At 35.8% G+C, this 72,089-nt stretch overlaps 2 protein-coding genes across 3 annotated transcripts; both read right to left on the bottom strand.

Annotated features, from left to right (window-relative positions):
* Window positions 1-23,997: 23,997 nt before the first annotated feature.
* LOC140151382 (uncharacterized) lies at window positions 23,998-26,251 on the bottom strand. Its single transcript, XM_072173700.1, has one exon. It carries the CDS (start codon window positions 26,196-26,198, stop codon window positions 25,413-25,415), a length of 786 nt encoding a protein of 261 aa, XP_072029801.1. The 5' UTR covers window positions 26,199-26,251; the 3' UTR covers window positions 23,998-25,412.
* A 39-nt stretch (window positions 26,252-26,290) lies between these two features.
* On the bottom strand, window positions 26,291-65,282 carry LOC140151381 (doublecortin domain-containing protein 2-like). 2 transcript variants are annotated; one of them, XM_072173699.1, is made up of 10 exons: window positions 64,766-65,277; window positions 59,149-59,203; window positions 45,117-45,199; window positions 43,382-43,516; window positions 41,501-41,641; window positions 37,914-37,983; window positions 36,862-37,099; window positions 34,107-34,321; window positions 29,887-30,043; window positions 26,291-26,444 (listed from the first exon to the last, which is right to left on the bottom strand). In XM_072173699.1, exons 1-10 carry the CDS (start codon window positions 65,050-65,052, stop codon window positions 26,353-26,355), a joined length of 1,473 nt encoding a protein of 490 aa, XP_072029800.1. In that variant the 5' UTR covers window positions 65,053-65,277; the 3' UTR covers window positions 26,291-26,352. The 2 variants fall into 2 exon arrangements, 1 of the variants encoding a protein (XP_072029800.1); XR_011858934.1 differs by lacking the exon at window positions 29,887-30,043 and having other exon boundaries at window positions 26,360-26,444; window positions 34,036-34,321; window positions 64,766-65,282.
* Between the last annotated feature and the right edge of the window lie 6,807 nt (window positions 65,283-72,089).

Here is a 72,089-nt window from a genome sequence, read left to right as displayed (position 1 = left end):
TGGTAATATTTACTCCAAGCTGACATTATCAAAGAGTAAAATAATATCATTCTATTTCTAGGCTAGACGAAAATCTCAGATATGAGTTTTTATAAAGAAGTTGAGGCATTTGGTGCAAGGTTGGTAACCACCCTAGTTTGGCTTGCCCAATTTATGTGGTTTTAAATTAGACGGTTCCAAGCTGATTGTGATCTTCCATGATATGACCCGTAAAAGCTAGTAAACAACCCTATTGGGCATTACATCATTTTTTAATATATTTTAAATCAATATTCAAGTGGTCCTGGTGATCATAAAAATTTAACTTGGAACTCCTTTATGTACAATAGAGTAAAGGCGGTCCAGCTAGGAAGCGTCACATCGGGAGTACCCCGAGGATCAGTTCTTGGACCAGCCTTTACATAAATGATATCCAAGAGAAGATCCTTAGATCCAGTCCAATAAGTCCAACAGTATTATCTATCATCAGGAGATAAAGAGCGATGAAGCCCATCGTATCCTACAGAGAGATTTAAAACAAATTAATTTGACACTTTCCTTTCCTAGAAATCAATACTTCTGCTCATAACATTTTATTAATTTGTACTTTAGTAAAGGGTACCCACTCTTTCTAATTATGCAAGAAACAAATCTTTTGATAATATTAGACCCTAGTCTTTTAATGAAAGTATAACGCTATGTTGGTATGTCTCATTTACACAATATAAAAATGGTTTTCGCTTTGAGATAATGCCAAAAATATCACAATTAATTATCATTAAGTCAATAAAAAACTTTCATTGGCAAGTAATTCCTTTCTTTTTCAGGATGTTGTCCTAAATCACCCATGACCAATTACCATACCTTGAAAAAAAATTAATGTCGGATATATATAAATATATACTTAAAAGTACTCTTAAAGTGCTGGAAATACGCTCCGTTGACCATGTTGACAACTTTTTATTCTAATTAATGTACATTTTAACGAGCCATACAACAACACTTATCCTCAAATATTCATTACTTTTAATGCTCACATAAAAAAAAGGCTCAATACATTAAACAGAAGATATAATTTCGGACTTATAAAAGGTTGCAGAGTGGTTTTGCAGAGTGGTTTTCTTTTGACACCCTATAAACATGAAGTACGATAACGTTTGAATAATGCGTGTGTACCGCTACTAATGCCGACTTCCCGTCTTCCGGGCCGGCTTTGAAATGCAGACTTACAATTACTTAACTTGCCACTTCGTCTATTCTAGGTTCTTGCATGAATTGTATTTGAGAAAACTTAGCAAGTTCCGGGGAAATGAAACTAGGTACGGGGCGCGATTACTGTACTTACATGTAATATGTTACTCTGATTCTAGTCACCTCCCGGGCAATCTCTCCCGGATTTAAATTCATTTAAAGTGCATTTCATTAAAACGTGTTTTTGTAAACATCAAATTGCCATTGATCACTTTTCATATAAATTTATATAGAAGGAAAAGAGAAAAATGTGACACAACATTCAAAGAGGTATAGGAAAAAACAACAAACAAGACCTTTCTTTTTCAAGAGATAAAAAATAGAGACTAGCTCTCAGTACACAACTTGTAGAGACCAGCGTTATCTTATTTTAATGATAATTAGAGCTGGTCTCTATACAAACTGTATACTGAGGGCTTACCTGAGAGCTGGTCTAGCGAATCAATTGAGCCCAAGGTCATGCAAGCAACAGAATTGGCACATACTTTCCTTGTGGGTCACTTACACAGTGGGTCAAGTATGAGAAAAGTACGTTTCCAACGTTAGCCATTTGTGCAATCCCATGATTCCAAGGTCAAAGTTTATACAGGGGTCATAAATATTCCTGTAGTCATAAGGATTAAGAAAATATATAAATTTTAGTTTGACCTATGGGAGCACGGTGGCCTAGCGGAACGGGCACTGACTCATAATCGGAAGGTTGCGGGTTCGAGTCCCGGCGAAGCCATCGTGTTGTGCCCTTGAGTAAGGCACTTTATCTCGATTATACCTCTCCACCAAGGTGTTTAAATGGGTACCGGCATTCTTAAATGCTGGGAAGGTAACAGACTCGCTGTAGAGGAGGTGTAGCGATCCCCCTATAGCAACATTACATGGAGGAGTCTGGCCCAATCGCCAATGAAAGAGAGATGGGCACTCCGATCACTGTTTATATAGGATCGTCTCCTTTACCTTTTACCTTTACCTTTACCTTTACCTTGACCTATCTACGACTTATCGTTCCGTATAAATTGGCCAAACTAAAGTTCTCTGAACATTTTTTTTTTCTTTGGCCCTCGACAGTCCAGGCACACCACAGGACGGGCCGTCGGTACCGGGAGGTCTCAGACTCCCCCCTTTGGATACGCTACTGCTGTTACGAGAGAGATTGCAACATGCACATAGCAAAATTCACCTTCTGGTCTGGTAAAGGTTAATACACTCTCAATTAATATTTGCCTTATAAATGATTTATTATTGACTAATATTGACAGCGTCTTGTTTTGTTAGGCATTTGCGGTCATTTGTTTAAGTACCGGAAGTTCCGGGCGGTAATTACACTCTAAGCAATATTTAAATTACACTCTAAGCAAAATTTAAAGTCTAGACTCTTTAGATTAAAACTATTTTTCATTCAGTAAAGTTTAAATACTTTAATGATTTTCCAATTGCCTTTACTCATAATAGTTCGGAGATTGAATACGGCTGAGTTTCCAGAAACCCCGACAAAAATCTCTACTCTTGATGAATTTTGACAATGTTTTTAGGTGTGATGAGCACCTCATATATAAACCCTGTCCTTCAGTTCGTAATGTTCGCTGTTTCATACTTTCATGCGACGTGTCGCTGAGCGACGTGATACTTGCACATTGAATACAAACAGATAAGCAATACAATCAATTTGATAATAACAAAACAATGTTGCATAAATTCCGAAATTGTGTTCCTACACAAAGCTCCTTAAATCCGCCAATTTACGCAAATTCACTACATTATAAACACCATAATGTAAACTCTTTGAAAGCACATTTTCTATCAAACAATTATTTTGCACCATTTCCCGACACACCCCAATTAATAAACACCTCAAATAAAGAAAGTCCGCGGTTATGTAACCCATACTACACCAAAACCTGAAAAATTGCAACTTTTGAAAATGCACCAACTTCATATACCATGGTATACTGGTATCAATCTTTGTCAATTTAGAGCTTTTGGTAGCAAATTTGGTATCAAATTAGAGCTAACAAGATTCTGCACATGACCTTGTCAATCAAAATGTCATAACAAGATCAGGTTTTGGTGTAGGATGGGTTACATAACTACGGACTTTCCTTATTTGAGGTGTTTATTATACTTCCCTGTGTTGAGTTACAGCCATATTAACTAACTTGAATACAAAATAGGGCCCTCAACATGTTCAACCCGCAACTTCCGAGATTCTGTCGAGCTTGGTTTTTTGGGTTTTTTAAGCAGGCACATTGAAATTCATTTTCCCCAGATAAACAGCGGGCTCACTTTCCCCAAGGCCACCCATATGCCATGCACTAGTTAGACTACAACAGATATATATACTGGTCAGTTTAATACGAGCTCATTTCTACATCTGTTTTTTCAAAGTGTGGCTTTAATCTATGGTGTTCGTGTTCAGTCCTAGGGTTTGCCAAGGTGGCAGCCCGTGACGGATGTGAAAATCAGAACTCAGATTCGATCTTGGGTAAGTTTCTGGAGGTCAGTGTTCCCACTCCTTCATGATCAATCAGCTTGCCATGAGGCAGTCGCACCAACGCTTCAATGGTCTTCCTATACATTATCCTACGGTGTGACGATTAATGAAATGTTTTGGGAATCTGGTGTCCCTGGTGTGGATTTTGTCAAGAATTGATCTATTAAAGTCATGTGTTAATGGATGTAGTAGTTTTTTTCTCCTGCCTCTACGGCAAACTCCAGTATTCTGCTCAAACATAAAACATTTTAAATGTGTTGATACGGCTTTTGTCTTTAGACACGGTTGTTTGATGTGATCTTATTTTTTCTAACAAAACATTATAATGTCCATTCTAGACCTTAATAATACCAACAGCTATCACACTAAAAAACTGTATATACAAATATATTTTGTAGCCAATTTTAACACAGATTTTCGTTTCTATGTCAGATTATTTATCTTTTTCTACTTTTTTGTGTCAATATTCAATAAATTGTACATTTGTGTGCAAATTGAGGGCGCTATTTACATACTAATATGAATTATACCTTACATTTCATGATCAAAAGTTTTTGAAAATTCCCTTGTCATTCGTTATTCTTTTCATGATGTTCTAATACCATTATACAAGTGACTAACTCTTGTGACTACATGCTATCACACAAGCGTGTAGAGAGGACTACAACTTGGTATAGGTAAAGTTTAGCTTTCCAGATGGGTGGAGTATAAAGTAATCACGCATCTGATAGCACCAACTCCTCCTTTTGGCATTGCTTTCACAGGTTCCTTCGTCAGTAATGATACTGCCCAGAAAGGTGTAGGAGATGACTTGTCCGAGAACTTGCAAATTTGATGTTGATGTGTCGTGGGTTTCGTTCAACCACCTGGACCTGAGTGTTTGCTATGCTAGGCTTTTGTCTTTAGAGAGGAGGACTAAAGCTTGGTACATGTCAAGTTTGGCTTTGCTGTTTGATGATAGTGTTGCTCTCCTGATGGGGGTAAAGCATCTGCATACTGCCATTGTGTTAACCACATCTTCCTTCTGACATCACTATCACTGGTTCCTACGTCAGTAATAACACTGCCCAGAGAGATGAAGCAGATGACTTGTCCAAGATCTTGGTCTGCCAATTTGATGCTGATGTTTCCTGGGTTTTGTTCAACCACCTGGACTTGAGTCTTTGTTAGGCACTTGTCTTTAGAGAGGAGGACTAAAACTTGGTGCGTGTCAAGTTTGGCTTTGATGCTGATATTGCTGGCTCTCCAGATGGGGTAAAGCATCTGCATACCACCATTGTGTTAACCACATCTTCCTTCTGATATCACTATCACTAAAGGTTCCTACGTCAGTAATGACACTGCCTAGATATATCTGCATACTGCCATTGTGTTAACCACATCTTCCTTCTGACATCACTCTCACTGGTTCATTCGTCAGTAATGACACTGCCCAGAGAGATGAAGGAGGTGACTTGTCTGAGGACTTGGTCTCCTAATTTGATGCTGATATTTCATGAGTTTCGCCCAACCACCTGGACTTGAGTCTTTGATATGCTAGGCATTTGTCTTTAGAGAAGAGGACTTAAGCTTGGTACATGCCAAGTTTGGCTTTGTTGGTGATGATATTGTTGGCTCTCAAGATGGGGGTAGCATAGCACCATAATTTATGTTAACCACATCTTCCTTCTGACATCACTCGCAATGGTTCCTACGTCAGTATGACACTGCCCAGATAGGTGAAGGGGTTGACTTGTTCGAGGACTTGGTCTGCAAATTTGATGTCGAGTGATGTTCCATGGGTTTGAGTCCACCTGTACTTGAGTCTTTGATATGCTAGTCTTTAATCCAATCTGCGAACTTATCTGAGAGACTCAACAGACTACGGGCATCTTCTGATTATGCAATCGGTGCAATGTCATAAGCGAATCTGGGTTTTTTATTACTGATCCATTTATATGCGTATCTGTGTCAGTGTCATGGAGAGAGTAAAGGCAATGTGCTCTAGTGCAATGTTCAAGAGTTGGGCCGATATTATGTATGCATGTCTTACTCTGACTTTGAGCCAGTATGTTAGGGAGCCATTATTTTACTCTTTAATACTGCGTTCCTAGATTCTCAATAAAGAGTTTTCAAAGGTCTGATGTACTTGTCATGATATTCAAAGAATTCCATGCAGTGCCATAAGCCAGTTTGTCAACTATGTCAAAGGCGTTCTCAAAGTATATTATACAGACTAAAAAGATATTCCCCCTTTTCAAGGTATTTTCAATCACTTTACAAAGGGTGAATTGGGACAAAGAGGGTGAATTGGGACAAAGTGTCAGTTGTTCCTCGTCTAAGGCTAAACCCTGCTTGTTCTTCTTCAAGAACCGATTAACTGCAGTCTTTGCTCGTTGTTGAATAATTGATATGAGAATTCCCCCAGCATGTGAAAGCAAGTGTTGCAGTCGAGTCTGCCGTGTTTCTTGTATTGGTGTTATCACTCTCTTGTCCCAGGGCATTGCCTCAGTCTCCAAATTCTCACACAAAGGTAATCAATCTCTGCTTCACCAACTGCATTCAACTCTTCTGCACTAATAAAATCATACTCAGGGTTTTCCTATCATTGGATTGATTGATGACATGGGGTAAGTTATTTCCTCTCTTATCGCTGGGTTTTTAATGTGAATTAGCTGATGTATGCGTGTAGGAGGGTATTGATCGGAGCATCCATTGGGTATCGATCCCGTATACGTGTTGTGCAGTTCAATGCCATCTACAATCCATTTCTTATTTGGTCCTCTTCTGTTAGAACCTCATCTTTTTGGCTTTGATAGTGCAGTCTGCATTATGATACATGATTTCTTGTTTAGTTTCTTTATAGCTTGGGCGAAAAAACGTTAATGTATGGCAGACTTAAAATACTACATTTTTAGCAGTCAAGTTAGCTTATTCGATAAGGCGTTTGACTATGGTGCGAGAAGTTGCGGGTTCGAACCCTGGCGGTGGTTTAGTACGCTCTCGTGGAACTTACTACTAATTGTCTCGTTTTAACCCGTACGAAACTCGGGGTTGCAAAGGTCAATTGTGGAATGTAGGGTGTGCGCTCTTGAAGCTGCAAAGTCCCTAAGTTGTTGTTAAATTGTTTATGAAATTATTTGGGGCCGTAGTGGGGAAATTGTTTTAAAAAAACCTTTCTTTTCAAAATAAAAAAAAAGTTCTACTGTCGGGACTGCCAAGACGGTCGCTCGGACGAGGACAAGCAAACGAATTTTTTTGGCCTTAGGCAAAAAGTAATAGCATGTCTCAAAGCTGCTTATGCGTTCGTTTTGCGATGCGTATTTGGCACGGAGAAATTGACAATTTGTTTATAGGAAGACCCAAAGATATCGGTACAATATGACTATATGACCTAATTGTGTGATTAACACTTTAAATTATTGAATTTTTTTTTCATTTTATACATAAAGTTGTTACAAGTATCTGAAGCTTATTTTGACTACATGAGTTTGAGTGGCGGTAGAGGAAAACCCCATTCCGCATTTTAATCTTCTTAAGGGGGTACTACACCCCTGCCCAATTTTGTGCCTATTTTTGCATTTTTCTCAAAAATTATAGAGCATTGGTGACAAGTAAGATATGTATATTATAGGGCAAGGACTACAACTGCTACATTGGACATTTTATTTCAGCACAGACAACAGTTGTGGAGTTACAGTCAAAAATGAGGGAAAACCAATATTTGATCAATAAATCAATAACTACTTGCCTTGAGTTGCTGAATTTTCAATGCAGTAGTTGTAGTCCTTGCACCTATAATATACATATCTTACTTGTCACCAATGCGCTATAATTTTTGACAAAAACGCAAAAATAGGCAAAACATTATTTGGGGCCGTAGTGGGGAAATTGTTTTTAAAAAACCTTTCTTTTCAAAATAAAAAAAAAGTTCTACTGTCGGGACTGCCAAGACGGTCGCTCGGACGAGGACAAGCAAACGAATTTTTTTGGCCTTAGGCAAAAAGTAATAGCATGTCTCAAAGCTGCTTATGCGTTCGTTTTGCGATGCGTATTTGGCACGGAGAAATTGACAATTTGTTTATAGGAAGACCCAAAGATATCGGTACAATATGACTTATAACCTAATTGTGTGATTAACACTTTAAATTATTGAATTTTTTTCATTTTATACATAAAAATGTTACAAGTATCTGAAGCTTATTTTGACTACATGAGTTTGAGTGGCGGTAGAGGAAAACCCCATTCCGCATTTTAATCTTCTTAAGGGGGTACTACACCCCTGCCCAATTTTGTGCCTATTTTTGCATTTTTCTCAAAAATTATAGAGCATTGGTGACAAGTAAGATATGTATATTATAGGGCAAGGACTACAACTGCTACATTGGACATTTTATTTCAGCACAGACAACAGTTGTGGAGTTACAGTCAAAAATGAGGGAAAACCAATATTTGATCAATAAATCAATAACTACTTGCCTTGAGTTGCTGAATTTTCAATGCAGTAGTTGTAGTCCTTGCACCTATAATATACATATCTTACTTGTCACCAATGCGCTATAATTTTTGAGAAAAACGCAAAAATAGGCAAAACATTGGCTAGGGGTGTAGTACCCCCTTATGCTTTGAAGTCTGCTCCATTAATCAATACGTTCAATTACATTTAATTTTGATTTAGCTTGTCATGTCTGTAAGGTCCAGCAGTCATCCATGGGGCTTGTGGTTGACATATCAATTTCTTCGGAGGTACTATGTAATTTTTATGTCAACCCAGGTATTATTAACATTCGGTGGTTACAGGCATGGAGCTTGATAGAAAGGAGAAGCAACAGATTACGTAACGCATTGTTCCTTTGATGCCGATTTCATTTGCCGACAAGCTATTCACAAAAATTGATTCATGGCTTATTACTAATCGAAAAACACATATGGGTGAGTGCATTTTAAAATCCCCACCAAGTAAACATTTACTCTAATGTGTAATTAATTCATGATCATTCAGCCATACAAATCCCCTTCTTGGTTCAGAGCTCAGCACAGTGAGTTTTAAGGTGGCCAGTCCCATTCCTTGCCCCAATAAACCAACAAGCATATACATATAGGCCAAGTTTGTGACTTGTGGAAAGGGTAGTTTATGTTTTCAATTTGGGCTCATTCAGCCATTAAGTCATGGACATCTTTCATTTTCATACAATACTTAGTAAACAGTTATTCCTAAGTTACTTTTATGGGTTCATATTTTGCCTTACGATGTTATGACGTAATGTTGAAAGGGCGACTTATTTCTTGTAGTGTGTTTAGCTACCGAACGAGTATAATCTTGGACATGGTAATAAACAACACATACAAGCTCTGAAAATTGACAACAATATCTGGTTTTCTCAAGTAAACAATGAATAAAAATATTTTCCACTTGAATTTTAATTTTCAGGGAATTCAGCACTTATCACGATACCTGTTAAGTAAGTTAGTCTTAAGTTTATTTACTTTGACCATCTTTAAATGTCTAGATGTTGAATGAACATCAGGTAATTAATATAATTATATTTGTATTGTATGCTTATTTCCGTATAAATAGAGTTTCTGGTTTTTGGACTGCTGGGCTGGGTACTGCAGGGCGATACTCTTGTTCCATATTTATTTATATTTGTACTGGACTATGCCCCGAGAACAGCAATAGAGGGTAAGGAAGAGGAGCTTGGATTCCAACTGGAAAGAAGACAAAGTAGGCGCATTGGTCCAGAGGTTGTCACTTACTTTGATTTCGCCGATGATATAGCATAGTCAGAGGAAATAGATCAAGCTAACAAGCTATTTAGCCAGTTGGAAACATCAGTAGGAAAAGTCGGACTGAGAATGAATGCTTGCATAACCAAGTTTATGACATTTAACCATAACAAAGGTATCACAATTAAGGGAAACAGTGGAACATAGATTGAGGAGGTCACAGATTTCAAGTACCTAGGGGCATGGATGCAGAGCTCAGAAAAGGATGTCAAAATATGAAAAGCAGCAGCCTGGAGAGCTTGTAATGGGATGACTAAGATCTGGAAGTCATCGCTCTCAACAAGATTCAAGGAACGCTTATTTACAGCAACAGTGGAATCAGTACTGCTCTATGGGTGTGCGGCATGGACAGTCACTACCAAACTGACAAAAGAACTGGATGACTGCTATACCAGACTGTTGTCAATGCGCAACGTCCACTGGAAACAATATAGAGCTGTATGGTGACCTCCCAAATTTATTAGACAAGATCAGAGAAAGAAGGACTCGGTTTGCTGTCCACTGCTATAGAAGCAAGAGAGAACATGTATCACAACTGGTGCACTGGATTCCGAAGCATGGGAAAAGGAAACAAGGAAGGCCTGCCCTAACATTGTCGACATTCTGAAACGAGACTCCGGACAGGAAGATATGGAGGACCATCACCAATGATCACAGTTCGAGGACATCACTCGACAAAGGCAGGTAGGCAGGACTGAAGACAGCTCATATAAGCTCACATTAATGATGCTATCTACTGAAGACAGCTCATATAAGCTCACATTAATGATGCTATCTACTGAAGACAGTTCATATAAACTCACATTAATGATGCTATCTACTGAAGACAGCTCATATACGATCACATTAATGATGCTATCTACTGAAGACAGCTCATATAAGATCACATTAATGATGCTATCTACTGAAGATAGCGCATATAACCTCACATTAATGATGCTATCTACTGAAGACAGCTCATATAAGATCACATTAATGATGCTATCTACTGAAGACAGCTCATATCAGATCACATTAATGATGATATCTACTGAAGACAGCTCATATCAGATCACATTAATGATGCTGTCTACTGAATACAGCTCATATAAGATCACATTAATGATGCTATCTACTGAAGACAGCTCATATCAGATCACATTAATGATGCTATCTACTGAAGACAGCTCATATCAGATCACATTAATGATGCTGTCTACTGAAGACCGCTCATATCAGATCACATTAATGATGCTATCTACTGAAGACAGCTCATATAAGATCACATTAATGATGCTATCTACTGAAGACAGCTCATATCAGATCACATTAATGATGCTATCTACTGAAGACAGCTCATATAAGATCACATTAATGATGCTATCTACTGAAGACAGCTCATATCAGATCACATTAATGATGCTATCTACTGAAGACAGCTCATATAAGATCACATTAATGATGCTATCTACTGAAGACAGCTCATATCAGATCCCATTAATGATGCTATCTACTGAAGACAGCTCATATCAGATCACATTAATGATGCTATCTACTGAAGACAGCTCATATTAGATCACATTAGTGATGATGTCTACTGAAGACAGCTCATATCAGATCCCATTAATGATGTTATCTACTGAAGACAGCTCATATCAGATCACATTAATGATGCTATCTACTGAAGACAGCTCATATCAGATCACATTAATGATGCTATCTACTGAAGACAGCTCATATCAGATCCCATTAATGATGCTATCTACTGAAGACAGCTCATATCAGATCACATTAATGATGTTATCTACTGAAGACAGCTCATATCAGATCACATTAATGATGCTATCTACTGAAGACAGCTCATATAAGATCACATTAATGATGCTATCTACTGAAGACAGCTCATATCAGATCACATTAATGATGCTATCTACTGAAGACAGCTCATATAAGATCACATTAATGATGCTATCTACTGAAGACAGCTCATATCAGATCACATTAATGATGCTATCTACTGAAGACAGCTCATATAAGATCACATTAATGATGCTATCTACTGAAGACAGCTCATATCAGATCACATTAATGATGCTATCTACTGAAGACAGCTCATATAAGATCACATTACTGATGCTATCTACTGAAGACAGCTCATATCAGATCACATTAATGATGCTATCTACTGAAGACAGCTCATATCAGATCACATTAATGATGCTATCTACTGAAGACAGCTCATATCAGATCCCATTAATGATGCTATCTACTGAAGACAGCTCATATCAGATCACATTAATGATGCTATCTACTGAAGACAGCTCATATTAGATCACATTAGTGATGCTGTCTACTGAAGACAGCTCATATCAGATCCCATTAATGTTGCTATCTACTGAAGATAGCTCATATCAGATCCCATTAATGATGTTATCTACTGAGGACAGCTCATATCAGATCATATTAATGATGCTATCTACTGAAGACAGCTCATATCAGATCACATTAATGATGCTATCTACTGAAGACAGCTCATATCAGATCACATTAATGATGCTATCTACCGACGACAGCTCATATCAGATCCCATTAATGATGATATCTACTGAAGACAGCTCATATCAGATCACATTAATGATGCTATCTACTGAAGACAGCTCATATCAGATCCCATTAATGATGTTATCTACTGAGGACAGCTCATATCAGATCACATTAATGATGCTATCTACTGAAGACAGCTCATATCAGATCACATTAATGATGCTATCTACTGAAGACAGCTCATATCAGATCCCATTAATGATGCTATCTACTGACGACAGCTCATATCAGATCCCATTAATGATGCTATCTACTGAAGACAGCTCATATTAGATCACATTAGTGATGCTGTCTACTGAAGACAGCTCATATGAGATCCCATTAATGGTGCTATCTACTGAAGACAGCTCATATCAGATCACATTAATGATGCTGTCTACTGAAGACAGCTCATATCAGATCACATTAATGATGCTATCTACTGAAGACAGCTCATATCAGATCACATTAATGATGCTATCTACTGAAGACAGCTCATATCAGATCACATTAGTGATGCTGTCTACTGAAGACAGCTCATATCAGATCCCATTAATGATGTTATCTACTGAGGACAGCTCATATCAGATCACATTAATGATGCTATCTACTGAAGACAGCTCATATCAGATCCCATTAATGATGCTATCTACCTACGACAGCTCATATCAGATCCCATTAATGATGCTATCTACTGAAGACAGCTCATCAGATCACATTAATGATGCTATCTACTGAAGACAGCTCATATCAGATCCCATTAATGATGCTATCTACTGACGACAGCTCATATCAGATCCCATTAATGATGCTATCTACTGAAGACAGCTCATATCAGATCACATTAATGATGCTATCTACTGAAGACAGCTCATATCAGATCACATTAATGATGCTATCTACTGAAGACAGCTCATATCAGATCACATTAATGATGCTATCTACTGAAGACAGCTCATATTAGATCACATTAGTGATGATATCTACTGAAGACAGCTCATATCAGATCACATTAATGATGCTATCTACTGAAGACAGCTCATATCAGATCACATTAATGATGCTATCTACTGAAGACAGCTCATATCAGATCACATTAATGATGCTATATACTGAAGACAGCTCATATCAGATCACATTAATGATTCTATCTACTGAAGATAGCTCATATAAGATCACATTAATGATGCTATCTACTGAAGACAGCTCATATCAGATCACATTAATGATGCTATCTACTGAAGACAGCTCATATCAGATCACATTAATGATGCTATCTACTGAAGACAGCTCATATAAGATCACATTAATGATGCTATCTACTGAAGACAGCTCATATCAGATCACATTAATGATGCTATCTACTGAAGACAGCTCATATCAGATCACATTAATGATGCTATCTACTGAAGATAGCTCATATAAGATCACATTAATGATGCTATCTACTGAAGATAGCTCATATAAGATCACATTAATGATGCTATCTACTGAAGACAGCTCATATTAGATCACATTAGTGATGCTGTCTACTGAAGACCGCTCATATCAGATCACATTAATGGTGCTACGTACAAAACGTTTTTACTTGCCCATTATTTACGTTTTTACTGCCTGGGACACATTATTTAGGTGTAAAGGATAGGACATCAGATTTTATTTTTAAATTTACTGAAGAACTCTTATTAGATCATATCAATAATGCTATCTTCTAAAAATAGCTCATTTTGCAGTAATGATGCTATCTACTGAAGAAAACTCTTATTAGTTAATGATGCTATCTACTGAAAGCAGCCCATATTTTATTTAAATAAAAAATAACTGCAGATATTTATATAGCACTATACGAGGGGTATCCAAAAGTTTTTGACATCACACAGAAGTGAAAGTGCTATACCGATAAAATTTTGTCAGTGTAATCTCTGGTCCTTATGTACATTATGGTCCAAAAATGGTCTCATAAGTATGTTTACTTTCTTTACAGGTGGCGCTAGATGGGAAGTAGGCGCATAACCTTTTCGTGATAAGATCCTCCACTTTCTTGAGTTTTTTTCACTGTGGCCGCATCATCCGTAAGTGATGAACGTCCACTTCTTGGCTCATCTGTGAGGGACATGTGGCCAGTTTGGAAATTCCTTTTTCAAAAAGCAATAGTGCCATATGATGGGCAATCAGCACCGTAGATTGCTTTAATTTCATCATAGATTTTCTGAGCATTGTAGGCCTAACCCTTCAAATGCAGGAACTTAATCATGATGCGTGCCTCAATTTTCACCATATTGCAGGTTATGCGCCTACTGCCCATCTAGTGCCCCATGTAAAGAAAGTAAACATACTTATGAGACCATTTTTGGACCATAATGTACATAAGGACCAGTGATTACACTGACAAAATTTCATCAATATAGCTCTTTTCCTTCTGGGTGATGTCAAAAACTTTTGGATACCCACTCGTATATATGAACCAGGATTCATCAGTACAATGACTGCGACTACCCCTAACTGCTTCCCATTGCACCTGGGTGGGGTGAGGCAAGCGAAGCAAAGCACCATGTCCAAGGGCGCAACACGGTGGTGGGACGGGGACTCGAACCCACGCACGTCGAGCAAGCTCTCAGTTTATGAGTCTTCAAGTCCGTAACCACTGAGCCACCGTGTCCATTTACCACGGTTGTTTGATGCATAGACTCTAGAGTCTGTTTGATGTGATCATTTTTTAATATTTCTAACAAAGCATTAATAAGTTTCAATTCTATACCTTTACAAAACCAAAAATTACCAACAGCTATCACACTATTAGAAAAATAGATATGTTTTATTTAGATTTTCTTTTCTTTATCAAATTGTTCATCTTTTTGTGGTATTTTTTATTCTATAAACTGTATTTGTGTGCAAATTGAGGGCGCTATTTACATATATTTAAAATTTAATTTAATGAGTTACTCCTTTCATTTCTTGCTATATTTTACTCATTTTTATGTTTTAATGCCAATACAAATGTTTACCCCTTTTAAAGATGCAAACATGATTTCAGATCAATAGTACCATCAATGTTCATCTTTGCTTAAAAAATGAACAGTTCTGCATGCCATCAAATAACCGTGTTGCAGTAACGATGCTATCTACTGAAGACAACTCTTTAGATCATATTAATGATTATCTACTGAAAATAGCTCATATCGCAGAAATGATGCTATCTACTGAAGACATCTCTTTAGATCATATTAATGATGCTATCTACTGAAAATAGCTCATATTGCAGTAATTTTATGCTTTCTACTGAAGACAACTTATTAGATATATTAGTAGTGCTATGCTTTTTATAGGGGTACAATGGTACAGCGGTACAACACCTCGCCTCCTAATCGTGAGGTAGCTCGAGGACGTAGGTTCAATTTTTCGTGGCATCAACATGTTGAACACTAGCAAAGATACTGTATAGGGGCAAGGCTCTTCGCCCCTATTGCCTCTACCCACCTTAGACATACAAATGGGTACCGGCAGGGCCGGATTTACCTTTTTGGGGGCCCTGGGCCAGGCCAAAATTTGGAGGCCCCCAAAGCACCGTGAGGAAAACATGTGCACTCAAGTGACCAAGTTTTTCGATGTACTAGGACATTTGCGCGCGAAAAATTCTATTTTAGCCCAAAATGAAGCTGTATTTTGCGAAGCGCGCAAAATTTTGCAATTTTGTATACTATTTTGGCCCAAAACATGCATAGGGCAATTTTGGGGCCCCAAAAATTTGGGGGCCCTGGGCCCAATGGTAAATCCGGCCCTGGGTACCGGCAATGTTAGGAAGGTAACATACAGGTGTAGCAATCCCCCTTAGCATTATTATGGAGGAGTCTGGTCCAATCACTTTTCCTTTTGATATTATGGCACGCAAAACCTGTAATTTACTGCGTACTTCAAAGTGGACACACTAGTAATGATATCTATAGTCTATATCTACCTTAGTCAGCAGCACTAGTTAGCTTAGGGAACAAACCAAAAAATTGATGACGTCCTATAAACGTAACTAGTTTCGTTTCTCAGTCGACCCCCTCCCTCCCTGCCAGAAACGTAATAATGAAATGTTAAAATTTTGACATAATAATAATAATGACATTCTTCAGACCGATGTTTTTGTAAAAAACGTAAACAAGTATTTTTACCCCCCCATAATAATAATGACATTCTTCAGACAGATGTTTTTGTAAAAACGTAAACGAGTATTTTACCCCCCAATAATAATAATGACATTCTTCAGACCGATGTTTTTGTAAAAACGTAAACAACTATTTTACCCCCCACGAAACTAGTTTCGTTTATATGACGTCATCGATCTTTTGTTTTGTTCCCTTAAAGGGGCATTTCGTGATCCACAGCCTCATCCCCCACTTTTCTCAAAAAAAGTTGAGATTTTTATATCACTGGAAACCTCTGGCTACATAATGTTTATGTACAAAATATTTCTTGCAGATTAATTCGTTTAGCAAAGATATCGTGAAATTTGAATTTCGTTCTGGTGCACCAGAACGAAATTACAACGCATTGTCTATGGAGCAGTGTAATACACATAATCATGCATAACTCGCGAACACAAAATCGGAATCAACTGAAATTTTGGGAATAGGTTTTTTTCGTGGATATCTAATGAAAAATGACATAAATAGAGGATGCTAGGATCACGAAATACTCCTTTAAGAGTTACTTGGTTTGTGTAGATACTTTTACACAGGCGATCAAAGTGGCACATATGTACAAGCAAGAAACAATGCTAAGCCAATGCAGCAGCAGCCGCTGAATGTACCGCTGCCTGGAGGTAGATATGTAGATTATACTGGAAAATACTCATTGCAGTAATGATGACAACTGAAGACAAGTTTTTAACGACAAAACATTGTTTGATTTCTTTAGGACAGACATCAAGTTTATTTTACAATAACATTAACTTTTAAAATGTACAATATTAACATTTAATATTTATAAACGTTATGATATGTAAAATACATGCAAGGTGCTATTTGACGGCAGGAATTGTTTCGCTTTTAACGAATCTGTCATAATAAATAGTCATATACATACATTTATGGGTGAATACATGCCACGTTTTTCAATAAATTCAATACAAGATATTTTTAATAAAAGTCAGAAATAAAGAAGCTAGTTCGCATCTAGTGATCCTATCGATCAAACTCCTCACGGCTTGTGATTGGTTAGTACCACGTAAAAGAAAGGTTCATTCAGCTGGTGCCTTCACAGGAATGCAAGCTGACATGAAGGAAAAAGCCTGAGAAGTGTGTGAATCTGGGCCAATTAAAAGAAAATAAAGAAAAGTGCAGGAATTTGGACTTCAAGAAAGCAGGAATTCCTGCAAAAGCAGCAAAACTTGCATCCCTGCTTCATCAGACACTGCTTTTACAAGGCAAAAACCAACTTTTCTAGGCATTGTTGACATAGTACCTTCATCAAAGTTTCCTATTACTAAAATCCAACTTTTGAGACAGTTTGTATGTTTGAAGCTGAAAAAATATTAAACAAACCATATCTGAGTTTGATTGACAGATGATGTTAGACGCGGACTAGTTTCTTAACTTCCATCTTTCATTATACTAGCAATGTAATGAAGGTTCCAATACTAAAATACGTTGTACCGGTATTTCAATCCATCATTTAAGGCAAGTTAATATTCATTTAGTTACTAGAAATCTTAAAAATTATTGTTCTTTCATCCCCAGCTACACATTTATTATACTGACTAAAGCATATTGAAATGCATCCACTGAAACTCACTACTTTTTCTCTTTTTGGATATTAATAAAAATTCATAATAACAACTTTCATGATCTATTATAAAATGGGCTATTCCTTTTGAAATCCACCCCCCCCCCCCACCAACTGAGAAAATCTTCGGAATTCAGACCAAATTTGCAGTTTGAATAATTCCAGATCCAATCATTTTCATCCACAAAAAGAGGGAAAAGTGTGAAAGTTTTTAGAATTCCAAACAAACTTTTCTCATTTGAGGCCAAATTGTGTGAACTCCAACTGGATTTTATCTATAAATGTCGAGAGTTTTCACCTGGAATTGAACATAAAATGGGCAACAATGTCCAGCTGGATTGGGCTATTCCATGTAAAATCCACACTACCCCTGTGGAAGATTTAGCTCAATTCTTAAACAGAGTATGAGTTTTGAATACAGTAGACAATTGGGGAACTTCCATTTGAAATACACCATTCGTGGAAGATATAAGTAAAGTCTTAATACAGGGGGAGTATGGGTTTCAAAATGATTAACTCTAAAGTTTGTTCGGTTTATATAAGGCAGAAATTATTCGGCTTTTTGTTACTGCGCGGGTCAATAAAGTCCCAACTCACGCTCGCGTAAATTCACATAAGCGTGCGCTAGTCACGCATTACGCAACGCACATCTGGCGTAAGCATTGCGCCCAACTGCGTGCATGCCATTCTATATCAATACACAGTGTTATGAGTCTGATTTTTTTCCGCCTTATCTAAGCCGAACAAACTTACAATTACATTTGCAAAACATACTCCCTCTGTGAAAGATATTTCCAAAATCTTCCAAAGGGGTAGTGTGGATTTCAACTGGAATAGCCCATTGATCAAACTGGAATTAAGATGTCAGTGTAATCTTCTACAAGGGGTGTGTGGATTTTCAACAGAACAGCCCAATATAACAACTGCACATTAACATCACAAATTTCAGACATGTCTCTTCAGTTCTACGAGTACAGCACCCACAATATAAGTGACAAATTACTACTTGGATGGATTTTCTTGTGTTTTACTGTATTTTTTTTTATAAATAATAACCCATCTGGGTGGAAATTAGTTTTATATAATTGTACATAAAATGGCAGGAAATGAACTGATTGCAGGGAATGAGTTGCCATGGTTATTACTGAATGGCTTCATTTAAAGTACACAGAAATTGCATTGGCCAACCATAATATCACCTACTGTATACAGACCATCACCCAAACCTTTGCCATTAATATTTTTAAAAATCTGGATCACAATATTCTGTAGATGAGATTTGTATTAAGTTTTCTTTAGGATCATGGTTGGGTCCATTCCTTAGTCCAAATTATATTGCTCCAAACTGTGTCTTCTGAAGCCATTGCATGAACAGAAATTCATTCTGAATATACATATTGTTGTAATTTCTGAATAACATTAATATAAACCATGCCTAATACAATTCACCAGACACAAGTTGCAACAAAGACTACAACAGTTTTGAACCAAATTAGTAATGTCGCCATCTCTGGTAAGACCCATATAAAGGGATGCGGACAGTTTACAGTTATATAGTATTCATCACTATGTGGTGATCACAACAAAACGTATCCTTAATTTTTGTCAAACAAATAATTACAAAATATTGTCACCTTACAAAAAACTTTGCTAACAATTTCTCACCTTACATTACTTCCAATTTAAACAAAGAAACAGTAGCTGACATCTAGAGGTGAAAAACTACGCATCACATGATATCGAAATACTTTTTAAGGCTTAAGCTGTGAATGCCTCAGTAAAAACACTATACTGATTAAGGCAGCTAATGCAGTGAGATTAGCCTCTGGCATTGGAAGCCAAGAAGCCTAGCTTCAACTTACATCCTCCTAATATTCAGGTTAAGCTTCCCCATTTTGGATCCCATTTCAATCCAGGGTAATGGTCCTTTTTATTGTCAATAGCTAAATGAATGAACAAAAAACCCGTTTTAAAGCTCAATATACAATTAAGCCCCAATGCGCTAAGCTGCAACCAAGCAAGTACCAAACGCCAATAGATACAGTGCCTACATTGTAAAAAAAAGACAAGCGCATGTGTGATTTCTTAGAAGCCATGATGATATGAACAAAGATAAATTGATGTCTTCCTAAGTTCCTATTTGGTATTGATGATCTAAATGTCTGCTTTGAGCCACAAAACCCAGATAATATCTTGTTAATAGTCACGCAATACAAGAATAGATTAAGTCTTGTCAATATTAATACACCGTATCACCAATTTACATTTACATTGCGTTAGTGAATCTTTACATTACCTATTAAGTGTTATCCTAACACTTAATCTGTTAACGATTTTTAAATTAACATGGTAAGTGTGTGATAAATTAATTAATGTTCTCAAGCTTGCATGTGTTGAAGGAATACCAATGATATAATGCAAGAATCAGGTTTTAATGAAATTGCATCATATTGTAACATGTGCTTGCAGGTTGTCGTTTCCGGTTAACAAACCAATTATGCATTTGTAGTGTTGCTTAAAAGGTAGTACCATAGTAATTCCAAACCCAATTAAAGATCTTTTTTTCTTGGGCTTTTGGGTATTTGTGTGTACACTAATCATACATATCTAAATGCTAAATAATTGTTAAAGACATGCATAGATTTTGATATTCTGAAATTGTTTTAATGGTTTGCAAATTATGTCAATATTCCAGCACTGAAGATGCATACAAGAAATGCAGCACTGTTACAGGAATTCATCACACAGCTGTAAATTTCAAACAGAATCTTTATCATACCAAGATTTTTAGTTAACCCCTGGGCACTACCTGCCGATCTAACACTGCCTCTAATTGGCCAATTAAATGATATCTTCACTTTAATTACCAATTAGAATGGAGCTTTGCAAATAATTCATCACAATTTTTTCCCGTGGTGAAATTATTCTATCAATGTTGGTGATTGGTTCAATTGATAATGAAAACTTCTTTTTGGCCAAACGGCATGTAGTTCTCATGGGGTTAACATCAATTTGTTAATAGCTGAAGCTAGACTGCTTGGCAGCAATTGGGGCTGGGAATAAGCCACTTTTTGACATATATTTCAATTCAACAAAGAAAACATTATAAAATTACCAATAAAAATGATTGCCAAGTCCAATTTCCACAAAATTTATATTTTATTTTCCAGAAACAGTGACCAGAAATGCAGATTTGATCAGATTATGAATTTATGCAAATATTTTTGGTTTCCTCAAAAGATTCATATTCCAGACACAGCAAATTGCAATACTAAATATTGTTAACTTGGCTTACACAGTGGCTACATGATAGTTAATTGGATACAATTTCAATACATAAACCTTCAATCTTTTGCTTCTTTAACTTTATTTGACTATGTACTGAAAATGTGGGAATTTTTATGTTTAATTATTCTCATTTTTAGGTGCTTTTATCTTGACTGCAATGACAAATGTGTATCAACAGCTTTTTCAGATCTTTTTAGTATATCTGAATTACACAATTTTGATGAAGTAAAAAAGCTTGAAATTACTTCAATGTAGATGAATTGCACAAACACTAACATTACGACTCAAACATAGAGTTGCCACTTCGTATTGTCAAAAAAATCCTGAAATGCCTAAAACAAACCTGGAGATTTTCCTACACTTTTGTACAGGGCGATTTTGATCGGCATAAAATGTCTTGAAATCAGGAAATTTCTTGCAAAGTGGCATCTCTAAGCCTACATTTTTTCCAACTTCTGGACTTCAAAGGCACAATGATTAGAACTAATAATAACAGTGAATGGGACATAACAAAAATGTCACAAATAAATACAGGCTTTTATTTAATTCAGGATGATAGTTGCTTGTGTTATGCTCTATTGTCATTCATATTCTGTGCTGGTTTAAACTAAAGCAAAACAAGCAGCTCCACAACCCACATAACATAGACATACTCAGTCTTCAAATTAATTTGGTTTACCTTGGGGTGCACTTCTGCACCCCATTTTAATAGTTGTGCTGCAATTTCATCTGACGCAGAGCAATTCGAAGTGCAGTCTCAGACAATCAACACATAAAGTCGGTACAATGTGATATTGCAATTTTGCACCACAGTTGTATCGCAACAGGTGAATTTTGGCTACTGCTGAATTTCTAGCTGCTGCTGTGCTATATGCACTTGTAAACATCAGGCAGCTTATAGCCAGTTGCCGAAACAGAGCCAGAGGACCTATAGTATCACAACAGTTATTTTTCACTCAGATTGTAACACTGGGTGGATCTTATACTCACTACAAACTGAGCAAATTGTACTCCATTTTGGAACTTGGTGTTTACCAATTGAATTGCTGTATGTAGTCATGACATACATTTCAGTAGCTACATAACTTACATCATATATAGTATAAAAACTTTCAAGAACTGTAGACTCCTTTGTTTTTTAATAATACATTACAGTACATTACTATCTGGACGGGTTTGCTGACATATCAAAAGAATAATCATTAAAAAATGTTACTTGCAACATTCTGCCTGACCCAAAGCAGTGTTCCTGTTATACCGAGTTTTGGAGTCTTTTTTGCACATTGTGAGGGACTCTTGAAAATGGGAAGATTATAATTTGAGATTTAACTTGATAACCATAATTATAAGAATGTGTGTCCACAGACCCCTAAAAAATACTTTGGTTGTCCATACTTTTCAAATTTGGCAGATTATGGGGTAAAACTGAATATCCCTCATTTTGGACCCAGAAGGAACCCTGACCCAAAGGTGCATTATATCAGAAATAGTCCATATAGTACAATACTGTGGGAAAATCAAGCCATTTTGGAATGTCACCTATATAAGGGCAAAAATAGCAAATTTCCAGCCTTTCTAGCACATTCTTATACTGTACAGAATGATTATTATATGTGCCCATCCACCACAAACTGGTCGTAAAGTTGGCATTTTCCATTTTGAGATAAATCAAAAACAGTATATGGATTTCTATGTAAAATATATTATGAATTTGACCTTTGATGAACCATAACTTCACTTTCAGATGTCCGATGAAGCTGGTTGAGGTGTCATTTTAAAGCTGAAAGTGAATTCTTTCAAAATCTGCAATAAACAGAAAATGACCTAGAGCCGACTTTACTACCACTTTGTGGTGGATGGTCACATATGGCCTATATGAAGAACAGTCATGCAGTATATAAAAATTTTGGGATGCAAATGCCTCCCCAGCCCTATTCACACACTAGTTAAACATTTGAAGAACAGTTTGTTAGGATATAAACATTGGTTACTTTTTTGAGTCAAAGGTCATGTTTGTAAGAAACACTTTGCAGCAAGGATAGAATTTTGGTGAGGGTCCTTTATCAAACAAGGATTCAGAAAATTTTGCAAAAATTCATTACAAAGAATCTGCTTAGATTCTCAGACATGCCAAAATTCTATCCCCATTACAGTCGTATACATGTATATACAAGGGTAATGTGTACAGTTCTTAGTTATTTTATTTTTTGTTAAAATCCATAATCTGAGCCCCATATTCACCAAGTACAAAATGGCTAAAATATGACAATATATCACAGGTTTCCACATTTGTAATAGCACATCTTGCATTTATATACATCTCAGTACAAGACGATAAAAACAATAGTTTAATAATATTAATATCTTGGCTTATAAACAGCATATTTACAATGTTTTACAAATATATTCTGTGTTACATATACATTAGTACATACATTTGGTCATACAAATTTATAACCACTTGGTCCAATATCATACATGAAAATAAAATGTACTTTGTAAAAGAGGGACAAAAACTCTTCTGGTATCTAGATTTTTTTTTTTTTTTACAGATTTGTGTGAAATGGTTCCAATGCCTACACACTATCTTCAGGTGTAGTTGATGAAGATTCTAATACATATGCTGATAAAGCAGTTAATACTTTCCACCTCTTGGTAACCAATATATACATATATATTTTGCAAGCACCACTTCCTAACATTTATTCATATGCTTACACAAAAAAGGGATCAGTAAATACGACAGAGAATAAACTTAAGGACGGATCTGGTAGGAATGAATTTTGAGATATACTGAAATGCTGTAGGTTCACAATGTGATTGTCAAATTGATTTATTTCCTGGCAAAAGTGATAAAGTGTAATAAATAAATAAAATAAAATAAATAAAATAAAATAAAACCTTTAAAAAATTGTCACAAACAAAATTAAAACTTCTTCAAATAACTTCTACACAGAAAATCATACAACTAACGAAAAGTAGATCTACGAAAAAAGTTTAATTCACATCCATTCAATTTGCTAGATTTCTTTAATACTGATTTCACAAAATTTATATGAATCTTGACCCAATTGTCCAAACTGGAGTATGTCTTCAATATAAACTGGATGTGTGCACTCCCCACATGTGCAGCAACACAAGTCATGGTGACATTCAGCCTTGGTAAGCTGGTGACATTACACCATTAGGTGTCCAGTTCAAGCCTTGCACTAATTATACAGCATTAACGTTCACTCACTTATGGCAAGACGGTGACAAATATAATTTACCATGGTGTACAACATAATGACGGATTCTGTGAAGATAAAATTCAATGAATATTCAAACAATTATCACTGTATTATTTAGTATACACTTGGAATTCAATATCTTCATAATTATCTTTACATCAAGGTGATCATTATGTATGACCCGTGTAACCTTATAATCACAATTTCACATCAGTGTATTTCATGACAGGTGATCACAAATTAATTACAAACTTAAAACCAACCAACAGATCATGCTATTAATATAAATTAATTTCTTGCATTTTTTCCTGCATTTCTCTTTTTTTTTGTCATTTTAACAATAAATTAAGAACAATAAATTTAGTTATCAAGTAACAACAAAATCAAGTTAATTCACAAAAGAAAAGTATCATAAAACTGGGACAATTCTAAAAAATATTGGTAATATATTGTGATTACCACATAATGATGAATTACTGTAAACCATCCCTCAGTATTTTGCCCTCTACAGGCAGTATAACACACAGGGATGGTTTATAGCTATATCGGATTCATCAGTATGTAAAAACTACAATGATATCACTGAATAAAGCCTGCATCAAAAAGATTAATACCCATCAGTTTGCATTGCATGTGGACAAGACACATCCAAATGCTAACTTAGATCCACTCTGAATCAACTTAATGACATCGTTTAAACTACAAATCCTTGCATACTGTAAGTGGATGCAATGGGCTATTCTATTTAAAATCCACACTACCCCTGTGGAAGATTTTGGAAATATCTTCCACAGAGGAAGTATGAATTTCAAATGGAATGAACACATTAGGCAGATTCATTTGAATTTCACACATCCTCCGAGAAAGATTCAACTTGAATCTTCCACTAAGGGAAGATGAGTTTCAAATGGAGCTGTTAATGTGTTCATTCCATTTGAAATTCTGTGGAAGATATTTCCAGAATCTTCCACAGGGGTAGTGTGGACATTCAATGGAATAGCCCAATGTTGCATTTGGAGAATCCTGTCCTATCAATGCAAACAAATGGGTTCCAATCATCATGATAACATGTAAACTGCATTTTATGCATTGACTTCTTCTGTATGAGCATGTCCATTTCCAATCTGTTCTTTAGGAGGAACCGGCGACTGCCTTGACGGCGTCACAGACCGTGTTCTTGAAGGAGTTTTACGGGGACTCTTAGGCGGACTTGGCGTCCTGGTTTTGTCCTTGGGAGAATCTTTATCAACAGGGCTGTCTGCATTATCCGACTCTTGATTTGACTCCTCATTTGAATCTTGATTGTTACTTTCATCTTGATTAGTTGTGTGATTATCAACTTGACTTTGTGCTTGATTCTCTTCCTCTTTATTATCCATAGGAATGTCTTCTGGTACTTCATCTGTTGCCTGATCTTTGTCTGAATCGGACTTGATATCATCGCTTGAGTTGGTCTTGTCTGCTTCTTCATCGTTTGTGTCTTGCGAGTTTCCTGCTGGAGCTGACATGGATCGAACACTGGATGAAGCACTGCCTCTGTCGCTAGAATTCTCCTTAGGACTTGGAGATTCTGACTGTTGCGGAGATGGTGACTTGGCTTCTGACTGTTGCGGAGATGGTGACTTGGCTTTCTGAGTTTCATCTGGTGATGTTGTTTCTTTTGGAGAGGGTGGTTTTGGTTGGAGTGGTGATGATGCTTTTGGACATGGTGATCTGTCCTGTTGAGGGCTCTGTGGCTTGGGGGATGGTGCTTCAGGTGAAAGAATATCAGATGATACCAGGCTAGGAGACCTGGGCAATTCTAAATTGGGAGAAGGTGATTTACTTGACTCTTGTTTTGGTAATGGAGATTTTGCCTTATCTGTCATGAAAGCAGGGGATTGACTAGAATTGGGACGGTCCTGAGGTGGGGAGGGATAGGGGAGGGGATTTTCCTGAGGTGGAGAGGGATAGGGGAGGGACTGGGAGGGGGATTTTTGGTCCGGGGTAGCTGGTGGAGAGGATGGTTTGATGTCTTCATCATCAATGACTGGTGGAGGGTCGCTTGTCTCCAGATGACTTTCGGGACTGCTCGCCGTTTGGTGATTGTTGTTCTGATTTATCACTGGCTCCTCCTGTTAAGCAATGAGAAATAGACAAAAATGGTTAAGTTGGTATTTTAAGTGATTTGCTCCACATTCAAATGAGAGAAAATACAACAAAGTCACACATCCTTGCACACTTTCGAGAACAATTTGTGTGTCCTCGTTTGGTACCTAATGCACATGCACACACTCTTGCACACATAAAAACAGACACACAGATACTGAAGTAAAGCCAATAGATGCAGATTGGTATGTGTGAACATATGCACAAACACACAAAATACAAGATTAACAAGATTGCACAAAATTTGAAAAGAGACTACAAATAAGACAGATGCATATATGCAAATGACACATGCAACCCAAAATTATGGAACATATATTACTCTTAATTTTATACACATACATTCCTATTTGGTCTGAATCAAATATGCTATGTAATTAAATCATTTCCAGTAAAAATACAAATCTTTCAATCTCGCCAAACAATGAGTCGAACTTAACGCAACTTGTGCTGAATGGATATGTGTGCAGCTATTATCAATCCTTGATATAGCATAAATAAAATGACGTCAGTACAGTAGGTGCAAAACTTAGTGCACTGTCACATTTTGAGTGCAAACCACAAACACTTATACCAGCAAAGCCACATCCTGCCTATCAAAATGATGTGTGAAATTTTACGTAATAAACATAATTTTCTGACACATGTAAAAATCAAAGTCGCCATTGCCAAAATACTTAATGGGTTTATTTGTACTTTTTATAACTAACTACAACTATTATCCTAATTTTGATCATTTAATTCATTTCAAAACATTTTTATCTTTATTCTGTTGAAATGGGTTTTTTTTATCTTATGTCATATTGTTGTCATGATTTTTCAACACACAACACATCTAATTATACACCAATTTCCAACAGAATCTATCCACTGAAATGCAACAGAGATTGGTCCAATGATTTTCACACAGCCAATTTACACAAATTGACTGTACAAGAGAGGGCAGTACACCACATCACCATGTTATACCCTAGAGTGCTTACACTGAATGAGTGAGGGCAGTACAATGTAAGATGTCAAGTACATCTTGCCACAAGGATTAAAACAAGTATAGTTTGCACTGTCTACTGTGTTTCCTTTACCGAGTTTTAAACAGCACAAAAGTCAAAGGTCAATAGAGTTAACTGGCCATAAAACCCCGTTTGTCTAGTATCTCGGTAACCAAATATAAGAGGCAGTGTAAACTGTTGTTGTTTCAATCCTGTGTCACAATGAAAAATTTGGGTCTATTTAAAAAGAAATTATCTAGAGCATTTTATAATTGTGACCCTGTCAGGTTTACCTTTGACATTCAACATTTGTGACTTATACCTCCCGAACTGTAAGTTGTAGATAGTACACATAGAAAACTATACTTGTGACAAGTCAGAGAGTTTGATTTGCATTTTATAGTAATCCAAGCATTTTCATTTTTACCCTTGTATTATGGATTTATCTCCCTCATGGAGTTAGCTCAAACTTTTGAGAGGGACATAGCTCAATTTATTTTAATTATCTCAAAGAATCCTCAATTATTCTTTCGCTGCTCTTGTGGTCACTAAAACCCTAAATATGGCCCTATCAGATTATTAAACAATTTGGCAAAACTTCAAGACATTTCTACAATGACACAAAGAAGAGAATTTCTACTTAATCCATAAAAAGGTCCGTATTTATGATTTGATACAGACCTGCCAACCTACCAAAGTCAGGAAGAGGGACATTGAGACCAAAACCTTGTACATGCACAGGAACAGGCAAATTCAAAGAGATGAGGTGTGTGATACTTTCAGTATTCAGAGAAGATTCTGCAGGTCTACATTGATCACAATTGACTAAAGAGAATGCTATAGCAAAATTTTAAAGTGAAATTTCCATCATTTTCTGCTGTTTTTACATTTGAATTTTCCATCACTGAAATTTTCAGAAAGATGGACTGTCCCTCTTTTTCACTTTGGAAAACCCAAAATGAGGGACAGTTGGCAAGTCTGTTTGATATCCAATTTTGCCCCCCCTCCCCAAAAAAAATCAATTTTTTTCGATATTAATTTTAGATATTTTTTTTTTCAATTTGAAGAGGGAGACTGCTGCTGACATGTTAGACTATGCCATAGTCGATTTTTGATAAATAAAATGTTATTAATCATGATGAGCGCATTCAGTTGAACTTCGAAATTATACTGATATTTAGTAGGCCTACATCAAAATACTAGTATAAAATGGTTATGAAAAAGTTTAGGCTATATAATTATATTTGTGACAGTAAAAGTAAAGTATAGGCCCTACGTTGAGGCTTATATTATTGAATGCAACATATCATAATGGCATAATTATAACTGTGATTATAATGACACTTCAATACTGAACAATTCTAATTTTAGAATCTGCCAGTTTATTATCGACTATGGACTTTCACTTTTAAGCAGAACTTTACACACTGTCAATCATACTTGTTTATCAATAAAATCTAACCACAAGACTAAGCATGGTGGTACAATACGCGCTAGATGCATACGTTCATCCACCAGCACAAAAGCGCCGCATTCCCTAGATAGTTGTGTACCATGTATAGTTATAATGGTACCAGTACGCGTCGGGAGGATTTAAACAATAACGAGGTCTGGGCGACCTATCACAAGCCAGATTCATTTTTAAAGATGCATTACATCATCACCAATTTTAGTTAGGCCAGAAATTGGCCTAACTCTCAAAACAAAGTCAGTAGTCCACTTGGGAAGCTAACAAACAGAGGGCGGACGGTGACTGAAAAGATCAGTTGTGAAAATCTATCAATTGTGCACTCATTAATTAAATCAGAGTTTTAAGCTAAAATGTAATAGCCAGAGTAGTGCACAATTGGCAAGTGGACTACGGAGAAGTCTACTGACATGTCCACGTCTTGTGTCAAAAGCTATATACATGGCTATATTTAGTGGTGTACATGAACAATGAACCAACAGCCTAAAATCCTAAAAGTCCAAAACAACATGGACGTTGTCCTCGATTCTACAAGAAAATTATTCATTTCATATGTGTTCATTACTAAGTTAAGTCAGCTTTATTGAGTCAAAACCATAGATTAAACTGGAGAAGACAGACTCTGCCATATTCATATTACTCATGTAGGTATACACATAAAGCATAAAGAATTTTAGTGCTTGCATGATTGTGATCTGCATGTAACGCAACACCACCAAACATTTGTAACACTTGTGTAATCCAATGATACCAAAATTTGTTTCAATTTAACCTTTCAACCAAAAAAAAGAGAGCAAAATTAAAACAGTTGATGTTACACTTATTTTACCCCCATGAGTGATAATCCAATATGGCAGCTAGATCACACTTCTCCAGTCTATTTCAATGGTGAACGCAGATTTGAAGCTTTCTTTGACACTGATTTGCTCCTCATCAAGCAAAATAACTCACCAGGGGAAGATGGCTTTTGATCTGTGTTCTCTACATCAAATGGTGAACTTTGACCTGTGTTCTCTACATCAATTGGTGAACTTTGACCTGTATTCTCTACATCAAATGATGACCTTTGATCTGTGTTCTCTACATCATTTGTGAGGAATGCTTTGGGCTGTGTAGGTGCACATCATATCAATGCAAAATAACAAAAAACATAGCACAGGCAAATTATATAATGTTCAAGCAATCATGCTATCAGATACTTTTTCTATCACAGTGCAAAAGAAGCAGTGCATCAAATAGCAAATTTAGTAAGGAAAAACACAATAGCACAGCCAAATTGGATACTAAACAAAACAATCATGCACTTTGTTGCTTTCTTTAAGCAAAGCAAAATAATGTAATAATGTACAAGTGAACATGCAATTTGGCTGGATGTTTTTTGTTATTTTGTGCACAGATACAGCAATATTTATGAATTGATTTTAATGACATAATGTGAAAACCACAGAAGTGTACTTAGTAACCAATGACAGCAACTATACACAGATGTTAATCATACATTTAAAACATGCAATTTAACAAGACATGTCATGATGATTAGCTCTAAATATAGGTCTATCCATCTAATCATGGTCTAATGACACATCCTTGGAGCTAATTAATCATCTCAATGGTAACGAGATGACATAAATGGATCTTTTCATATATTTTGCGTCTATAAGCAAGTCTTCCAAGATATTTTGTTCAAATTTAGTTCTATTTCATTAACTTATTAATTTGATTATTTTATTTATCACTTTTACTTTATAATTTAATATTGTGTGATTTCACAAAAAGTGGGTATGTCTGTATACTTGTAGGTTTATTTTGTTTTGTGTGCTATGAGCATCTTTTTTTCACAAGTTCTTGTTATTATCATTATAACCATTTGAGCTGATATAATTTTGCGATTAATATTAAGCCTCCATGGAAACAATTTCCTTTAATAATGGCTCATTATTTCATAATAAATGATATGTGTCACCAATACTTGCCAATAATTAGAGTGTCAATGCAATAAATATTTCACAAACAAACTGTCAAATTACTCACTGGCAGCTTAATTATCTCCATTATTAGTTTTTATTAAATTTTCTTCCTTTTTCCTGAGGTGGAGAGGTCTAGCTTTCTTTCTTTATTTTTTCTTCCCAATTTCATTCTATAGCAATCTTTGAAGTTAGCTTGAACCATTAAAGATGTTCAGCAGGTATCTGAATTGATGATTACATATTGAGAGCCATTAAAGACTTATCAGGCCAAAATATTTTGAATTCACCAGGGTTTCAGTAACTAGTAGCTATGGATGTTAACTACACAGTTGATTGCATAACATGTTAATCATGATCATTGATAAATAAACGGAAAAAATACTAAATTTATCATAATTGAATTTAACTAAACAGAAAAGGGGAAAAATTAACAAGTGGCGTTACCAAAGTAATGTCTGTACTACAAAGTGTGCAAGGTGTTAGCAAGAGACCCATCCACCTGTTTTTTGGACGGGCAATCTCAAAATTAGATGGATCGGAAAATCCTCAACCTGTCTTATGGAGCAAGTCTTTTGGATAAGCAATTTTTAAAAAACATGTCTGCTAAAAATCCCTGGAGATAAATTTATAGTCAATTTCCTTTAAAAATCTAAAAGCCCCTAAATGCCTATGCATTATCGCAGTCGGACCGTAGGGCAACAGTCGCCATTTTGAGAATGCAAAATATGAATAGCCGTAATTCGCCATGATTTTTTTATTCTGGCTAAAAACCCTTGGGAGTTTAAAGCCCTGGGAGTTTATAGGCATACTATAAATTCAAAGAGAACAATGTAGGCACACATACGGAGAGTCATCACCAAAGAATAAGTAGTATTAAAACCAGTTAGAAACCATGCAGAATACTTGTTATCAAACAGACACTCAGTTACACAAATCAATTTAGTACATTACAGAAGACAGAGTTACCACATTACAGAAGACATAGTTACAAACAATATCTAATCATAAGTACATTGGGTTTATTCCAGTTGAAATCCAGACACCCCTTATTAATCATCCACACAAGGAGTATGACTTTCAAATGGGGTTACCTGAATGAGTGACACCAATTTGAAATCTACACCCCTGTGTGGAAGATTAAGGTCATGTTGTCCATAGGGGGTGTATGGATTTCAACTGGAATAGCCCATTTAGTGCAGTATTCCAATAACCATTACATTATTTTTGTAACTATATCTGTTTCAATAAAGCAAGTCCATACCAGACTTCACAATTCATTTGCAGTGCACCAGTAAGTACCAAAATTGGCTTGACTCTCTAGTCCTGTATACACACAGCACCTGTTATATGCACAGCTATGCATTTGTGAAATTTGGTCTAGATATGGTATTTTTTTGCACATATACATGAAATGGTTTGCAATAAAGAAGAATTCAACCCATTCCCATAAAACTAATATATAAAGCTGGAAAATAAAGGTAGGAAGTTCAAACAAATTCATTAAGGAGTCAACATATCACAAAATGCCAGTGGTGTGTTTACCCACACTGTTTTGCTGAATGCGTAAGAAATTCAGATGTTGCATATATTGAATTGATCGGAAATTTTATTTTCATGTTGTCTCACTTTAAACAGATCTATTACAATGGTTTTATTATCAAAGTTCATTTCTTTTCATTTCCATTAATTTGATTAAATTTGGTTAATATTATGATCAAGCTGTAATTTATGAAGTGCTAAAAATAGACACCTATTATAGGCAATACCGACCGATTACAAAGGCTTTTAATTCGGCAAATGATCTGAAAATGGATTTAATTCTTCTTCAAGGTCGCATGAAAGGCTATTCTGAATTGAACGCATATTCAACCAAATTAGCTGGATGAGAAATTAATTGATATGAAGCATGCATGTCATATGACCTGCATTTTAAAGCAATACTCTCTCCAGCTTGATGTGTGTGAACCAAATCCACTGTAAAGACCAACTGGTGTTGATGAGAACTTCTCATGCACGCAATTATGCTTAACCTCTAGATACCCCCACACACCCAAAGCATATGTTAGCTTTGTGAAACTTTATATCTAGATAGATTTATTTCACATATCAGACTGGATAGAGTATAGGAGCTTTGCCAAACCAATTATCCTAATGGTGGTTAGATGGCGGGTTGATACTGATCAGTCAAAAGCCTGACTAGCCAATAATTTGAACAGTCAAACATCTGTCCACACACAGGGAAACAGATATTTACTTCACCAGAGGAAACCTAAATCTACAACAATGTATGCAACAGAGATCTGTGAATCATTGCTAATATTTATCACTGCAGCACCAGAAATGACAAGAATGAGCAGCCTCTGCACTTCCTAACTCGCATGTCTTCAAAAACTATCAACTTTCTTGTATAGCAAGTATACCTCTAACACAAAGTATTTGCTGCATGTGGACGGTGGATCTACTATGTGGACATATAGAGCAATTATGTTAACAATGGATCTACAATGATATGAACTGTATATACCTATCTACCTAATACACCCCTACAAGCCATTTACCTCAAATCTAATTTTCTTACTAGATAACAAGGAATTTTGCAACTCAAATTTGTCCTCTACTGATAGTAGTATTTTGTAATATAATTTCAAACTCAGCCCTACAAGTTCAACAGCCCAGCTAGCAACTGAATGTTTCACACTTGAAAACATTTTACACATCAAAAATAACAAAAATCTGGTTAATGAACAATACCGAATAACCAAACAAACAATCAAAACAACAACAACTAACTGGATAAAAAGTTCATCATGTAACACCTGCACACTTCCATTTGCATAAAGTTAGACTTTTGTAGATATTAAAGTAGAAACCACAAGAACTAAAAACCACTCTAAACAACTGCAACTGTTCTTTTAGACTCTAACATTGTTAAGAACAAAACATCATAACTGCACATAGTTGTAAGATGGAACTAACTAAACAATGAGGTCAGCTCTGCTATTAGCTGTCAACTTGTTAACTTGCAAGACTAAGAACTAACATGTTCATTATGCCATGACTCTAAAGCTACTAGCATGGACGCTAAAATCGGCTAAACTGCTATCACCTACAAGTGCCTGCCTTCCCTACATACCTAAATGAAACCACCAAACCATCGTTGTCCACCAGCTACCCCGGCCCCATACACTACTGCTTGCCACTCACTTGCTCCTCCGACTCCACGACCTTCTCCTCCACCTCGGGAGTCTTTGATGGCTTTGTTTCTTTCTCATCTTCATCTAGGAAGTCTTCTTCCTCAACCTCCTCTGCTGCCACCTGATCGATGGGAAGTTCTGTTTTTGTGTCTTTGGAGTCTTGTACCTCGTTGGCATCTTCCACTTCATCTCTCTTCTGCTTTGCTTTGAATACACTGTTTGGATCTGTGATGATGAGATGGATAAGATGAACATTGTTAAAATCAAGCAATTAGCGACCCCTTTACATGTGCCTTACTATAGACCTTTATTTCTTCTCAGATGACATCAATGATCAATCAAATACTTCACCACCACACATGATCAGTGACCCACATTGCAATGTGATCCCTGCACCTAGTTGTCAGCAAACATTTATGCATTCCTTATGTCATTATGAAAACCAATGTACTGTATTCATTTCATTAATCGCCCAGGGCGCTTCAAACATCATTTTGGGTGGGCGCTTATTTTTGACATTGTTTACATTTAATTGCAAATGAAAACAATGGCCCAAAATATTGATTTAAATTATATTGATTCCCTGTTTGATGTGTTTCACGAGTAGTTGGTTCCTGAACATAATGATGGGATAATATGTGTAGTAAAGTTGCTGGATGGGTGCTTATAGGGGCCTGGCTGGTTAATGGTACGAATATGGTAAAAGAAACAAATACAAAAACTGGCTGTCAAATAGAATCACCGGGAGAATCACATTTTGTTTCCATTTCTTTTGTACTCTGCATGGTCAAATGGTACAGGTTTTATTAAAGTTTTGTCACAAACTAAGGCGAAGGGAGACTACACCAAGGAGCGAGCAGAAGAGAAAATTAAGCAGTACACGTTTCCCCCTTATACCAATATCAATTAATATGAACAGATGGCATCATTGCAAAAAGACCACACGGGCCTTCTTATATCACTCTCACTAAATTTAGTATTCTTATGTTCTCCTAAAAATTATGGTAATGATAAAATGTCTTCCCAAACATTTTGATTTTTGACTGACACCAGGGGCCTGTTTCACAAAGCCTTGCGATCGATCTTACAACTGATTTGCAACACATAAACCCCTAATAAATCAATTGTAAGATTGATTGTAAGTCTTTGTGAAACAGACCCCAGAGCTTGTATTTTGCAATGTTATGTAGCCAGTTCAAAACTTATACAACAGTCAAAAGGATGTAGTCAAATAAAGTGTGTATCATTTGAGATTTTATGACATGATTTTGCAGAAAAACAATTCTAAGAACTCCTACACATGTGGTTTTAACAGATTTAATTTCTCTTAAAATAGACACTGGCTAAATAAGATTTATTATCATGCCAAGTTTCATTTGTCTTGTGTTCTCACCTAAACCTGATAGGCTATTCCATTTAAAAGTCACATCCCTTTGAGGAATTCCATCCAAATTTAACAGTTTTAGCAATTCCATTATCCAACAATTTTCATCCACAAACAGTGGAAAAGTAGTTTTGGAATTTCAAACAAAATGTCCCCCATTAGGCCAAAATTGTGTAAAATCAAAGTGGATTTGATAATTTTCCAGTTTCAGATATATTAAGAGAAAATGAGTACAATAGTACATAACCATGTCATTCAGCATTGGCATCTTCCACAGGGTGTGTTTTTTTTCAAATGGAACAGCCTAATATGACAGTAGACCAAAGTGCAATCCATCATAGAAAGCTATTCTTGTGATTCTTTTGTAGAAATACAACATATAGCAGTATTGCAATTGGGTTTTTTCACAGAAATAATATTCTAAGAAATTCAATCACATAAAAGTCTTACTTCTGCTACAGAGGTTGTAATTCTCAACAATTCCATACTTGAATGTGCCATTATATTTTGCCAGTCAAGGTTTAAATAATTCTCAACAATTCCATACTTGAATGTGTCATTATACTTTGCCAGTGCAAGGTTTAACTCCATGAGAACTACCTGCCTATTGGTCAAAAAGAAGTTTTCCTTATCAATTGGACCAATCAGCAACATTGTTAGAATAATTTCACCACACAAAAATTGGGGTGAATTATTTGCAAAGCTCCATTCTGATTGGTGATTAAAATGAAGATATCATGTAATTGACCAATTAGAGGCAATGTTAGATCGGCAGGTAGTCCTCAGAGGGTTAAATGACTATTTCATTTTGTGTCTAATTAGTTGGACAAATGCCTTTTTTTTAAAATCATTACAAATTGCCCAAATATCAAGCAAACATGTGTCACAATCTGATCTAATCAAAGTCAGTAATAATGAAATTGAAATAGGCAGAAATAAGAAACAAAAAACAATTAGAAATATAAGAAACTGAACTTATAAAAGATTCCTAATTTTGAAACAACTTCAACAACAGCAAGCTTAGGTATTAATGTTAGGTAGCAAGCTTAAGTTAGCAATGGTAATAACGATATTTTCAACATTTAAATTTTTCCGACTTTGGTTTGAATGGATCAGATTGTGTCACATGTGACCACAAATGCCATCAAAAATCTGCCCAAGATAGTATTCTTGAAAGGCATTCTCATAAGTATCATGCTTCATGTGAAAAAAACCCACAAGATTGCACCACATCTTATAATCTGCATTTGTCATTTTCAGTCATGCTTCTTATTTTTCCTGTAGGGGTGCTTGCTGAACACATTTTCACAAGTGCCATCTTTCAATTTAAACATTAAATTTAACACATTTAGGATATTTAACAAAACTGGACAGTACTGACCATCACTGTAATCCAATGATGACTTGTCTTCAACTGACGACCTGTCTTCCAATGATGACTTGTCCTCCTCCTTCTCTCTACTTCTCTTCACCATGGTAGGTTTCATCGGTATATAACCTTCGGCTTCCTTCTTAGGAGTAGCAGCTTTCTCTGGTGGCCTCCTCTTCTGTACCAGTGGCTTCCTAGCTGGCGGTTTAGGTTGTGGTTTGCCAGTCCTGCCTGGGGGAGGTTTTCTTGCCTGAATCAACAAAATGACAAGAGAATAAGTTGCTATGTTTATAAAACGGGCGACACTGGAACAAAAGTACTGAGGTAGCACCAAAGAGTACCTACTCAGTCATGTTTGTGTCCTTCATAAAGGACGAGTAGTGTACCTCCGGATAATTTCGCTAGGCGCCTGGCAAACTGATTCAAAGGGCTTTGTTGTTTGCGTTCTGTGTGTGCCACATTATGCCCAAAATGGGTGCTTAAGAGTGTGCAAACCATTGTAACACTCAAGCTTAAAGATGCAAATTATTGTTCAATGTCAGGCTCTTGCCGAAAAATGCTGGTAGTACACTCTTTGCCCTTCATGAGCAACAAACAAAAATGGCGGCTTAACACACACAGTGTTGCACTTGGGCAAATTTTTAGCAGGCACTCTTTGACTATAATCTATTTGAATAAAAACGAACTGGTGGTATCCTTTTTGATATGAATGTCTGTTCTCTATTAGTTTGATTTACACTAACTGATCAAATCGTTACCAATTGAGTGTCCTAGAAATAATACATGTATGCCCTAGATCTGTGCACATGCGCTTTACCTTGATGTAAATAACTTTTAAGCTATTTGGGTAAATTTTCCTCTTTGAATCGCTATAAAATTAAATTTGGCTATAAAAGAATAGAAATAAAGGTTGCTGCCTTATCCTTCACCCCCAAATAATGTGTCCTTGGCATTACCCTTTAATTTATTTCTTAAGTAAAAAATTTCCAAAAATACCAGATTTTTTCAGTAACTTTTCCAACTGAAGAAAATGTGATGTTTCTAGCCACTTAAAACAAACATACCATTGGAGGTCTGGGGGAAGACTTCACTGCTGCGGTCTTAACTTTTGGAAGCTGAATCACCGGCCTTAACCTGCAAAGTAATACATGTCATAATAATGAAGATAAGATATGGAAACAAAGGAACACAGAAATACTTGCAAAAAAGTCAGCAACAGTTCTCATCATTGGATTTTATCTTTCCCTACAGAAGTTAACACCACAGGAGTGAGCTTTTGATACTCTTCCATGTGCCACGATCACAGCAACTGACTAAATAAGATGTTAGGTCTTATCAACTATAGCTTGTCAAATGACATGTCACATTGATTGACATGATGAAGTGTCAGAAAGCAAGTGGTTGAATCATGGGAGGGGAACTTTATGTCAAGGACAATAGTAGAGTAATTAATTTGACCAGAAGTCCTATTGACAAAATCTATTCTATTGATTCACAGTTTAATTGATTGAATTCATTCCTTTGTCCCTTTTTGAAGTTGCCAAATTAGAGTAGATTTATACCATGCTCCACGAATATCTTTGCAGAACACCTTTGTGTTCATGTCAAAAATCTACTTCTTGCCCTGTCCCACAGATGTTCAGCTATTGACTGACTTTAAATGTTGCCAACATCAGTGTCATGTTGGTGTTGATCTTGCCTTCAAATTTCTCCCAGTTGCAACAATGCACACTTAATTACAAGACTAGATAAGATAGCTCCTGGTTGAAGATGTTTGGGTATAGAATCCATGGCGTACAAAAGAAGTTTGACATGTCATTAACAATTCACTTTGTTGAGAACACAGGGCTTAACATTTTCTCTAGATTCAGTTGCTCTGCAGGTGACACTCAGTAGAGTATCAAAAGCTTAGTCCTCTGCTATTGACTTCTACAGGGAAAGATTCCAAATAATTACCAACTAAGAGCTCCAAGTATAAAAACATTGTCTTTGAAAATGTGTATGATTATCTTGCACATTTTAACAGACAATGATCATATTTTGAACAAGACTGCAAGATAAGACAAAATTATAGCTAACTACTACTTCTACAGATTCATTGTTTTGACAATGAACCTTTTGTGACTAATACTTAAATTGCAGCGTGCAGACGTGTTCTCACAGCAAAAAGCATTCTGATATTGTAACTATAATGATTGCAATCTACATAAAATGTCCAAGACAAATTGATTCATTTGGACCGATGGATGCGGAAAAAGAGACCTGTACACCTAGCTATTCTCACTGAACAACATCTTTTGAATAAGAAATTCAAATTAAATCCTACTGAGATTTTGTTGTTAAGTGCACACAAACTTCCATATTTATCATATCATTTGTGTCACTTCCACCTGATATTCCACATTCATGTAATTTTGTGTGAAAATACAAAAGAGGGCATCTGTCAAATTGCTAACGCAAACTGCATCATTTCGGTCAAGTGGAATGGGATTTACGATTTGCACATACTTAATGTTCGATTTTACTTTCATCTCATTCTTGACAATAAGTAGTGAGCAAACCATTATTATCAAGAATGAGACGCACTCAGTCTGAGTACACAGAACACTAGGATTGTGCTTGTTATTTCAGCAGTGCTGAATCACAACAAAGCATATTTAAACATACCTGGTTATTAATTGTGTTTGATCGGCTGTTATGTATGAACACTTGGTGTGAACATACTCACAAGCATACATATTAAATACACATGTCACATACAGAAGTTTCTTGGGACGCAATTCGCCGAGGCAAAACATTGCGTTTACAAAAATAAGCAAAAATACCTAAGCAAAAACAACATATTTCAATTCACTTTGGACAATTTAATATTTAAGTGAAGTGTTGCATAAGATTTCATGTTACACATTTATGTGACCAGTTCAAATCTCTGTGGCTTTTATGCATCGTCTATCAACATGATCAAGTTGAACGGCCAGGGTAAGGAGAGCTCAGATCACGTTTTTAAAATACACATATCATCCAAATAGTGTGAATTGTTTGATTATTGTTTTTTGCATTATGATTCAGGTGCATCATCATGCACTCACAGCTGCCTCATGTAAATGAAAATGTTGTATTTTTTTTTAATCCGGTAAAAAAACTGTAAAATTGATGACATTCAAAATACTCTTTTTAAGTTTACAGAATTTTTACTTTGAAACTTACCTTCTTTATTCATAAAAACATAAAATAGATATTACGTTTCATGACATTTTGACTAAATTTGAAAATATTGTAAAAAGTAAAATAATCTATTTTAAGACTGTATTGTCGTATTCTGCTATTACTATTGCCATAAAGAGAGATGGCATTCAAATAACTACCTACTTTGCACGAAGTGCCATGTTAAAAGGAAGCCAAAGAAATATTAAAACTAAAATGAAAAGAAGCAAGCTTAAAGCAGAACCAAACTGAAAGTGTTATTTTGGTTAAAGGCTCACTGCAAACCAGAAGCAAAAAGTAGGAAAGCTATCGAGGGAAATCAAAACCAACCCGTATGTTGTGTTGGAAGGAACCCGCCCAAATATGAAAAGTACGCCTGAAAAGGGAGCAAAGAATAGAGAAGAACATAATAAGCATTAGGTTCAATTTAATCCCACAACAATTAAATAAAAAATTAATCAACTGAAATATTTGAACAATAATTAATACATGTTCCCAACAATTATAGATTTTTAATAATTGTTTCTGTTGTTGATCTTATGATTATGACCAAAAGTTATTGTAATGTGTTTAAAAGGGAACAAGATTTTCTAAACTTATAAAAAATTGAACAAGCAGCTCAGGTTGTACTAAAATGCACTTTCCCTGTAAGTTGTATTCTATTTGTTTTTAAAAACAACATACAGTGTAAACGCTCTTTTTTAGATTTTTAGAATATCATTTGCCATAAAAGTTAATTGTGATGGAAAGTCTGAAAATTGTTTTTTTTTCACTAAATAATGCAAGTTTTGGATAGTTGTTCTTATTTTTCAGAATTTGATGTCAAATTTATTAGATCTTAATTATAAACCCTTAAGCTGCTGATATATAGGAGAAAGATAAAAGCAGTTTTCATTGCAGATTTAGGTTTGCAACACCTGAAAAGAAGTAAGATTTCCAGATTATCTGTTTGCTTTGCAGTACCTTTATGTAAAATGTACATCTACATTGAATAAAATCGTTAAAAAACCCCAATATACCAGTCTTGCACACTCAATGATGTTCTTTGTTTATTTCTTCTTTATACTGGGTCCATATTCAGGGGAAAATTTAAGTATTCCCCTGTTCTTCCATATGGCCCATATGGCCCTAGTTCTCTTCCATAATTTGTTCCTCAATTCTAGTTTTTAGATGTACATTGATCACAACAGAACTGTTTTCTACTCCACATCCAGAGAATGTTAAAACAACAACATTGAGCAAGGAATAGTTGTTATACAACATGATGGTTTCATGTTCCAACAATTATCATGTGATCCGTTTTGAGTCATCCTTACATAATACCTCTCTGCACAGACTAATAACACTCGACCGTTTCTCATACATATTTGATATGTTGGACATCCCATGCCTATTATCTTACTTAACGTATAATTTCCACAAGCGGAGACATTCGTACAACACTTACGCTTTGCCGCCCCTGGGTGATACAATGTCTGTGTTTCCGTAGCCAACCTTGGCAAACTTCTCCCTGGCAGCTGCTACATACTGGCCACCCGACTCGATCTCAGACGGATCTAAGACCTGAGCGCCATTGAGATGATATAACCTGCAATTGATAAAAATCACTACATCAATCTTGAACATTAATTATATGTAGCAATAAACATAAGGCATTTCTGGGCAATTCCACTTCAATTCGGACTTGTCAGGAATCCCCTGTCCATTTAAATGATGTGTTCCATTTATGTGCATCACATGAAACTTGCACATGAGTATTACACTGGTTTGCTTCAACATAATACAGAAAAGGCTGGCCTTGAATGTCTAGCCCTCAAAAACACCACTTAATAGACAATGTTTCTTATCTAGACATAAAAGATCCTTTTAAGCCTTTTAGGGCAACCTTAAATTACATCTTATTTTACTGACTGGGACACATGCATGAAGCATAGAATGGGCTATTCCAGTTGATATACATACACCCCCTAAAAGACATGACCTTAATCTTCAAAACAGGGGGTGATGATTACTAGATCTCAAATGCAGTCACCCATTCATCAGGTAACCCCATTTGAAATTCACACTCCCTGTGTTGAAGACTAAGGTCATATGAGTCTTCCATTTAAGGTACATGGATTTCAACTGAAATATCCCAATAATATCATTTTCAGAGAAAAACCAATAAGGGACTCACTTTTGTGAGAATCCACATATCAGTTTTGTTTGAAACCAAGCAAATTGTTGCCTTAATGAAAGCCTAATAAAGACTTTTATAACATGACAACATGTAATAAAAATACCAAGCATTGATGAACACAGTTTGAAATTGAAATTTTGATCAAAAATATGGTATGATTTATAAGCATTTATATGGTGCTCTATACAAAGGACAGAATAAAGTGATTATAAAGTTCAGATCACTTGCTCCAAGCAGCAGACTTTCAATGCACATCTTGTTTGTACTTATCAGTAGCAGGATGGATTAGGGCGGTCATGAGTAAACACCCTACTCTCCCAAAGATGGAATACTCTCATGGTTCACTTACCCAATTCCCCCAATTTTATGTATAAATCAGTGGAAGTCTGAATTTAATCTACAGATGTTGCCAATTTAATTCAGACTTTTTTCCAAGTCAATCCCACAAAATACCACTTATATGAACTTGCGACATAATGTAGACAGGCGAGTCCCCTAAACGTTAGGTTTGCTCTCCCTATTGATGCAATTAGGAATCTGGTATCGTTTTATGTACACATTTTTCTATTCGCCGTAGAAGTGATGTAATAAGAAGATTAACTACCATAGTAATAGATGAATACAATTGTTGAATATATTGCCCTGCACCACAATGTTCACACGGTACTTATGCATTGAACCATAGATGTCAAAGAAAAAAGGATAAAGACCTGGATCGTAATTCCATAGAATATTCATATCATGTTGATCCCTCTCACCTGTAAGATTAGGGTCTCTGAAAAGAGTGGTATTGTATTCAATCTATGAGTACAGATATACACAGGTGATGATTACCAGTGGTATATAGCGTGGTTTATCATATGGGGGGCATCCACCATGATTGGGGGAACTGGGTCTGCTAGGGGGGCACAGGCTGTTTTTAAGAAATTTGCTTATGGGATTTTCTAAATTTTGCAATCGATTGGGGAGGGGGGGGGGGCACATGCCCCCGTGCCCCTATGATGCCACACCACTGATGAGTGCAACCTGTTTGTAGTGAAGGGGAATATATTCAAAAATTGTATTCATCTATTGCTATGGTAGTTAATCCTCATATTACGTCACTTCTACGGTGAATAGCATGCCTATTTTATTTTTTGTCTGTTTTACCTCTGCACTGCTTGGCCTGAGATGAGGTTGACTTTGAGGTTGACGTAATCGCATACAGTATCCATGTTGCCACGATGGCGCTTGTCAATAAGTAGTTTGACTGGCGGGCTCTTGTCATCTCTATTCCTATATACACTGTAAAATAAATTCACACAAATGATTAGGTCAAATACAACAGAGAAATAGTGATCACACAAAGAAATACCCACGATAGGATTACTGAGAATTTTTTTAATACCCATTTTCTTGTTTGACCTTTGTGCTTTTTAAAAATATAGTCTTTCTTCTTTGTTCATTCATAAACAGTAGGGCTTACAGAATTCATGATTATCTAGAATCTCAAAATCTGATAACTCCACTCCATTCTATTTGTTATCACTTGTTTTTGGTCATAATTATTCATTACCTTGGAGATGGATTTCATTTTCTCATCTCCTGATTAGTTCATTATACCTCTGTTGCCATGGCAACAATCAATTACGTCTACTGTGAAGTGGCAAAATTGCATGCACAGATTATGCTATTATAGCCAGAAAGTGGTACGTTTCATCAAAGTATGCTTCTATGCTAGTCCAAAGTCTGGTGTACATATTGCCAGTCACATATGTCTTATTACAGGTTCAAACCTGATCAAGTGTACATTTTTTTCCAACATTGAGCCATTTTCGAGACAAAAATTACTTCACTTGAGCATTCAAATGCTACAAAAGTGAACACCGCTGGGTTGGCTTGAATTTGAAGTGATTTGCCAACTAGAACATTTGCAAATTCATTACATTCACATAAATTGAGGTTTTAATATGGAACAAGCATAAGGGTGTTAATAAATGGTGCAAATGATGTGCATGAATGAAAGCAATTAATTCTATAATAAAGACTAAATTTGACATTTAACATTAAGGTCTACCGATAGAAAGTGTATTACTTTTATTTCTGCGAATGTGATCAAGGCTGTCAAATTAAAAAGCCATTGATTTAGATACAAATATGAGCAGTACGTGGACACTGGGGATGGCCAAGTTAACACTTACAGAATTTATAGTTATTTGTTACAATATTTTTGTGGTCAAAATAATCACGATCCAGTTATTATAATAAAATTTAATAAGGAGCAAAATAATAAAAACATAAGAAAATGAAAAAAAAAAGCCAAGTATTGCCAGGGATGTAGGGATTTCATCATCTGTAAGCGTACAAAGTATAAGTTCAAAATGGTAATACAGGTTTATGTCAATTTTGTTAATTTCAGCATGACTTTGATCTGAGTGGATCAGATCATGTCACATTTCGTTAAAGCAGACAATTATTTTGATTAATGCCTTGTACTAGAGGTTACAATGATAATTATACCCCGTTTACATTGGGCAAAAGTCATAATCTTGAATTACAACAGCAGATTAATTCGTTTGGTGGGTGTTTACACTACATCGACTGAATTCGATTTCAAATTCGCATTCACGAAAATTGAATTTGTTTGTTACCAGTGGTTACGGCAGGTAAATACGAATTCAACAACGTGTTCGTTTATATTAGTGAAATGTCATAATTAATGACGACTTATTCGAATTCACTTGAAATGAATGATGATGCAAGTCATCATTGGAATTATGACTTTTGAATTACGATTTATTACGACTGTACCTGTTTACACGTATGATACGAATTAAGTCGATTATGACTTTAGTGAATTCGATTATGACTTTCGCCAAATGTAAACGGGGTATTAGATACTTACTGAACGATTCTTGGTCCTTCTTGTGTTTTCCGACATCTGGCGGATACTTGTATTCTGTTATTATGAGCAACAGGTCTAATTAGCTGCAGAAAAAAATGAGGCAAAAATAATTTATGTCAATATGAAAAATCTTATGTTTTATTCTGTGTATTCAAATTCTTAAATTGCAGGTCAAACATATTCCAGGCAGGGCTCAAATTCAAAATACTTTTTTTTCTTGATTACGAGGGCTATTTTGAGCATATTCTACCAAAAGTGGTCCACATTATTTTGTACCTACATTGTATGTGTACATTTTTCCATTGACAAATATTTTTCATGGGGGTTAGTTTCCCGGGTTAGTTTGTGAAAATTTGGGAGAGGTTTTTGGGTATTGAACCAAACATAACCCTAAATGGGACTAAAAATGGTAAAATAAAAGAACCTAAAGACACAAGTTATAAACCAGGTCAAATAGTACGCCACTATAACATACAGTTGAGTTATGGGAGAGGTTCTTGGGTAAAGAACCAAAATAACCCTTTAGAAATGGAAATAAAAATTGTCCCCTCTTAAAATGATGGTTTTAAACTGGGTCAAAAACAATATCATGTACTGTCACCATAACCCATCAGGTGAGTTGGGGGTATAATGAACCAAACATGGTAAAAAGACCCCTACAGTCTGTCCACTTAGAAGTACAAAGTAAATAGACCTCGGAAACGCCAGGTATGAGAATAATTATTTCTGTGCAATGCTTCTTTGGCGCGCCAACTGCTGCGCGATTTGTACTTGCCGAGCGCACCATGCTCTTTACGCGTCGTGTTCGCGTGTGACGCAAAGCATCGACCCCGATGCCACAAATTTGGTTTGTACTTCTATGTGGACAGACTGTAGATGTAAAACCTAAAGAGCAAAAAAACCCAAAAAACAAAATGTCTACCCTTTATGACAAATTTATTTCATTTATTATCATCAGCAATTTGCGCTGTAACCAAGCATGCCCCACACACTGACACAACATACAAATTTACAATAACATAATAGAGCTATTTTTAAGCGTTGTTCTCATATAGTTAATGCTAAACAAGCACAGGTTTAGTTTGCTGATGAGACACATCCATCATACATGACATAAGTCAGGTAGCTTACTAATACTACAATAGCAAAATATACATTATGATAATACAGTTAAATGCACAGAATCATTGTGTACACTTTGGGTAGCTGCATGGCAATGAGGACTATACCAACTACCTGATAACTTGGATAGCTGCCATTTTAAGGTTTGAAAATTACACACAAGTTCCAAACCTTTTTCACCACCTCATTTCTTGAAAAATCAAACACTCCAACCCCCAAATAAAAAGTGTGTTACTTTTCCATGGAACTGCTTGCAAGATGCAATCCCCAAGGTGAGTTTGTAACCCCATTTGGTTGGGTACCCTAGCTGATCTAATGTATTCCTTAATGAAACCATCTACAATCTGACCAACACCAGTCCGCTGGTTGCCAGAGTCAAGATTCATCAACTCAAATTTCTTGGCCATATAATGCATCTTAAAGATGACGAGCCGGTAAAAGAACATGCCCTTTACATGGGATGAGGAAACCGGAACGGCCACATACGACAGTGTTCAAGCTTTGACTTACGTATGGCAGACAGAATGGAGAAAACTTAAAGTGAAAGATATCCTAATTAAAGAAACTGAATCTGACATAAAAAATGCATAATTATCAACTTGAAAATTTTCCCCATAGCACTGTACAGGCATATTTCTGCCCAAAATCCTCAAATTTGAGCGAAAAGTTTTGTTAAAAAAATAAGTCCTTCAAAATGGAGATACTTAGGGCTAAACAAAAAACATGTTGCTCTAGAGAAAGGTATTGGTTAGAGCAACATGTTCTTTGTTTACCCTTACACCTCCCAGTTTTGAAGGACTTATTTTTTAACAAAATCCATGACTTTTTCACGCCCTCAAAATTCTTAGGGGTGGGGGTAGCATATTGCAAGTTATTTCCTTTTCTGTAAATCTAGCTTACTTATTTGTTATATTACCATCTAGCTATTGCAATACTGAGCAAATAGACACTTAAAACATCCCTATAGCTCATACCATTGTGGAGATATGGCATTTTCAAATCGAAAATGAGGCGAATATTATACTTTTTTCCAAATCAATTGTCACCCGAACCCTCAACTTTGTACCCCTGCTATGAAGATAAAGAAATATATGGATCCCATTCAATGCTTTTAATATCACAATTATACCCTTGTTACACAATTAGCATAGAAAATTAGGCAATATTTGATAGTTTTCATGTTCATACACTCAGAGGAAATTAGCAAGTCAAATTTTTTGTCACCTCAAAACGGCCATTTTCTGCCAAAATTGGACCAAAAAATGATTTTTTTTCTCAAAATCAGTGAAAATTAAGGGGTTTTAAGTGCCAAAATCTGAAAATATGTGACATTTTACCCCTAAAAACATTTAAGTAATCAAGAATTTTGACTGTTTTCACCCCTAAATACTTTTTTCACACTTTGTCCGCCAAACGTAAGTCAAAGCTTGAACGCTGTCATACACTATACTTACAGGATGTCCAGCACCTCCTGGGAGATACTGAAGGGATGCTGCAGCCAAACAAAATTGTTTCGCTTGCCCAAGATCGCAATAGTTGGAGAAAGCTTGTAGTCGCCTGCTCCGCAGCCGACTGATGATGATGAGTGTATGTCATCATTTTAATTTTTCTATTTGATTTTTTTTCAAACAAAAATTGTTTGAGTTTGTACACCCCATTTGGTTGGGAACTGTTAGATAAACAAAAATTGTTTGAGTTTGTACACCCCATTTGGTTGGGAACTGTTAGATACTTCTAATTTTTCTATTTTATTTATTCAAACAATATTTTGATAATTTCCTGACCTGAAACCCCAGTTACAAGCTTCTACATTAATTTGTACTATTAGGGCTTCATAAGCAGAAATAAAAATACAAAATAAGAAATTTACTATATTTTGTTTTCATAAAGAACAGGGACTTTCAATTTTATACTATGAATTTTTTTTTAAAAAGCAGCTTTAATTTGTTTTCCCAACAACTAGCTAAAAATTCCAGTTGACAAATGATACCCAAACTAATAATGCCGAAGCATTTTCATCCCCCACGTAGTTGTCACGATAGCCCATCCTGGAATCTCTCAGGTTCGACCCTGTAGCTATGTGTATATGTTAGTTGCCATGGAAACACTCTACTAAACCGGCTTCTTGTAGCATGATAATAATGATCGGCTACATGCAGATTGTCAGAATCGGACAGTTCGTCAACAGTTAATTTGGGTCATCATTGTTCATTTATGAGACATAAGGACAATATTATTTTGAAAGACTTCATACATGCAGCATAATATAATAATATAAACATGTGATGAGACTGAAAAACAAATATGGTCACTAACGAGCTTCACTGTACCATATATCAGGAAATTTTCGAGGGGGTTGAATTTTCACAATTTTTTCAAAGTTTAACAGGCATGAATTTCTGTGGAAATATTTTTAACCCATAGGCTTTGATATGTAACTGTTTGAAACTGCAAATAAAAGAAACCATAGGACTGTTCAGTACAGGATACAAATCGCACAAAATGAACCCAGCAAAAATAAACTGCTAAACATTTTTAAACGAGCTTAGTGCTGTCAGGGGTTAAGCCTTTATCTATAACACCGGAGTTGTCTTCTTTTTGTAATGTTACAAAATGACAGGTGGATTCATATGCATGGTTTGAAATTGTACCAAAGTTCTGACCTTGCAAATCCTACGTCAGTGGCAACGGAACTGTCTTAATTATTTCGCAAATAAAATCAAAGAAATATGTATCAATCAAAATTCTTCTTATTTGTTTTTGTTGTGAGGGAATGGGTAATGGCAACTGATGCAATATGTTGGGTGTTATTATTACCTCCCCAACTATATAAATAAAAAATAAAAAATAAATTAATAAATGTTACTGTAGAGTACAATGTATAATATATTACTAACATTAACAACCAATAATAAATGAAATTTTCAGCGAAAAAAGCAGAATTACGATGAAAAGCAGAAAACACAGTTTTGAGAAAAAGAGAATAAAACAAGCTCGATAGAATTTCAGAAAGTGTAAGTAGAACATGCTGAGAAGGGCCTTAGTTTATTGTATTCAAGCTACAGAGGCGTTGTGTTGCGGCGTCGCATGTACGCCGACCGACGCGCTGGCACCAATGCATTGCCTCTAGTACGATAGGCCTACACATGTTTTTTTAAAACATCCGCAGTTCAGAGTGTTATCACTGCCGCTACGGCATGGCGTATCAGCTAACAACAAGCCTTGATTGTATAATGCGCCGCACCGTTCAGCGACCGCTCAGCGTGAAAGTATGAAGCAATGTACGTTTATGTTATGAATGAACGGCCTGAAGACAGGATTAATGCATCAGGTGCTGTTCGCACCCACAAAAATGAAAACGCTTAAGGGAACTGGAATGAGCGTTTTGACAGTATTTTTTGTGGGACATGAGAGCGCATCAGACATATCGAATTGCATTCTGAATACGAAGAATGTCTTTCTGATATCAAATAATTTTCATTTTATGAAATTCACGATATAATACAAATTTTATGACAAATTATTAAAATTTGATATTTTTCACATTTTGGAGATACTAGCGGGACACCCGCGCTACGCGCGGGTCCCCGCTAGGTGAGTAAATGGGAGCGTTCACTAAAACGGGAGGAATTACTGAACAGGTAGAATCATTGAAAAGGTAAATTTCATTTATCTGAGTCTGACCCTCGTTAAGCCTAAATTTCCATTTTAGTTTCTTTCTTTTTAGTTTCTTCTACATGGGCCAATTTTGTTCCATTTAAAAAAAAATTTTGCTGCTAAGCTTGCAAATTTCCGTTACCATGTTTTTTATTTACTCAATCCAGTTCCCATTATTTTCTAAATCTGTCCTTTCTTACATTTCCCTGTTGACTTCATTTTTTTATTTGCTGCTTAGCTTGTGATTTCCCGTTTTCATGTTATTTATTTAGTTCTGTCCTCAGTTTAATAGCTTTTTATTTAAATCATCTAATTTTATTAGATTTTATTATTCTTTCCTTCTTTAGCCTATTTTATTCCCGTTTTCATTTTCTTACTGTGACTAACTATAGGCAAACCCACATACTGTAGGCCTACCTGTTTGTCCTCATTTTGTTTTCTTTTTTTTAATTACAGTAGGCCTACCTCTTCATGTTGTTTGTACTTTTTAACACACATCTTTTCCCCGTATTTATTACGCCTCACGGTCGGTCGTTCACCCGTATTATCATTCATTCATTGCGACTCTGCGTCGTTTCACGCACGACATGGCGTAGTGCTGCGTTACCTGCGGCGCTATCGCTGCGCTTCTGCGAGCGACTTGGCATTAGATACGCCCGTCATGACGCGCATGGCTAGCTTGACAACTGACTCCATTTTTGTTTACCCAGCATAGCAACGTACCACATTTTCACTGATTTTGAGGCCAATTCTTGACCGTTTTCAACCAAATAAAGTCCAGTCAATTTCCCGTATATTCCTCGATCTCCCGTATGAATTTGGCGACATTTGGATCGAAACTGACGGAGCCTTTTACATAATCCACATACACACATACATACATACATACAACATTCCCCTATTTATAGTAAGATAACAGTCCTCTAAGTAAATTTTATAAATTTAATGACATAGTCTTAAAGTGTATGTAGCAGGGAGGAAAAGCCAACGATCAATTGAAAATTTTGACCTTTCATATTGAAGATATGGATATTTTTCCCAAAAAGACCTAATTTGTTTTGGTGTTTGGGGAAAAAAATCCATATCTTCAATACGAAAGGTCAAAATTTTCAATTGATCGTCGGCTTTTCATCCCACCTACATACACTTTAGGTAGAAATCATCAGATTTATAAAGTTTACTTCAAGTACTGTTAAATATCAAAAATATCAATTTTAATGATTTGCCATAAAATGTGTACATTATGTATTTCAAAAAATCAAAATTATTTGATATCAGAAGGCCATTCTTCGTATTCAGAATGCAATTCGATATGCCTGATGTGCTCTAATATCCCACAATAAATATACTGTCCAAACGTTCATACCCCTTCCCTTAACAATAACTGTCTATCAATAAAATGATATAAATATTAAAATTGGCTTCAAAATGTAACATAATAAACAATGTTTTACCATTATGCGGACTCTACGTCAGATAAAAATCATAAAATTCAGCTTTTTGCAACAAAAAGCGAAAATTCAGAAAATTGTAAAATGTACAAAGTGAAAGAAAGCAGAATTCACATTTATAAAGCAAAAAATTCTTCGCTATACAGTTAAAATATATCATCCCTGAATAATATACCTGTCTATTCACTGCAATGGAAGTCACAAGCTATTGCAAGTGTAAATAATATGCAATCCAAACAACCTATTAAATAAACCTTTCCTGCAAAACCAAAAATACAATTTGAATCAAATTGAATAATTTCGCTAAGTGTAAGCAATGAACAGGGTCGCTTTTAATCATGCAATGCAAATTACAGTTTATGTGAGTACATGATGATGTTTATAATATTGTAAGTGTGTGAGTTTAGAAAAAAAACTTTATTTATTTAAATTAAGTTTTATTTTTCCATTTTCTTGCCCATTTTTTTTAGCACTGATAAATTGCAAAAGGTTCTTGAAACCAATCAGTTCATATTTTTGTTTTAGCGATAATCAGACACATGCACCACATTCCTACACTTTAAGTACCGTCAACAGGGGTGAGATTGATCACCTGGGTGAGATTGATCATGAGGATTAATCACCTGGGTGAGAACTTATGGAATACTACCATATGGAACACTGTTCAATAGGCTTAACAACAAGCACAAAAAAAACTGGTAGAACATTTTCGTACCAGATTTGGTATATCAACATAAAACATTTTGATTTGAAAATGTTTCAGAATTTTTTTAAATGCCAAATTTTGATCAATCTAACCCCATAGCAGTAGTGACATTGATCATATAGGCCCCCCTACATACTTTATACAGTCAACAATGAGTGATCAATCTCACCCCATATATTGGGGTGAGATTGATCACTCTTTGATTAAAAAAAAATTATACAAACGCAATTCCTACCATCATACATTATATATTGATATAAAGTGGGGACCCTATTTGTTATAAACAATTAATATAATCCACCAAAAAATTATATGTGCCAGAGTTACAAACATAAAAAGGCCCAATTTGATCAATCTCACCCCTGTTGACGGTACCTCCTTGTGTTATATATAGGCTATATGATATCAGCCATAAATAGATATATTGATAAACTCAACACATTGGTTAACACAGTCCACACAACAAAAATCAATAATTGCTACATCCTAGCAACGCTACCTAACGACCCATCCTCCTCACTATCATCCGCATACATGCCATGCATGGTGATGAGGCCTTGGATATTACAATACCCATCTTAAATTTAATAACGAAATATGCAGCATATCCTTTGTTTTCTTTCCCATTTAAATCCCATCAAATGTATTTTGGGTTTAACTTCTTTCTCTCATCCTTTTTTTTTGTTTGGTTTGTTTTGTCTTTTTCTTTTAAACACAAAATATATGTTGATAATTACAGTCATTTGGATTTGGCTTTTACACTGCAGATGGTTAAACTGTTTAACTTAAACATTAAAATTTTAAATGTTCAAGGCAAGGATAAAAATAAATTTAGGGCAGACGATATTCACTCCTTCCCAAACATATCTTCCCTCTCTTGAGGGAATTATTTCCCATTTTTTGTCATAGCTTGTATATAATTTCAACTGCATCAGTCATTTTTTTTCTTAAAAAAATTATCAGGAAGTTTAAAATTATTTAAAATAAAATAAGGTGATTTTGGTGACAAATTGAATTTCAAAACCCAACCACCAATTCAACTAGAAAGCATTCCAAGTGAAAAATTCCTGTTTGGATCCTCAGAAAGTCTTTAAAACTGTAATGTAATGAAAATAACTAACAGTTACCTCAAATTTTACCCACCCCATTGAATTTAAAACATGTTCAATTGGGCATAAAATCAATTTATGAATAACACAATGGATATTTCACACATGAATTTGAACAAGACATATTAACACAAACCATGTGGTCCAGTTTTGTTATTGTACGTTTTAATGATAGCACAAATCAGCGAGTTTAATGTGTGACTGGCAATCAAGTGTATTGATTTGATGACTTTGCTCAACCAACCGGAATCATTTTTAAATGTATTATTTCACGTTCAATCACTTAACGTTCAAACCATTAAGAAAATGTTTGATCTGCATTTGTATACCGGTAACATTGTGTGACTTTCACAAACAAAACTACTGGTACTAATTGATTTAAGTGTTTGAGAATGGGATTTGGCAATTATATACATGTATATATCCATGGATTTCTTGTTTTTGGTTTTCTTTTTTTCTTTTTTTTTAATTTTCAAGTTCAATGGCAGGTCAGTCAAGGTCATGGATGAACAATGTTTTTCATCTCCCTCAATCAAAAATTTGATACAAATTATATCAGATTTTGTTCAATAATACTACAAATAAAATGAAATTGAATAACAAGGTAGAAAAGAGGAGAGAGAGGAAGGGGAGTGTAGAGGGGACAGGATAGGAAAAATGTGGAGATGGCGAAAAGAGGAGAGGAAAAGAGAGGAGAGGCAAAGAGGAGAGAAAAAGAAGTGAGAGAAAAAGAGGAAAGGAAAAGAAAAGAAAATAAATAAAATGAAAGGGGAAAAACACCTTGTTTTCCACATCTACATAAATCCACACATCCACCACTGTCAAGAATGCTCACTAATTAGAGATGTCTATCTTTTCAAATTATCAATTTTTTTTGATGATGAGCTTGATTTTAAACGATCAACATTTTTTCAATAATAAATCTATCTATTTGAGATTGCATTCTACTGCTAATCATGTGGCAACCTTGACTTTTCCCCAGGATGAACAATTCAATAAAGATACATGTACCTCAGGAACATGACAATTAAGATCTGATGATAGCAGACTTTGTGAAGGCCAGAATGTACTTTCATTAACAACATTAACCCTAACACCTGTTAATACCACAAAATACCATGATGAAAAATTCTGCACATGCATGAATCCCAGGGTCTGCGATGATGCAATCACCCTGTGTTATGCTCACGGAATTGCTAGCCGGGCAGCAATTACCCGTGTAGCTACCGGTCCGTGATCGTTCGAATCCTGGGGGTGCCAAGTCAAAAAGTCTTCTTCTTCTTGACTTTTTCGGATCTTCTTTGACTTCCGATATCAAAAAGCAGGCTTCAATGTTAGGGTTAATGACTACCATTTTGAAACTTTGGCTTTTTAATGCATGGTTTATCTGTACACCATTTGTATCTAAATTAGGGGGGAATTGGATGACCTTTTTTGGGGGTCTTTGGGTGAGAGCCATAAGATGCCTCGAAAATTGAATTTTTAGCCCTAAATGGCTTTGTTATTTCAAAAGAAGTAACAAACCCAGTGATAGAAGCAGGGGTAGAAATAAGGGACCATTTCCTGATAGCCATCCGGGCTATCTAGCCATTTTTTTTTGATAGCCCTGAAGGAAATTCAATAGCCCTGAAAAAAGACATTGTTTTGCACAATTCAAACCAATCGTTTGTTCAAATATTCAGTTATTAGTGAGTAACCCTTACCCCCCATAATCAGGGGTAGCACTAGGTTTTAAAACCAGGGGTTCTCAGAACCCCTGAAAGTGTTAAAAATATGCGCTCAAATCCTAAAATGAAGGGTTCTTAATCTCGAATCTGTCAAGTATGAATGTACCGTTTTAATTAATTGGTATCAGATTTTGGTTACAATGATGACAATGATGTGTTACCGGTATAGATTCATTCAAGAACGGAAAAAAAATGTGATCTCGCTTTTCACGCCACGATTCTCGCCTGTAACCAACTATCTCGCTTTTTAAGAAAGTTCCCAAGCAGTTTACTTACTATAAAAGTGTTGCTTTATGCCATAAAAGTTCGCGAATTCCACAAAATGCAGTAAACTTGACAAAGTGCAGAATTCAACACCATTGGCACCACATGGAACCCATGCATTTCTCAATAAAAATGACATTTCATTGCAAATGAGTTCAAGTTTAGGCCAAATATTATGATATTTATTGAATTACTGGAGTATGATGACTATAAAACATAATTCAAGGGCAACTTTTGTCATTTTTTTTTCTTCTGGCCGATCATTGTGTCGTATTTCACCGATGGCATATCTCTACACACCACCCACAAAGCATTTCTTTCCGATCCCTAGAATTAGAAAATTTTCCAACTCATGTACGTGTCATCATTCAGCACTGCAATAACTTAGCAGCAGTGGTTCTAGACAATATCGCAATCTGTGTAATTATGCCGGCGGAGTGTATTTTATTTCTATTTTTAAATTATGTTACAATGCCATGCCACGGTGACTTCACTTCAACAAATGTCGTTACATTGCATTTTATGTTACATAATTTCTGGACAGGCCGTAAATATTGGAGATCGAAGCTTTTATTTTTCTTTCACATGTTTTAATTTTTCTGCGCGCATGAAAACCCCTGTAGCCCGACGGGCTACATGGAGATAAAACCCAATAGCCCGACAGAAAACCTAATAGCCATGGCTATCGGGCTATCGCTTATTTCGACCCCTGTAGAAGACCACAATGAATCGTATGTACGCTACGCTAAAGTGGGGCTATGATGATAGATCAATATAACATTGTTTTCATGACTCTTTTTTTGTAAAATGCCAGCATTTTTCTTCTTTCAAAGTGTCATTCAAAATTATGCATGAGGGAAGTTTTTTACTATTTCAGAAAGACTAAGAAACAAATAAAGAAACAAAAACCAGTGAATTTACTGCCAGGATTACACTCATCCAGGTGTAAGTATACATTCTAATGTAATGCTTTAAATTCTAAAAGCTTTCAACTGCTGAAGTGAGTTTTTAAGGTTTTTAAAGTCAGTGTAATAAACTGCGAAGTATGAAGAAAAATGAGTGGGTGAAAGCGTGAGTTGAGAGAGAGTCTGCAATTTATCGCACAGCAGGAGATTTCAATGAGGTTTTTATATATATATAAAACGAGCTTTTCTTTTCCAAGAAGGTTTTTGCAAATTTAAAAGTCTGTGAAATTAATTTAGACATTTTGACCCAAAACATGTTTAAATGTGTTTGAAACCATGAAAAAAAACCTACATAATATTTGAAAAATATGTAACTGCTATCAGGACGAGCATAACATTCAAACGAATGCCGCACTTAATTGAAAGTTGCAATTTCTGCATGACATAATCACAAAACCAATATTTTCTTGACAAATACTCCTTGAAAGCATCGCATGAATTACAGACCCACACAAATTAAATTTACATTAGAGCAATAAAGTGTTTCAAATTAACACACAGAACCCTTCTGTTGATTTTAAAAATTGAATTATATGTGAATGAATTGCATTGGCTATTATTTGCACACGTGCAGTGTGGGGTGCAGACCCATGATTTCAATTTCAATGATTGACAGCTGTGAGCACACCAGCTAGTTTGTACATGATAACATCTTATTTGTTTCCAAACTAGATCCTTGAAGCTGAAGTACCAGTAAGTCGAATGTTTACTTTCTGAAATTTTTGTTCAAAATTTAATTTGAAATGGACATTTACAGAGTTTGTTCCAGTTGGCAATTGAGTGTTTTACAACTTGCCCGCCAGCATTTACAAGGTTTGATTTTTTTCTATCAGACAGGTGCTAACATCAAGTCCTGCAATTGATCAAAAATATTCTTCTGAAATTTCAGCAAATGCATACACCCTTTGAAACTTGAAAGCATGAAAAACATTTGAGTTCAATATTTCATTCAAATTCTTATAGGTCAACATAATAATTAAATCAATAGTATCATACTCAACCTGATTAGTGCCCTGTTCGATTAAAGTCAAGTCAATTATTTAAAAAAAAAACGAAATGAAAGTCAAATTGGAAATTTACATACCGCACATTCATTCATATTTTCATTTTTTTTTTTTCTAAAATTTCACAAAATTCTAAGCTTAGTCTTTTCAATTTATAGACATTTGACAGAATTTAGTTGTGCTAGCGCATGGAGTGATTTAGACAGTTGTTGCTTAAATTTCCATACAAGTGCTTATTAGGGGAGGGCACTAATTTGGTCGAATACAATCGTAACCTGCAACTTCTTTCATTATTAACTTTCATTTTATTTACATGTTTTCTCTAGTAAATTACCAAATAGTGCACCATTACGTTTTTTTAGTCTTTGAAATCTTATTTTTGTTCTGGAAATGTCAGCCTTTTCCTTACCAAGGTCTTCATGTTTTTGTATGGTCTTGTTGCCATGGAAATGGTTAATGTTAGGATAAATGAGCCAATTACACAAAATGCAATTTACAAAGGCAGCAAAAATATATAATAGATCTAAGTGATTCCCTTTTTAAGAGGAATAAAAAACTTGCAAATGAACAGCGTTTGTTTTCTCCAATGAGTTTAAACTAATGTACAATGCATTGTAATAAAGTCATCCTTGTGTGGTTGCTATGACAACAATAATGCTATATTTGACAAACAGACAGCAAATTATTTTATAGCAGAAAAAAGCATGACATTTTGTATGTATTCATTTTATGTGACTCAGAAAACTGTGCAGTATGTAAACTATGGAGTATTTATGCAACATCTAGGAAATGACGACAACATGAAATTTTTAAAATGGACTGTGCCATTTGAATTGAATTACTACGAAAATTGGCTTCAAACTACTAGTCAATATAAACTCTAAATGCAAACTCTCAATTGCTGAATAATTTGGTCTGGTTTCACTACAAAGAGATTAGGGCCAAAGAGAACCGACTTAGAATTACACATGGAGACAGAAATAGTGTACCTCTAGCATTTTCTGCAAAAGCCTGATATTTAGAGAATAAACGATAGGAATTTTTATTTTGCCTATCCTCTACCGTGTGTATCCACTACGATAAAAATATTGGACCTGCCTGTCGTCTATCATAGGTAGAGGATAGTCAAAAAATAAAAATTCCTGTTGTTTATTCTCATTCTTAGTCAGTTAAATATTATTTTAATAACTGTAAACTACTTTTTAAAGCAAAAATTAAGTTATCGTCATAAAAATTCTTTCTAAAATGAACGAAACTTGTTTACAACTTCACATCTTGATGCGTATACTGCTAGCGCGTGCGAGTATTCTGCACTGCGTTTACGCACACAACGCGATGCATAGGTGCACATCTATGAGCGTGTTACCGTTATCAACACTCATGATGACGTGGGGTCGTCTACAGCCTGATAGACGACACCCCAAATCATGCGATTGTCCAATCAAATTGTGTGTCTAAGTAATAGACCACTCCCACTGACTAAGAATGAATGATAATTTGCGCTCAAGTGTTACAAAGGTTGTGCGTATGTTACCGGTTAAATGCACATTTGCCTGCACAATGCAAACAGGCACAAACTTCAAATTGAAGTTTACCGGCTACATGCATATCCAAGTAATCCAGACTCGGACTGCCCTGTACCGTACTCTACATTGTATTTTTCTCTCCATGAGTGACCACAAACATGGGGAAATCAGTTTTCTTTGGCTCGAATCTCTTTCGGTTTCACACAAAAACAACACCAAGTCAGAGTACTTCCTTTTTAAAGTTCCTAGAGATGTTGATATACCGATCTAAATACGTGTCTACATGCACAGGTCAAATTAAAATCAATTTGGTGATGTTATGTCCAGCCATATATATTTGCTACTTTAGACTCCAAAATATACTATAAATTGTACATTTATCTAGAATGATTTATGCTTTTGTTTGAGTTTGGTCCATCAGGACCCAAGCATGTGGGTGCCAGGATAAAGCTTGACACTGAATACTAAATAAAAATCAGTAACTATTAGGCTACTACCTACCCTCTGTACTCGTTGTCTAGGTCTTATCATTCTATTACCACCACCGGCTGCGTATCTGAATAAAAACAAAGTTAAATACTAGTTATTTGTTGAAATGATATACATTGTACTTGATGCATCTAAGCACGGTAACACAGATTGATCTTACGTAACAAAAATGTTCATTATGGGCTACATGGATTAGTGTCTTTAGTAGCTGCAAATTATTAAAGCCCATATTTCAGCTCTTGCCATAATTGATTCAACTTGTACAGTACTAGCCAAAAGTTACTTGGATTTTGTTACTGCGTGCATCAAACATTCTCATCTTAGGGTGTGTAAAATCACAAAAGCCAATGTCATGCAAATTTGCGTAGATCTGCTGCGCTTAACTTGATGCATTATGAGTTGAATGAAGTATGACATTAAATGCTTCATGAGGGCTTGTACATCAATCAAAAATGGTTTTTCTATGGACAATCACACCATGCCAAATCCAAGTGAAATAACTTCTTGTTTCAGGCAATCAGCAACAAAAACATTAAGTTATTCCTTGATTGCAGATGCGTACATGTACACAATTAAAAGCTTACAACAATCATAAAAACATTCTATGAAAATTATATAGTTGTCTTGACGAGCTTACCTACGAAGAAAATACAGCCGAATTTGACCTAGAATCTAGACAGCACTTAGGAGTAGTATAGTGTTTTCTACTTGTAACAACATACAGCCACATGTACCATTGCCATCCTTATAACAAAGATTGAATTATCAAATGCAATGGCTGGCTACTCTGGGCTGGCTATACAGTTGCTAACATTTTCTAGCTATTTGTGGCCAATACAAGGTCAAATTAGGAAGGAAGGAAAGAAAAACTGTAGAAAAGCGTGATAATCAGAGTTGGATTGAACATACAGTAGGATAATTGGCTCTAGCTTTTAAGCTTCAGCTAACTCTTGAATTTTACAATCACATGCATGGCCAAATATATGATGTGCATTATTACTTACTTTCTACTGAAGATAGCAGAACACAAAATGTGCACTTTTGCACAAATTTGCATGTATTTTGATGTACATATGTACAATAAATGATAAATAAATATCACCCAAAAGGTTAGCAACAAAATCAAATCATTTCATTCTTCACTCATAGTTGCAGCAAGGAAAGATATTTAGTGCCAAACCTGTAATTTTTGCATATATATATTACAAAATCTTGTTCACACAATCCACTTTTAAAATCTAAGATTTGTAAATCTATTAAAATCTCATTTAAAATTTCAATAGATATGGTAAAATTAAACAAAATTAAGTTCCTTTATTTTGTTCAACAATTCAAACCCCTTATCAATTCAAATTAATCTTAATTCTTATCCGACTTGTTCCCATCCATACACATACCGGTACCTTAAAATCAGTGAAAAGTCTCCTTGAATTGAAATGAAAAAGAGATATTCCAACAGTTATTCTGTTTAAAAATCCAATCAATCTCGCAACTTAAATCTTCAAAGCGATGAATCCTCCAAACAAGCCGTTTCATAGAAGTGGTACTATTTCCAAATATGTAGCAATTTTCAGATTTGTATGCAATACGCAACTATTTACACATCACCGCATCCGACCAAGCAGAAAAATTCAATCTCAATAACGCTCTTTTCCCTTATTCACTCACTTTGGTTCCGTTGCACAATCATCCATACGTATAATACGCCCAGTATTTCACGTCTTTAATTAAGTTCAAAATATCTTATATGGCAGCTCTTTCCTGACCTTCGCAATATAGCAGGAAGAAATTGGTAAACTATCCTGTTCAGATGTTAGAGAGACTGCAGATTTCTAAAACTGACTGGTATCCAGATGGCTAATAAGCATCTGATGGCAATAATCCACCTCACCAAAGGGACCAGCTTATCTTTGTGAGGTTGCTACTCGTAACATTGGCTTCGTTAATGCAACCATACAGTTAATTGGTCTCCATCCTATTGTTATTTTTTCTTTCTTGGATGCATAATGGGCTACATGATAAATTTATCACAGTTGAAATTATTTGCAGTGCAAAAATTTTCATTATTGTCACCAGATGCAGACTACAATATAATAAAAGGGCTTTTTTGTATTCAAAATGGACCAAATTTCAAATTTAGTCTTTCCACACTTGTAATTGACCGTCAATTAATCTAATAATTCAATTGTATCTGAAGGGCCAACAAACAATTTACAAATTTTGAATAATTTGCCAATTTACTCTTTATGGTGACTAGCAATCATTGCTTGATATTGGTGAAGGGTTCCATCCCAGGAGGTTTCATAGCACAGGATATATATGAGAAGTTGAAAAGAAACAAAATGCGGCAAATGCCATTTGTCCATCATTTTTTGTTCTAATCTGTAATTCAGTGGACGCACAGGCAGGGGGGTTGCCTCCCAAATGTCAGATTTTAACCCCTGCCAGCCAAATAAGAAATTGGACAAAATTTTGGACTGCCACCACTGGTCTATAATTCATGTAGATAGGCTGTTCAATTGACAGAGAGTCAGTCAATTTACTAAATTGTTGCTATATGACTGCTACATGTATCAAGGTTTTTAAAGAAATTAATAAACTGCCTTTTCCCTTGGGCTCAGTCGCAGATGAGATTCGTTTTTAGTTTTACACATTTTGACATTTAAAAATGGATTTGACATTTTCTGTTAAAATTTAACCCATTTAAATTTTGAATAGATTCTTTAATACTTTGGGCAACATTAAAGTGGGTCTTCATTCAAGCATTATAAATTTATCATACATTTGTACACATGCATACCCACCACACAGCACAGATAATTTCACAGTAAATACAGAATATGATTTAAATTAAAGATAGATTTAAAATCCCAGGAGGTTTCGTATTACAGAGCAAAGAAAGAGCAGTCAAGGTCAAAACAAAGTGCTAAGTTAATTTTATGGATGCGTAAGTCATCACATTTGGCACACAGATTTAAAACCAAAGTTCAACAAAAAAACAAAACAACCAAGGCAAACTGCCAATCTGCGATAACGTTGTCTTTTCGAAGAATCGCAAACACAATAAGAGGGGGATGTTCAGTTTGAGGCTTATTATTTTAAAGCCTTTTGAATTGAACCTGGCTTTACCCAAACGAACATCTCATCCTTCTTCCGTGTTCGCCATTCTTCATTCAGGCTTATTTGAATTTGTGTCTGTTCCCCAAGACCAAGATAAACTATAGCATTTTATAAAAAAGTTTTAAAAATATTTCTTTAAAATTATAAAATTAAAACTAATAAAAATCAAAGATAATCCAATTAATTCTTTTACCCTTTCTAGCACATCTTGTAAGTTTAGCCATGCAGTTCTAATGCAGTCAAGTGCTCTTTGTGTCTTTGCATTTAGTTAGACTGTCTTTGAAATTGATTTTGTTTAATTTACTGCCCTTGAATATTCTCATTTTTCTTGATCAATATTGGGACCTGGGCTCCTGATATAGATGTATTCCCGGTATTCCGTACCGTTTTTGTTTTCCTTTGAAACTTTTTTAATTTTATGTGCGAGATGTCTGGAGTTACAAGTCTTTGAACAAATTAACATTCATTTTGAAGGGGTGTACCACTTGATTTCCATGGAGGAGCATTGGTTTTTTGAAGAAGAAAAAACTTTGCCCACAAGTAAAACAAAAAAAACCCTAAAAAATATTTCCCCACCGATGAGATGGCCACACCTTAGTTAGCAACTATTTTAAACCCGCATTTTAAACTGTTGCGATTTGGTAGTCCACAGCATCTTGCGAATGGTAGTGAGCTTTGGCAAAAATTGCAAATTGCATTGAATTCAAATATCCCTCCAGGGGGGCACACAGAATAAATGTGTGTCATCCTCGAGCAGAAATCTGCAGGAAAGGGTACTTTTGTCACATATCATTGCGGTTCATGTTTAGGATAGCAATTTCATGCCAATTTGGAAAAAAGAGTATACATTTCAGCACAGGTCAGCGTTTAGGGTTTGGTACGGATTTGACGCACATAAGCGATTAGAGTAGGCCTATCGATTTGGAGGACAACAAACTGTCATACATCCATTATGTTTTAAGTCCGTTTGGAGAGTAGGCTTATCATAGATTTATCAATGTTAAAAACTTAAAATATATACTACCTTTTTGGTTGGTCGGTGAAAAGGGTACCTTTTTGGTGGTCGGTGAAAAGGGTGCCTAAATATTATTGGTCAGTGAAAAGGGTCCCTTTTTTACAAGTAGGTCGGTGATTTGGGGGGGGGTATTTTCACATCCAGATCAGTGTTTAGGGTGTGACATTTGAGGGCCTGCTTGAGGATGACAACATGTTCACTAAGATTTCCACTGAGGCTTCTACTGAACAAAATATATTTAGTGCATGTGTGTAAATTTTGAGCAGGCTACATTTGAAGGTGTTTTAAAAACGAACAGATTTTTCCTACCCAAAAACTGTAGTGGTGATAAATCCTCCAGTCCTTATACTCACAGCCATGATTATCCACCATGTTTGATTATCTGCGAGAGAGGGCAGTGTTACTTTAGCTTTGAATTTGCACACGATAGTTACGCATTCCATACTAGAGTATGTTACTACCGTTTTTAGGTCGGACAGTGTGTAAAATGTTGAAATTTGGATCACTATCATGAATGTTATTTAGATGAGTCAACTGTATCTTTTGAGTAAAATGAGTCTGAAAATTTTGTTGAAGTTTAGTGCAATTTTAGCAACACTTGTAATGCAATCGCCCATCGTGATCGCCTACGACTGTTTACTTCTGAACCAAGTTAAAATTTAGTATGGTGTCATGCTTCAGCGAATCCGACTAGATTTTGAATGCAATGGTCTCTAGCCTGCCCTTGATTCAAGCTATTGGTGAGCAAATTCATCATGGCTAGACTTCTCGCCAGGCAAGGCCACTTGGCAAGGGCCGTGGGACATAGGCGAATTGGGTAGTGCCATGTGCCATGCCATGGCAATGGGATTTACATACATGTAAATGCAAATTACTAATTATAATCAAATTAAGTAATTCTTGGCCAAACTGGAACATGCGCGTTGCGTCCATGTAGTGTACTAAGCGTGTACGCAGTGTAAGGCACGTCTATACTTTCTTCTGTACCACGCTATATTCGTGTGTGTTTATCACGGAGCCACTATAGAAAAATTATCAAATTCGTGGACATCGTGGAACATTCAACTACGCTTGTTACTCCGCGACTAATCATGCTAACTACAGGCGCGTACAACGCTACGCGTCCATATTAGCGAGGCTATCTGCGTACAACTGCTTACTACGCACAGCCACGCAAAGAGTATGTTCCACGATGTCCACGAATTTGATAATTTTTCTATAGTGTTCACAGTGTTCTAAAGTTTTTTAGTTTGGCCAAGATCAAGAATGACTTAATTTGATTATAGTCCGGGGTGGGCGGATACATGTAGTTTTTAAATAAAAGTGTATAATTTATGATGTAGGCTGTAATACCATTTAGTGACCATGTTATTTTTCATCTGTTTACCCTGTTTACATGATCATGATGGACATGATGATGTACGTTTGCTTTGCATGTTTGCAAACATTCATGCATGCATGCATAATTCATGCATTAAAACTGCATCAACTTACTGATCTCTTTTGAATTTTTCTGTTCCAGCAGCAACATAGAAACAATTGTTGACAAGATCGGCGACTTCATTAACACGATGTCCTTGAGTTGGTGTGTAGATATTTCGAACTGCTCCTCCTGATAATCTAACAAGTCTTGTGACTTCATTGAGGAAACTATCGAAGTTCACTTTTCTTGGATTTACAACACATTTTTTCGCTGGGAAATATGGATCCCCATTTCTATACACATGAACGTTTATAGCAGTAGAGTTTTGTACTGCGTTGGCAGCCATTACTTCTGCCATAGTTTTTAGTTGTTTTTGGTGCGGAATCCGCTTTTTCAAGGTTAAAATATGATGTGTATTTTCCTCAAAGTACGATCACATTTCTCCATCTCCATCGTAAATGATCGCAGTCTTGCAATTTGTAAACACGCTGCGAACTAAACCGAAACAATTGCCAGATTATACGCCGTTACGTCAACAACAAGTTGCGTAGCATTGGGCGGAAGATGCAAATTCTATCGATGTTTTTTCAACAAAAACACACAATTGGGCGTTAAACTACATATAGCAAAGTTGAATGAGCTTTGAACTCGGGTGAGCACCTGTGCGCTGCACTGTTGTTTATCCCACTGAGATTGTTGAATGGCTGTCGCCCAGCAACGAGGCTATTGAGCAATTACATATTCATTGTCATCAGTGGACGTCGTGTGGAAGTTGCTTACAAATAACCAATTTAATGAAGTACTAATTAGCTTAGCCATCGATTGATTAGATTACTAATGACCCTTTAAAACGCTAATCACTCAAAAGTTTTGATTTAATAGGTAGGCCTACTTTAATCTGGGATTTAAAAAACAACATTATTAGGCCTAGCATCATTTCGTTTCAGGGGGTTGAAACAACCAACCCAACAGGTTCATTCAAATGATTCAAATCAATGAAGCCAATGTTTAATCCCGGGGTTCAATCGAGAAGAAAACAGAAAACGTGAAAAGACAACTGAAAAGAAATGGAAGATTCAAAAATGGGAAGATAATGAAAATTTAAAAAATAATGATAATAAAATAATAAGGCCAAGGAGGAGGCCTTTTCATTTTGTTGTTCTGAGAGGTAGGCCTCCCATGATCACAAAACCTTCCAAAAGTGTTTCTTGTATAGGCCTATTACTATTAGCAGCATATAATTGAATAAACCTCAAAAAAGGAAGTGGGAGGGGATGTTCAACATGTTTTGCCTAATAACACATGTAAAGATAAAGACCCGGTGGGTTCAGTTTATATTTAAAGGTAGGACGTATGACCGTTCCAGGATTTGAAAATGACCCCTATTTCACGGGGAATCGAGGACATTTGCAGCAATTTTACCCCCTATTTTACGCAAAATCGAGGACAATTTGCCCCCAAATACCTCCCCTATTTTCATCATTTTGAGGACGCATTTTCATTTCACCCCCTTATCACGAGGAATCGAGGACATATTTCCGAAATAAATACCCCTATTTTTACCATTTCAAGGACGCTTTTGAATTTTCCCCCCGTTATTTCACAGGGAAATGATGACCATAACGAAAACTGTAGCGGTAAAACGCGGACGAAAGTCCTAGAAATACACCCTATTTTTCATTTCAAGGACAATTTTGCTCCAAAACACCCCTAATTTGGACAATCGCGAACAATTTTGTCCTCGAAAATTCCGCGGACATTTCTTGAAAAGTACCCCTAATTGGAACCATCATGCCTTACACATTGTCAGTGAAGACTGAACCCACCGGGGATAAAGAAAGGGAATGGGCCCGGGGGGGGGGGGGTACTCAAGTTTGGTTTTGGTAGGGACGTGCCGCTGAGAATTTGAAAGTGGACCCATAAATATACCAATTTTTCAAGAAATTTGGACCCATTTATATACCAAAAGTCAAAATTTTCGGCCGAATTTAACCCAAATTGTCCTAGTTTTTAAAATTTTGGCTAAATTAACGAAAAATTGGGCTATTTTCCGAAAAAATTGAGAAAATTTTGAAAAAAGGACCCATTCATAGGCCTATACCAAAATAGGCTTTGAAAAAGGGGTCATTGATATACCAAGAGGCTGAAAATGCTACCCATATTTGCGGCACGTCCCCGTATGGTCATTTGTACTGAGAACCCCCCGGGGAATGGGCAAGGTAAATGGGGTGAGGTGAAAATTATTTGACAAGTCAGTTATTTTTGGTTCTGACTGCTATTAAAAGCTCAATTTTGGAGATATTTTCCTGTCTCCATCCCATGGAAACAGGATAGGAGTCAGTGTTTTATTTGTGTGTGTGGTTTTTTTTTTCATATTTGAATTGGCATATTATTTCTTATAAAAGTCACAAAATTATGTTTTGCCTGACAACCCTGATGAGCCTAAAAAATCAAACCTGATAATCATTGTTTAATATATTTTGTACCAAACTTGCATTTTTTAAAATATTGCAGCAAATATTTTAAAAAAAATACAAAATACCGACCGACTGGTGACCCTGACTTTGAGCTTTAAACAAGGGCACAAACTTTTGGTTTAGGCCTAAAGGGAAAACTATGCTCTTTGTTTCAGTCATGGTTTTTTCAGGAGTCCTCTTTTTTATGATCATATATAACTCAAGTTTTGAATACACGGTTTAAGAAGTGAGCCAGGATTTATTTTAAACAGAGGCGGGAACCCCAGGGCGGGAACTAAACCATTTCTGGGGGTAGGCCTACTCGAATTATTTTGACAGGGGTGTGCCGCTAGAACTCTGAAACTATCCATGTTTAGGGATTTTTTACCTAAAAAACTGCGGCTAATTTAACAGTTTTGACCATTTGTTTTTTCAAATCGCGACCCATGTTTAGGGTGTTTTTTTTTAGCCCTAAAAACGGCTGATTTGACAGTTTTTGACCATTTTTTGGCAATGATTGGGACCCATATTTAGGGTTTTCTTGCAAAAGAGCAGCACATCCCCGTATACATTATCGCCTATTGAGTCGCCCCCCCCCCGTTTTTTTTTTGGACCAAATTGGCAGCCAAGTCCTTAAAAAGGAAGAGATAGACATTCCAAAGGCCTTGGGGAAATTCCCTTTAAAGATGTTCAAGAGAAAGAAATTTGTAGTGTGAGCTTGTGTGTACATATAAAATATAATTGTTTTTTAAATACTAAATTTTGTGCATTTTAGGTGTATTGTGTCACATGTTACAAAATATATTAATTTCCACAGATGTACATGTAGGCCTATTCCATTTGCTTGCATTGGCATGACAACATATGTATGACATTTTATGCAATTTTAAACTGTTGAAAGCTGTAATGCCATGTTTAAAATGGTATAGCTACTATTTTTCCACTTTAAAAGTCCCAATTATCCTGACAAACCACAATAATGGTAGTTAAATTATAAAAATTTGGAAAGAAAAAGAGTAAAGTGCATGGGAAACAAGTAAAGTACAGAATATATCCCCTCTGCTTACCCTTAAATGGTGCAAAAGCATGATTTTCAAGGTCTTACCACAACACAAAAATCATGATGCGGCTCTCCATGCGGCACATATTAACGAAAGTGACAGCTCCTCTCCACTCCCCAAATTTTGGGGTAAAATTCTAATTTCCAAGGACTTTCAAGGACCTTGTGCAAATTTCCAGGTCGTTCAAGGCCTTGAAAAGGTGTTTTAAAAATTCAAGGACTTTCCTATCCCTCCTCTCCCTTATGCTAGCCCTAACCCTTCTCTTATTCCTAACCCTAACCTAATATACCCTATTTCAACCTTTTTACAGACTATTACCAATGACCCTTTTTTATTTAGCCTGTTACCAAATACCACATTCCTTATTTTTACATCACATACAATAATTTGAGCCCAGATTCATTAAAATCTGAGCAGTTGTCAAATTATCACTTCCACTGTGCGTGGAAAACTTGGGGGATGTGTGAGGATGTAATGGACAAATGTGAAATTGTTGCCACTTTTATGTTTAATTCCAATTAAAAATTGTTGAAATTGATAAAACCCAGTTGAATATTGCACAATTTAACATTATTTATGAAATTATGGATGCAAATGATTGGATATATCTGGAATAATTTAGAATTTAGTTGGAATTCCAAAATTTTCATCAAGTGGGCATGGTTTTAAATGGAATAGCCCAATGTTAAACAATTTTGTCCAAGATGAGTTTTTTGTAATGGTCTATTGCCATTTGGTCTAATACCATTTCGTCGAATTCCCATTTAGTCTATATTCAATTGGTCTATTACCAGAAAGGCTAATTGCCACTTAGTCTAATAATCATATAGTCTAATGTCCATTTAGTCTAATATTGTTTGGTCTAATAACCGGTATGTCTACTAACCATATAGTCTAATAACCATTTGGTCTAATATTTCTTTAATAACCATTTGGTCTAATACCCATTTGGTCTAATAACCGTTAGGTCTAATACTTGTTTGGTTTAATAACCAGTTAGTCTAATACCATTTCGTCTATTTATTAATAAACTAAATGCTTGTAAGACTACATGGTTATTAGACCAAATGAGTATTAGACCAAATGGCTATTAGACCTATTGATTATAGACCAAATGGGTATTAGACTAAATGGTTGTTAGACTAAATGGTTTTAGACATATTGGTTATTAGACTAAATGGTTATCGAACCAAATGGTTATTGGACCAAATGGTTAAAGGACCAAATGATTATTGGACGTAGTGGATATCGACTTAATGGGTTTAGACAAAATGGATGTAGACGAAATGGATATTAGACCAAATGGTATTAGACCAAATGGCAAATCCCCTTTGTAATTAATACAATTATTTATACTAACTGCTGAATACACTGTATTGTAGTCATAGAACCCGTGTATTGGTTTGACTGAGGTACATTATTCACACTCCACTGGCCCATTATGTCATTTTCGTTGAGAGAGAAAACGGCAGTAAATTTATTAGAACAATGGTAGATCAGTTGAAGTGGAATTCCATTATTAAAATGGACATGGTGTCATTTAGACTGGATGTTGTGCACACTCTTGTCCAATTGACAGTACTACCATCTGTTCCAGACATTTTTGAATGAAGAGCTTTTTAGATGAATCCAACAAGCCTAGTGATGGTTAGAATTCATTTGGCCATTACTGGGTCCCATCCGCACCATACTGGTGTTATGACTGCCCGTTTGGGTGGATTAAAGCCACTTAAAAATTGATCTTAAATTGTACTGTGCTGTAAACTTTCATCTTTCTTTTGTCTACGAGTATTCACAGGTGGTGGAATGCGGGTTAAAATCCCGCCGAGGCAGTTTCATTTCACATTTCATGTGGAATGGGACCCAGCTATGGCTGCCATTTAAGGTGCAGGAATGTCTGAAATTGGATATGTCTATATTAGAGCCAAATAAGATTTGTTTCAACCCCCTGAAAACTACTGCCTTTTTTACAGCATTGTTGATTGCTTGATTACATGATAATTATATTTATCTTAGTGACCAGTTAAATTCACTGTTGAAGTGATGTAATAATCGGATTAACTACAATAGCAATAGGTGCAAACAATTTTTGAATATATCATGCTACACAACAAGCAGGTTGCACTACCTGTGTATGTCTGCAAGCATAAATTGAATACAATACCGCTCTTTTTAAAGATACTAATCTTACAGGTGCGAGTGATCAGCATGATATTCATATTCTAGAGAATTACGATCCAGGTCTTTATCCCTGCTCTTTGACATCTATCATTCAATGCAGAGTAACTGTGTGAACGTATTAGTGCAGCGCGATATATTCAAAAATTGTTTTAATCTATTGCTATGGTAGTTAATCCAATTATTACATCACTTCAACAGCGAATTCAGCTTCTAAACATTTAAGCTCAATCCTCTTCAGCCTAGCTCTACATGTACTACCATTCTTACCATGCTGCTGATTGGCTCAATAAATCATAACCCATTAGCAGGTAGTACTCATGGGTTTAAATACAAAAGATATGCAAGGAGTGTAACACTTGGAAATACTTCCCCCTAATATTTTGTGACTAGTTTCGTTTAGGCCAATTTTCAATTTAAAGTGGCTCCAATTATCAGTAATCTACTTGTCTGCAGATAAACACATACTTACCAATAATAATAATACAGCATTTATCCACGCTTTCTAGATACTCAGATCCCTCAAAGCGTGCCACGGGTCGATATGCAGCTGCTGCTAAGCCCAAAGGGCAGCGCAAGTTGACCTCAATGCCGAGTGTGACAGACAACAGGCTCGGGCTGATCACCTGCTATTTAGGAAAAGGCCTGCAACTTTTACATGTTCAGATATTGCTCTTCTGGTACATGGGACCACCATTTTATGTGACTCTCCGAACCACAGCACACTATGCACCCACTGTGGTGTCTGCACATTTAGGGCCACAATGAGTGGGATAAAGGATAAATGAGAAAGTTCACGATCTTATAACCTTCCGACCGATAGCCTAGCACACCAAACTACATCACCACCCTCTACCTCTAGGCTAATACTGTAGGTGGACTAAGGATGACCACCATTTCCCTTCTCCTCTGTTCATCCGCCAGTGGACTGACTTCGAGGTCGTAACTCATCTGCATTCATTACCAACAACCAGTTCACACAAACAAACAAATCACAATATTAATATTTTATTGGCATTTTGTTTTATTACAAAAGGCATCAAAATGTATAATAAGACCAGCTCCTGTTTAACTCCACACTTCTTATTAAACCTATAATAAACACCTCTAACACAAAGATAATCAACCAAAAAACCAAGGGGGTTGCAATTGAATACCTATCCATATGGTCCAGATTCAAATGTTATGTACTGTGGGACTCAATGACCAAGACCTTAACTATCAAGTTTCAGCTTGTTTTTTTTACACCAATTTGAAGTCAAATTTGAGAAGAGTCCTTAAACCTTGAGGATTATTTAAATATTGAAGGAATTAAAAGTATCTGCAATTTGTTCAGTTTATTGCTGCTCTTGAGTCACAGAACTGAACACAGAACACAAGGGACACAATGTGCGGTTGAGTGGTAATAAACACGGCAAAATCTGATGGGGAAACAAAAAACAGGTAAACAAAGACTTCTAGTATATGGTGCATTTCCACGTAAAATTAATGAACTGTCTGAAAACATACAAGTTTTGTAAAAAGCTTTTACCAGGAAAGTCTCATCCACTTTCTTTTATTTCAGGGAAGCCCGATCCATTCATCACTGGTACCACCAATTCACCACAAATTGTTTAGTTCATTTATACAATGTATTTTCTATCTATATTTGTGCTCAGTAGCCAGAATTCTTTGACTTTTATTTAAATGGGGTCATTTTT

Source organism: Amphiura filiformis, chromosome 4, assembly GCF_039555335.1.
Source record: "Amphiura filiformis chromosome 4, Afil_fr2py, whole genome shotgun sequence".
Lineage (NCBI taxonomy): Eukaryota > Metazoa > Echinodermata > Ophiuroidea > Amphilepidida > Amphiuridae > Amphiura > Amphiura filiformis.
This window is presented reverse-complemented; position numbering and strand designations above follow the sequence as displayed.

Excerpts from the sequence above, each read along its gene's own strand:
- LOC140151382 (XM_072173700.1), bottom strand. The coding sequence starts at position 26,198 with ATGACAGATAAGGCAAAATCTCCATTACCAAAACAAGAGTCAAGTAAA.
- LOC140151381 (XM_072173699.1), bottom strand. The coding sequence starts at position 65,052 with ATGGCAGAAGTAATGGCTGCCAACGCAGTACAAAACTCTACTGCTATA. Across the intron at positions 37,984-41,500 it reads TCACCCAGGGGCGGCAAAGC|GTTAAGGCCGGTGATTCAGC; the intron begins GTAAGTGTTGTA and ends ATTACTTTGCAG. Across the intron at positions 30,044-34,106 it reads TCGTGGAGTCGGAGGAGCAA|CCCAAAGCATTCCTCACAAA; the intron begins GTGAGTGGCAAG and ends GCACCTACACAG.